The 69909-nt window shown below is 42.0% G+C and overlaps 1 protein-coding gene across 1 annotated transcript; it reads right to left on the bottom strand.

Annotated features, from left to right (window-relative positions):
- Window positions 1–30897: 30897 nt before the first annotated feature.
- Window positions 30898–40246, bottom strand: DYNLRB2 (dynein light chain roadblock-type 2). Its single transcript, XM_037516202.2, has 4 exons — window positions 40209–40246; window positions 37766–37841; window positions 31887–32054; window positions 30898–31116 (listed from the first exon to the last, which is right to left on the bottom strand). Exons 1-4 carry the CDS (start codon window positions 40209–40211, stop codon window positions 31073–31075), a joined length of 291 nt encoding a protein of 96 aa, XP_037372099.1. The 5' UTR covers window positions 40212–40246; the 3' UTR covers window positions 30898–31072.
- Between the last annotated feature and the right edge of the window lie 29663 nt (window positions 40247–69909).

Here is a 69909-nt window from a genome sequence, read left to right as displayed (position 1 = left end):
AAGGTGGTACCTCCATCTTGCATTTCCAAGGTGGTACCTCCATCTTGCTTTGGAGTTCCTGGTTGACCATTGGGAAGGCCATCCTCCTTCCTGTGAGCCTTTGAGCCCAGGGAATTGAAGATGTGAGGTCATGGGTGGGCTCCGGGGAATTCCTACCCTTCCTGAGGGCAGAACAGCCCAGTAAGGCCATGAGCGCACAGCATGGAGCATTTATGGAGCAGTCATCCTGACAAGAGAAGCATCTGAATGCTAACCATGCACATGGTTTCTCACAAAGAGCAGAGGGAGGCTGGATGAGTCATTCCAGAACCAGTACTAGGACGATGACTAAAAGATCTGAGTCCCTGTGTGGCTGGTCAGCAGTTCCATCTTCTGAGTGGAAGTCCTGACTTCGTCCTGTTTTCCCAGGGAGTCAGAAGTGGGGGGTGAGAAATGTCCACTAAGTCTAGGGAGTATGGCTTGGCCTCATGGGGTTATTTGCATGAGGCCTCTGGGAAAGAAACATTCTGAGGGAAGACTGCATCCAGAGCAAGAAGCAGGATTCCAGAACAGGGGTCAGTGTGTAAGGAGCATATGTGCCCACTGAACTCCCTGGGGGCAAGGCAGTTACAGCAAACAGCACAAAACCGGATTGCTGTCACTCATCACACCGTGGCAAGGTGGTGAGAGGCCTCTGCTGCGGTGTTTTGTGGCCAGGAACACAGCATACATCGCAAATAGGGACAGCTGCGGTCTCAGGGTAACTGTTGGGGCACAGAATGATGTCCCACTAAAGAGCATAGTGGAGGACAGTAACAGTATCACTTTGGGTACCATGAGGGCCTTCCAGCCAGAGCTGGTCAAGAGGGACGTATGGTGGCCTTCATGGACTATCCAAGATTGGCTTTCTTTTTTTTCTTTTAAGATTTATTTATTTATGCATACAAGAGCTGGGGTATAGGCCAGAGATGTGGGGGGTGAGAGGATCCACCAGAGACAGAGTGGGGAACAGAACAGGCAGATTGACCGAAGTACACTGCTGAGGGGAGCAGTGGGCAAGTCAGGAGGGGTCTGCTGCGCCATGAGGGTAGCTCCCTGGCTGCCTGGGGATTAAACTCATGCTGCAGAGGCTGCAGATTGCTTCATAGTGCGGTGTTTAATCCCTTGCGCCACCAGGGAGGCCCCAAGATTGGCTTCCTTAAGGTTACTCACCATTACCCCTGTGGACCCACCTAGGGAGGTAGCTTAGCACAGGGCTCATGTGAGGATTAAACGAGAGAGCACAGACGTTGATACTGCTATTTTACATTTTTTATTGACTCAAGGGAACCTTGGTTCTGATATATATTGAGCACTTTCCATGTACAGCCTTTGGGTTAAAGGTTCTACATGATTTAATTCATTCATCAACATTTAATATGTATAATGTATAATATATTGTATAACATAATATATAAAATATTGATAATTATGTAACTTAATTCAGTTATCAACAGTTTATCATATATAGTGTATTACCATAATATTACATATTAACTGTTGATAATTGAATTGAATTATGTAAAATAATTCATGTATGGCTCTTAATGTCTATACATGAGTTCTTGATAGCTATTATCATTATTATTATTAAAATTATTAATGGGGGCTTCCCTGGTGGCCTAGGTTAAAGCTCAACACTTCCACAGTGACGACCTCAGTTCGATCCCAGGCCAGGGACCAGACCCACATGGCGCAGCAGACCTCTCCTGTCTTGCCCGCTGCTCCCCTCAGCAGTGTATTTAGTAGATCTGCCTGTTCTGCTCCCCATTCTGTCTCTGGTGAATCCTCTCACCTCCTGCACCTCTGGCCTATACCCAGTTCTTTTTATGCAAAAATAAAATCTTTTAAAAAATAAAATTATTAATGAAAATACTAACACTAGACTAGTAGGAGTTTGAAGATGAGCTTGTTGTTATTCAGCTGTAGATAAGGTCAAGGATGGAGAAATATCTTTTGATTACAATTCCTATGCCCTTTGTTTTTTTTAACCCCTGGACTGAACATCATGCCTGGAAAGCACAGGTAATATTTTAAAAATGTGTTGAAGTTAGTAAGAGAAGCAGAGGGGGACTCAAATGCATCTGAGGTTCGAGTTGCCATCTTGATTCAGCCACTTGGGTTGGGTGCTGCCATCTGCAGCTGTGTTTGACACTCGCTCTGATGTTGGATTTAATCCTGGCAGAAAATTTCTGAGGGATGATTTCCCCCCTATGAAAGGTGGGGGGAGACAGGCTTAGGGGCTGAGGACCTCTGGTGAGTCTTGTTCTGCTTTTGTAAGAGCTGATGAAATGAAGACTGGCCCAGACAAAGTCCCTTGGCCAAGGGTCCACTCACACTACAGATAAGGTAACCAAGTCTCTGGCATCCAAGCCCTTCCCCCTCCAAGCCCCCATGGTGCTGGGCCAGGTATGGGAAAGGCCCTGGAGTTGCTGGCACTCAGTGTAATGGGAGCAGAAATGGACACGATGTGAACTGGAATTTGGGTTCCCATCTGTGTCCCTGGCTCTCAGCAGAACGTGCTGGCCTAGCCAAGGAGAAAGATGCTGGGCGAGCCGGAAAACTGGTTTGACTGAATGTTCTAAATTTAGAAGGGTACTTGGATGCGCCCTCTGTGGCTTTTGACAGGAGCCCAAGCTCGGGGCATGTTGGTGTTTTTCCTCTTTGATTTCCCTACAGGGTGGGGAAGCTGCTCCCCTCTCAAATTCCCAGGACTCAGTCACTGGTGCCAGGTTTATAAATACCCTCTCCCCTCCCTGGCACTTCTGACTCCAGCAGATTGGCAGTGATTGCAGTTTCTCCTGGGGTCACTGCACTCTGATTCACCAGGGTGGTGGGTCACCCCCAGACCTGGGGAGGGTCTGTGGCAGAGGGGTGACTTGAGCCTAAAAGTCTACAGAGAAAATTCCAGGAGCTGCCTCCTCACCATGGCCAGGCAGTCAAAAGCCATTGGAGGAGACAGACTTTCTTTGGTTACACTCAGGTACAGGGGGGTGGAGGTTGACGCTGTGTAGCACTGTGAGGCACAGAGACACAGTCATGGGACAGCGTTGGTAAAGTACTGTGTGTGTGCCGGGGGCATCTGGGAAAGGACTTCATGTGAACTGACCACGTGTAGGGTAAGTGATGGTCAGGCTTTTACGCCTGTGGCCTTTGTGGCTATCACTTGTGATCTTGAATGCAGAAAGTATTTGGGAGCATGGGCTCAGGGTACGCATGCTTGTTTGTGGACACTTGAAGTATAGTAGGGCGTGTGTAAGTGGATACACCTGAGCCTGCAGGCTGAGGCTGTAAGGGTGGTGTCACACAGAGGATGGCTGCGGTGCATCGGCTACGAGCTACGGCTATGAGAGGAAGTGGCCACGGAAGAACACCAGGGAGAGCCCAAAGAGAGTTAAGATTGGCAGGGGGTTGGGAGTCCTGCCAGCCTCCTGGCCCCCCAGCTTCACAGCTACCCTGCCACCTCCTCCCTCCCTACCTGCCCTGCGCCTGGTGCCGCACTATACCACGTGAGCCGATTCCACATGATGCTGTCTATGTGGACTGCTTTACTCTCTCTCGTGACCTGTACGGTGCTCTGGGGACTGAGGTGGTAGTTTCACAGGGGAGGCCCCTGAGGATTTGAGCGGTGAGGTGACTTGTCCAAGTGGTACTGCTGGTGCATGGGAAGTTCCACAGTGTCATTTTCCACGGCACCATCTTGAAAGTCTCTGCCGCCTCTAGTATGTCGCCTATTGGGCTACTAGGCACCTTAGAAGGTTTTGAAGCCATTTAAATTGGGGTTTAAATTACAGCATTGCCATTTGCTCCAGAACCTGGGCATAGCCTCTAAACATCTCTATGAACTCAGCTCATCTGAGAGATTTTCTCACTGTGCACCTGGTAGATCTTAGCTCTGAAAGTTCTATGGGAGGAACTCTGAGAAGCACATGGTTAGTAAAGAGTCCGGAGTCTAAGAATCCTGCATTTCCTTGCACCTGTCTGCATGGAAGAGATTAGCCTCTTGTGACTATTTAAATGAAAAAGCCCAATTAATTAAAACAGAACATTTAGTTCTAAAGTTGTATGAGCCACCTTTCAAATGCATCGCCACCTATGGTTAATAGCTACCATATTGAATAATATAGATTTAGAACATTGGTGTTCTTGCAGAGAGATTTATTGGACAGTCTATTCTAGAAGGTTCTGATTGTGCCCTATACTTAATATTTTCAGGCCAAGAGCTTTTCTGCGGCTTGCAAAACCTGCTCAGTGTCACTCACTGACACACTTGTGTGACAGAGAGGAGCCAGACAGAAGCTCCTAGGTGGCTCAACAGTCTTATCATCTTGCACAGGAGCCCAGGCAGGGCTAAGTTGAGGTGGTCAAAGGCACCAGCAGTGGAGTCGGGGCTCAGATCTCCATTTCCTGGCTGTGCAATTGTGGGTGAATAAGCCTCCCTGGGCCTCAGTTTCCCTGATAATGCAATTGGTGTGCAACATACTCTCGGGGATTCCTGGGAAACCCTGGGTCAAAGGCACTTGCATAGAAGAGGCTGTGAAGAAGGGTCAGTTCTCATCTCTGCCACAGGAGAGAGACAGGTAGATGAGGGGAGAAGTCAAGTGATACAACATGCTGCAGTGAAGACCCCTCACCTCAGTCTACTTTTGTAGACCCGATTAGTCCTGTTTGGAGCAGGTATGGCTATTTGGTGAGAAAGAATCATGGACTGTCACCAGTAAACAAAACACATTTTCCCTAAAGGCAGGTGTGCCGAAGAGTGCACCAGCACACGTTCTGACAGTCTTAGGAGCAGACTCCCTCTACCCTCAGACCCCTTCCCTTCCCATCCTCCACCTCAGGTCCCCGGCTCTTCTCACGCTGCCCCACTTCCCTAATGAAAATCAATGTTGCCGTGACTCCACAGTAGCCATCAAGGTCAGAGCTGATGTTTGTTGAGGTTCCTGGGCACAGGCACCTGTCCACATGTTTATTTCCCAGAGACTTTCACTAACACGCCCAAGGTGGCTTGGCAGGTAACAGTGGCAAGACAGTGAGTGGACTCAGGCTGATAGGAAGTCAGAGGTCATGCTTTTGGCAGCACAGCATTGCATACTTCCCATGGGGGCCAGAAGATACGGTGAGAGTGACTGCACAGAGGAGGGGCTTCCTAACTGCGCCACAGTCCAGCTTGGAGGTGAAAGCTCAGGCTTGTCACATCAGTTCTGCTTTGAAAGTTACCTCTTAGTTGATAATCTGGGGCAAATGATTGAAAAACTACTTTAAGTTTCAGTTTCCCTATCAGTAAAATGAAGATGGAAATTAGAGCTCCTAAGGATTTCTTTTCTATGTTTATTTATTTTTGCATAGAAGAACTGGGCTGTCAGTCAGAGGTGTAGGGCGGGGCCGGTGAGCGAACTCAACAGAGAGAGTAGGGAGCAGAACAAGCAGCCCCACTCAGATACACTGCTAAGGGTAGCAGCAGGCGAGACGGGAGAGGTCTGCTCCTCCATATGTGGGTAAACTCCCTGGCTGGGGGTCGAACTCAGGCCATAGTGGTGATAGTGCTGAGATTTAACCCCTAGGCCACCAGGGAGGCCAGCTCCTAATGATGTTTTAAGGATTTGATAACTGGGATCAATGTCTGACAAAGCATGTGACCCATGGTGGGTACTTGGAGTATGTTAGCAACTTCCTGACCCTGTAGATTTCTAGACCAGTCCTTTGCCTCCGCCTGTTGACCTCAGGAGTGAAGGTTCTTCATTGCGAGGCTGTCCTGTGCAGAGCAGGATGGAGCATCCTTGGCCTCATGCACTCAATGCCAGTAGGAACAATAAAAAATGTTTCCAGACATTGCTGAGTGTTCCCTGTTGGGTGCAGTTACCTCTTGCGCCCTCCTTGAGTAAAAACCCCTGCCCTAACCACATCCATTCCCCAATTCCCTAAAATACACAGGTGCTCTTGTGCCTGAATGCTGCCCGTGTCCCTCCCCCAGCAGCAGAGCCAGGCCAGGCTACTGCTGGAGCAGCATCTCCTGGGGCATGGCTGCGGGGGCTGCCTTTGGCGAGGGTGGCTGCCACTGGCGCCTTTGAGGATTGGCACCTGGCTCACCGTTTCAGCTGGCAATTATCTGAACAGAAGCGCTGTAATTGTCTGAGGATTGGGTTTCCTCGTGGGGTCATTTCTTTCAAGGTTCCTGTTGCTGTTTATTTATATTCATCCCGATAAAAAGCCTGTGCTCAGCTGCACAGGGTATTAATGATGGGAGGGTCGCTCCAGACGGTGCCCAGGGAAGCACCTGCAAATCCATTCTCCAGAGGTGTCTGATTTGCTGGATCTGCATGGCTGAGCCCTGCAGTGTGGGGCTAAAGTGAGTGTGTGTGTGTGTCCATGTACCGAGAAGTGGGCATTTCTTATCTCTCTGATTTAGCACTTATAATAACACAGTAAAGTTGCTGCCCCACACCTGGCTATCAGACCCAGTCTCTGCCAATCTGAACCTGTCATCACTGACCCCTGTGGCTCCCAACTTGATTCTTGGGGGGCACTGAGACCCAGAGTCATCCCAGCTAGCCATCCTCCTTAGTTCCCTAAGGGGAACTAATGAATTTAAAGAGGATTCCACTGTTAATGTGCTTTCTTATGGAGGCTGTGATAAGAATGACATTAAATAAGCAACCTTTATTTGAGCACTGACTTGGCCAACTCCTGCATGCTCCCTCACTCGCGCTCTTATTCATCTATTCATTCATTTGTTCACTCATTCATTCACTCATTCATTCATTCATTAAAACGGACAAATTCTGATGTTGTCCCTGTCACAGTGATTGAGCTGGAGCGATAAGTAGATTCTTAGACAACTCCTGTGGCGCTTACAATTTGGGCCATGGAGAGGGAGGACAGAAAAACAACTCCCCCACAACCACACAATTGTAAGCAAAAACCTAAGTGAATAAGACTATTTTAGTTACTGATAAACGCTAGGAGAAAAGGGCAAGACAGAGATTTGCTAAGGCAAGAAGGGTTTCTTTTGCATGAGGATGGCCTCAGAGAGGACCTCAAGTGACAAAGTAATTTTGGAAAAGAAAGAGCAGAGCAAACACCTTGAGGAGGCAAACAGCTTGCATTAATCAAGGGACTGAAAGGCATGGGCAGGAGAGCTAAAATCCCAAGAGAAAGGGGGCGGGGCCTGGGAGGCTGGAGGTGGTCAGAGGCTGTGGAGCGCCAGGAATTGAAAGCGTTTTTTTTTAGGAGAGGAGAAAGAGTTGAAATTGTGTTCTGAATACCACGGAAGCCTTTAGAGGGTTTTATGTACCAAGTGCTGTGATCTGATACATGCTTATTAAAAGCCCGTAATTGTTTGACAGACAAAGTGAATTGAAGGTACTGGTTCAACGCAGAGGCAAAGAGGTGATTCATGGCCTATGGGTGTTGGAATGAACTCACCATCAAAGTTGTGTGGTTTCAAACAACTCAGATTCATTATCCTTAGCTCTGTAGTCAGAGCCTGACGCTGGTGTCCGCAGGCAGGCTGCTTGTGGAGGCTCTGGAGCAGAAGTCTTCCTCGCCCTTCTTTCCTGGCTTCTTGGGGCCACCTCCATTTGTTGTCTTGTGGCCCCACCTGCATCTTCCATTGTCCATCTTTTCTCTCTCTCCCTCCTGATGTCATGGGACCCACCCACATAAGAAAGCATCTGCTCCCCAGCCTGAGGTCCTTGATCACTTCTGCAAAGTCCGGTCTTCCCAGTCAGATCATATTCCCACAGGTTGCAACGGGGGGAGGGGGGGAGGGTAGCTGATGGGGGGTTAGAGAGGGGACGTCTCTAGAGACAGGACCAGCAGTACTTGCAGAAAGCTGGGTTGCAGGCTGAGAAGGAAAGTGAGGAATCAAGGCATGCCCTTTCCTGAGATGGCAGATTTAGGGTGGGTGGCAATCAAGAGATTTCCTTGGCCATGTTTATCTTGAAATGCTGCTGTGCTGTGATTTACAGGAATATATATGATTTACAGGTGTATATATGTATATGGGTATATTTATGGTTTGTATGTTAATATGCTATATATACCAAGATGCATTTCTCATACACATTGGTCCTCATTCACAGTTACTGGCTCACTGCTGCCCTTAGAATTACTTAAGCACTGAGAATGGTAAAAGTGCTTCTTATGTTGGGGCCTCCCTGGTGGCGCAGGTGGTTTAGCACAGCACTGTGATGGCTGTCCGCAGCCTCTGCAGTGCTGGTTCGATCCCCGCTGGCCATGGAGCAACCCGCATGGCGCAGCAGACCTCTCCTGTCTCGCCCACTGCTCCCCTCAGCAGTATATTTCGGTCATTCTGCCTGTTCTGCTCCCCACTCTTTCTCTGGTGGATCCTCTCACCTCTCACACCTCTGGCCTGTACACCAGCTCTTGTATGCATAAATAAATAAATATTTTTTTGAAAAAGGTGCTTCTTATGTCAATGAAGATAACTTTTGGAAAATACCTGAGAGGGGGGCTGTTGATGGGAAATCAGTAGGCTGTGTGGTGACACTCTAGTCCCACTCCCTATTTTCCAAGGAGGAAAGAGACGCTACAGGTGGCCCTTCAGTTGCCATTGCCTAAGGGAATGATTTAATCACTCTGCTTTGTAAGGAATTCTTAAAACCAGGGGAAGAGACTTCAGAGAGCTTTGGGTTGGTGAATATGGGAAGAATTGGGGGTGGGGGAAGGGTGGAAGCTCCCTGCCTGGAAACTCCCTACCTGGAAGCTCGCTGCCTTCGCCCCATGCCTTGCCCGTCTTCACCTGTCTTTTGATTTGTGTCTTTTGTGATAAGTTGGTAATATGGCAAGTAAATGGGTTTCCTGCATGCTGTGTGCCCTTCTAGCAAATTAATTGAACCGAGGAGGGGGTCCTGGCATAGTCTGCAGCTTGAGACAGCCTCCTCAAGTCTGAGGAGGGGGTTTCGGCCAGTGTCTGAAGTAGAGAGCAGTCTTGGTTGACTGAGCCCTGAACCTTTGGAGCCTAACAGGATCTGGTAGATAGTGTCAGAACAGAGTAGAATCCCCCAATTCCTGCTAGAATCCAAGCATTGCCTGTGGTGTGGGGCACCCTTAGCACCCACACCCACTCTGGAAATTGGAGTACGGGACACCAACAACTCTGCATTTGCCACTGGATCATCAAGTGGAAGCGTTACTGGGCAACTCCAGTGTGAAATGGTTGGCCTGACTGTGGGTCCTCACTGTGCTCAAAAGGGACTTATGATGAGATTTACCTGCAGGCACACACAAAAGGGTAATAAAGGGTCTATTTACAAAAAAGGGAACTGCCCATTTTTGGACTGGATTATTTTCATTGTTTTTGTTGAGTCTCATCAGCTCCAAAAATGGGTAGAAGAGTTAAAAAGAAACTTCTCTGAAGAGGAGATGCAAATGGCCAACAGGCATATGAAAAATGTTCAACATCACTTGTAATCAGGGAAATGCAAATCAAAACTACAGTGAGATATCATCTTACACCAGTGAGAATGGCACATATTAAAAAAACTAGCAACAACAAATGTTGGCGAGGGTGTGGAGAAAAAGGAACTCTCCTGCACTGCTGGTGGGAGTGCAAACTGGTCCAACCACTATGGAGAGCTGTGTGGAGATTTCTGGACCTACTAAACATAGAGCTTCCATATGATCCAGCAATTCCACTCCTAGGTATTTACCCAAAGGACACAGAAACATTAATTCCAAAGGGCACCTGCACCCCTATGTTTACAGCAGCACTATTTACAATGGCTAAGCTTTGGAAACAACCCAGATGCCCAAAAATAGATGACTGGATCAAGAAGATGTGGTACATATACACCATGGAATATTACTCAGCATTCAAAAAAGATAAACACATGCAGTTTGCAGCAACATGGATGGAGCTAGAAGGGATCATGCTCAGCGAAATAAGCCAGAAAGAAAAAGAAAAATACCGGATGGTCTCACTCATAGCAGGAATCTAGAAAACTTAAATAAGAGACCAGGAAAAAGACTAATCAATACAACGTAAAAATCAAAATCAACAAGCAACTATAAACCAGAGACATACTATGGGGTGGGGGGGAAGGTGGGGTGAGGAGAGGAAAGACTAGAGTCAAAATAAGGGGGGGTGCAATTGTATGGGGAGTATAACCATAATGAAAATGCATACATTGTGCAAAGATGAAAAATGATGTAAGAATTATATAAAATAAAAAGGGGGAACTGAAGAAAAGAATGACTCAGGGAGAAAGAGAGAGAGATAAATTGGTGAATGTGTCCTACCACTTCCTATGATCTGGAACCCCAGTAGCACTCCAAAAGCCTGCGAAAAACCAAGGAACCCACCATGTCTGGTTATATACCAAACCTGGCTGCTTAACTCCACCCTCAGTTCCCAACAACTCTCACTTTGGTGGTGATGACATGATGGGATTTGTAGCCTCTGGTGTTTTGGATCTCTTTGGTCTGGGGTTGGGTGGGGCCCATAAAACCTGTGTGTGGAGTTTGTTCAGGACATCCTTTCCCCCCAGCAGAAGTATTATGTAGGCAAAGACTGTCTCCTAAGATCTTTACCTGCACCCTGAGATCTTTACCAGCATAGATATTGTGGAATAAAAATTGAAAGGGGGATTGTAATAAGGTGGTCCCCAGGAAAGGGATGTTCCAGGTTCTCTGCCCCACTCAAGGAAGGGTGGAGCTGAGCAGGGAGGAGAGAAATGAAAGGAGACTGGAGAAGAAAAGAACAAGATTGAGAGCCAGAAGGAGACCTGGAGGAGGCACATGGGGCAGAAAGACGCGTGTGAAGAAGCTGGGCTTACTTTGTGGTCACGGACTGGTTGAAACCCATGTGGGTGAGAGACCCTGGGGAGGCTAACAATGGCAGCTTTTATCTTGATTTTGATTTTGGCTCCTTCTGCCCCAGATGTGCTGGGCCTCTTCTACCCCTTTTCTATGGGTCCCCACTAGGAGGTGCCTTAGACTTGAGGCAGGCTTTCTGGCCTCAATGGCCCTGCTTTGGGCCAACCCTGTTAGGCTGGGCATTTACCCACGAGGGGATGGGTAACTTTGGGTTTATTTGGACACATTTTACCTGTTCCTTCTCTTCTCTTTATTGCATACTAATTATATATTAAAGTTACTTTCCATTTAAGGTCTTATGCACTTGAATTTATTTTGTCTTGATGCAGCAGATGGCAGAACCTATTTAGAGCAGGCAGATTTGAAGGTTCTGGGGTACCCCTCTTTCTGCCCTGTAACAGAAGTGTCATGTAAGGTAGGCAGTTGGATGGATGAGGGGAGAGGCCAGGGCTGGTTATATAAATGTGGGGGTCCACAGCCTACCTACAAATAGAATTTTAACTATAAACAGTATGAGACTGCTAGAAAGAAAGTATCCGAAGTAGAAGAGGGTGGACTTTAAACCAGGGGGTTAGGGAGAACCAGCAAAAGAAGAATGCTTCCTAAACGGTCGACCCCTCGGCCCAGTGCCTGTCCACCTCCACACCTTCATTTCCACATCTGCATCTGCACTTGGCAACAGGGATATGACCTAACCCAGGCGAGGCGGAGAGCTGAGTGCCTCGGTCACATCGTCTCATTTCATGCCCGCAAATATCCTGCTGAGGGCATATTACCCCCTCCATTTTACAGTTTGGAAACTGAGATAGAGAAAGGAGACAGGGGCTGTTCACAGCTCCACAGAGGGAAGGTGTATTCCAGATTCAGGTCCCATTGGCTCTGAAGTCCGTGTCCTTTGTTTTTCCCTGGGCAGCATTTTGCAAAGCTGTAGAGCTTTAATTCAAGGGTTAGTATAAATGATTTCGCAGATTTCTTCCCCGCCACACTTCAGCCTCAGGGGCACAAGAACTTCTCCCAGCAGCCCCTCACTGGGGATGTAGGTCGACTTGGGGAGGGGCGGGACAGGTGGGCAGGCGCCAAACCACTTGGGCTCTCTTGGCTTATAGCCTAAGTAGGAGCTTTGTCTTTATCCAAGGATCAAAGGCAAAGCGTGAGGCTTGGAGCAAGGGCTGGCATGCCCACGCTTCTAAATAAGCTGCAGGCACGTGGAATGTGCAGGAGGGGGCTCTGGGGTGTGTTTAGCAAACTACTGAGGGGGGCGCCCTGTGACCCAGAAGGGAGGCCAGGAATTGGGATCAGGGTGTCAGCAGTTAAGGAAGTGTCTGGATGCCAGAGGGTAAGCCACTTGACTGGATCCACAGCACCTTCAAACCCGGTTCCATAATCTTACAAAACCTGTAAATTAAGTCTCTATGTCACCAAAATTTTAACTGCAGCTTTTCCCCTTCGATTCTTGACATCATTTTTGTGAGTCACAACCAATAATTGCAAAACAGAAAACAAAAGCAAAAACAACGGGAAAGGAAAAACAGACTAGACAAAAACCTACCACAGGAGATGGCCTTTGCTATGGGTAACGATTACTGCAGGCAGATTTGCTTCCATGTCACATGCATATCTGCGGATGGGTGGACCAGGTCACCCTGTGACACTATTACTTGGCTTGGTCCCAACTAAGACCAGGCTGGAGGAGCTGCTCTGTGCGGCTCTGGCGCTCACCCTCTGCCCCTCTCTCTGGCTGACACTGGGTTCTGTCATGAGTCACAGGCACAACCCTCACCCGCCTGAGCACCTTATGCTTTCTCACAGTTCAGTATTGTGAAGTGGGAGGGAAGGGAGGCCACGTGAGTCCTCCATAATGCAGGGACCAGCCAGTCCAGGTTCCTGTTCCCTGAGAGTGTGGGACTGCCCCCCTCTGATCTGCTGATTACTCAGTGCTGTCAGCCCCCAGAGATGAGTCAGTGTCCCCATGGCCCCACATCATTATCCCTACAGCCCTTGCTGCCAGGCAGGAGTGGGGCTGCAGAGCTGAGAGGCTGTTAATTTGTGTGATGTAAGACTTTGCCGCCAGACAGTATGCACTGCCACCGAGGCCTGGGTTGGTGATCTCCTCTAGGGAGGGAACAAAAAGGTACTGGGCTTCTAAGATCACAGAGTTGGCTTTGAGTCCCATGGTGTATCTTCAGGCAACTTAATCCCTCCAAGCCTCAGTTTTCTCATTTGAGGCATCTGTCATTCTCTTTGACAGCGATTTTTACTCCTGGAGTTACATGAGCCATGGTCAAATTCCAAATAGATCCCTAGTTTGGTGGGGGAAAAAAATGTAAAGGAACCCCCTCCCTCCTTCAGGTACTGTATCTGGTTCATATCGGTTATTTATCAACTCTTTTCTCCCTCCTCTTCCTCGACTTAAATTCCCAGAGTCTCTTCTAGCCAGTTCTGCCAAGTGAAATGTAAACAGGTTCCTAGGAAAGGCCGCCCTTCTCAATTAAAGCCTGGTTGAGAAAAAAACCTTTTGTCTCATCTCCCTTCCTCTAGATGTGAGCATACGCCTGGAGGTATGGCAGCCACCTTGAGACCGTGAAGTTGTATGCTGAAGATGAAAGGACAGATCAATAAAAAAAAGCACATTTGTGACATTGTGGCATGTAGATTTCAAGCTTCTTATCTATTTAAACTCTGAAATTAGGTCTTTTCCTTGTAGGCAGATATAATTTCTGACACATAATGATGTGTTCATGTAAAGACTTTATCCATTAATTATTCATTCAACAGACATTTAATGAACATCCTACCTTGGGCTAGACAGTGGCACTACAAAGGGGTCGCAGATTTGGATGATGTCCTCAAAGGGCTCAAAGTCCAGTGTGGGAGGTAAGCATTGTGGACTCTTTTTTTTTTTTTTAAAGATTTATTTATTTATTTATACAAGCACTGGGTACAGTCAGAAGCGCGGGAGGATGAGAGAATTCACCAGAGCCAGAGCGGGGAGCAGAACAGGCAGAAGGACCGAAGTACACTGCTAAGGGGAGCAGGGAGCAGCAGGAGAGGTCTGCGCACCATGTGGGATCCTCACTGGAGGCCGGGGATCTAACCAGTGCTGCAGAGGCTGCAGGCAGCTTCGCAGCCCAGTGCTCAACCGCTGCACCACCAGGGGAGGCCGGAAATGTGGACTCTTTATAACAACAGAAGTCTTAGGGGTCTGACCCCTGAGATCTAGTTATGGTCAGCTGCAATAATTGTGAATTCCAAAGTGCTTTTACAACCTCAAGTTCACATTTACATCTGACTTCTCTTTTTGGTTGGGAAAGTCCCATCTTTAAATCTTTTTTTTTTTTAAAGATTTATTTTATTTATACAAGAGCTGGGGTATAGGCCAGAGGCGCGGGAGGGTGAGAGAATTCACCAGAGACAGAGCAGGGAGCAGAACAGGCAGATGGACTGAAAACACTGCTGAGGGGAGCCGTGGGTGAGGCAGGAGAGGTCTGCTGTGCCATGTGGGTATCCCCCTGGCCAGCCAGGAATCGAACCCATGCTGCAGAGGCTGTGGACAGCTTCACAGCACTGCACTCAACCCACTGCGCCATCAGGGAGGCCCCCATCTTTAAATCTTATCTTTGATGCCTTATTTCTGCCAGTATGGATCCAAGTGCAAAACTTATCTTCTTTGATTAATGAATTAGCTGGTTCCTGCAAAAAAAAAAAAAAAAAAAGTGTCTCAGTTCATCTAAGACCTTTGTGCAGCAGACTTGATTAAAGATTTGGTGTGGCACACCCCCAAAAGTTAAAAATTGAAAATTAAACACTCCTATTCATAGAAGTTTTTCATTTTCTCTCTCTACAGCCTCTCCTCCACCCACTTCTCCTCTTGCCTCTGCTCTCATTCACTGTCATGGAATGTTGGAATGTTACTTCCTTGTCTAAATAGACTTAAAGAAGCTGTGGTAGGGGAGGGAACAGGCTTTGAAGTCAGATGCCAATCATCTCATTTCTCTGTGGTCACTTTTCTCTTTTGCAAAAGGGAGCTAATAAATCCCCCTTTGCAGAACTGAGGAAAAGATTCTGTGGGAGTGATGGCCTGGCACAGCCTGTAGGGCATTTGTAGCATATTCTACATTCTTGTAGGTTACTGATCCCACACTGCCCCCCAAATGAGTACATTAAAAAAAATCAACCCTGGGCTTTAAGTGTTAGTGATTCTGAGCAGATGTATTAGGAATTGTGTTGTATTCACTGTGATTCCATGAACAGAAGGATGGGGTATTTTGCAAGGAGAAAACAGGGGTTTGGGACCATGGTATGTGGCCACTTTGCTCCATTCCCTCAAACCTACACGTGTATAAATAGTGTTCCTGCCATGGAAAATTGAGGGAAGCACCTCTTCCCATGTGCACAGTTCCCATCGCCCATTCCGTTAGTTTTCTGTGATGGAAAGTCCTCTTTCTTCTGCAAGCTCAAAGAGCCTAGATCTCTATCTGAGGTTTCTCTTATAAGAGAGTTGTGAGTTACAATTCACATAACATAAAATTCATTCTTTTAATATGTGTGAATTGGTTGTGCAATGATCACCACTTTCTAAGTCCAGAACATCTCCTCACCTTAAGAAAAATCGCTATAACCTATAAGCAGCCACTCTCCATCTCCTGTCTGCAGCTGAGGCCATCCCTAATAATCTACTTTCTGTCTCCATGTCCCTTAAGAGTCTTCTGTCCCAACAGTTTAAGTCTGTAAGCAGCATTGTTACTGAGATCCTCCATCCTATCTTTACTCCTGGGAAACCAGGTCTAATCTCTCCTAAGAACTATTTCTCATTGTTTGCCTAATATTTGAATCTCCTTCCTGTGGTTGTGGAATTCTTTAGAATATGACTTACTGTAGAAGATGGACATCCTCTTTCTATTAAAGCTAAAAACTAAATATGTGCTTTCCAAGACTCTCTTGCAGCTAGATCTCAGAGTATGAGGTAGACTAACCAATGACTTTAAATCTGGAGCTGTTAACCCTCAAAATCATGGACAGTGGAGGCTCTTTGCTGGTAGTGTGATGCTCTTAACAGTAACATCCAAGGCCTATGGATGACTGTGGTGGTGGGCCCATGGCAGAGGTCCATGCTCAGTGGCCAGTGGCCTCACTGGGGTGGTTCTGATTCTGGCTATGGTCTGGTCTCTCTCAGGTGTTCCTTGTATTGTCCACTGTTTAAGACAGTTCATCTAACCTTCCCAGGTAGTATGTGAGCCAGATCCTCCCTATTTTTAAAATAGATCCTCTTTCAGCTGAACTTTCTGAGTTGATTTCCATGCTTTCAACCAAGAACACTGTCTCCATTTAATAAGAAGTGTTTTATGTGAGTAGTGTCATAACCAGAAAAGTTCTTGGGGGTTTTGTCCCAAAACACCACAGTTTGGAGGGTGCCCATTTTATTGGTGAACTTCCCTCTGGGTTCTTCCTTGTACCTGCTGCAGTGCAATGGTGAGCTGGCCTCTTCTCTGGCCATCCACTGGGGAGCAGCAAGGGTAGAGTTGGAGACTTCAGGTCAAAAGTATTGAGCAACCATTTCAGGGTCCCTCATGGGGCAGGAGGCCAGGCCCCTCCTTATTCACTTGTTTAGAAACTGATTTTCTGACTGCTGGTCCTCTGTTCTGGACTGAATTGTGCCCCCCAAAAGGATACATTGAAGTACTAACCCGTAATAACTACGCATGTACCTTCTTTGGGAATAGGGTCAGTGTAGCTGTAATTATCTAAGATGATATCATATGGGAGTAGGGTGGGTCTTCTATGTAGCAAGACTGGTGTTCTCAGAAGATGATGAGAAAAACAGAAACATGCACACAGAGGGAATAGGGCCATGTGATAAGGAAACGGGAGGTACACAACCACAAACCAAGGACACTGGAGATTGCCAACCACCACCACAAGCTGGGAAGCACAAGGAAGGATTTTAGCTTTTAGAACTGTGAGAGAAGAGTTTCTGTTAAACCACCAGTTTGGGGTACTTTGTTACAGCAACACCAGGAAATAAAATATCCTTTGTACTCAAATCCCTGGTAATAATTCTGTTTAAGATTCCAGCTTTGTTCCACATCACTTCTAGTCAAGGGAAATCCACAATGAGATTACCATCCCACTCTTGTGAGAATGGCACACATCAAAAAAAGAACTAGAAACAACAAATGAGAGAGTGGAGAAAAAAGAACCCCTTATACTGGTGGTGGGAATGTAGACTGGTCTGCCCCTATAGAAAACAGTGTGGATATTCCTCAAAATATTAAACATTGTTTTATCATATGATCCGGTAAGCTCTCTTCTTAGCATCTACTAAGAGAATGCAAAAACAACAAGAATATATGTTAACATAATAAAAGCCATGTTTGACAAACCCACAGCTAAAATCATTCTCAATGGTGACAAACTGACAGCCTTTCCATTGAGATCTGGAACAAAATAAAGATGTCCACTCTCATCACCACTTTTCAATGCAATACTAGAAGTCCTAGCTAGAACAACTGAACAAGAGAAAGATATAAGAGAATCCAAATAGGGAAAGAAGAGGTAAAGGTATCATTTACAGATGATATGATAACATATATAGTGAATCCTAAAAAAATCCATGGAAAAACTTGTTAAAACAATAATCCAGTTCAGTTAAGTATCAGGTTACAAAATCAGTACACAAAGATCAGTAGCCTTCCTCTATGCACTCAGCCTGAAGAGGAAGAAATTAAGAAAACCATCCCACTTACAATTGTACCCCCCAAAAAAAATCTGAGGATAAATCTAACAAAGGAGGTGAAGGAGCTATACAGTTATAAAATATTGTTAAAAGAGATAGAAGACAAAAAGAAATGTAAAGGCATTCCCTGCTAATGAATCTGAAGAATTAACATTATCAAAATGGCCATTCTACCCAAAGCAATTTACAAATTCAGAGCAATTCAAATAAAATCTCAGTGACATTCTTCAAAGAAATTGAACATTGCTGAAATTCATATGGAACCATAAAAAATATAAAAAAAGTGCTGAATAGCTAACACCCTCCTGGCTAAAGAGGGAAAAATGGAGGTATTACACTTCCAGCCTTCCAACTATATTATAAAGCCATAATAATAAAACAGCAAGGTACTGAAACAAAAACAGACACACAGACCAACAGAATAGAATTGGTCAGAAATAAAACCACACATGTATTGTCAATTAGTCTATGACAAAAGAGCAAAGAATCTACACTGGAAAAAGGAAAGTCTCTTCAATAAATAGGGCTGGAAAAACTGTACTGCTACCTGCAAAGAAGGAAACTAGGCTACTATCTTAAACTATACACAAAAATCAACTCAAAATCGATAAAAGACTTGGATGTAAGACCTAAGACCTGAAATCATAAAATATATAGAAGAAAACATAGGTAAAACAATACATGACATAAATTTCAGAAATATCTTTGAGGATTCATCTCCAAAAGCAGGGAAAACAAAGGAGAAGATAAACAGCTGGGACTACATCTAACTATAAAGCTTCTGTGCTGCAGAGAGACAGCAACCAAGATGAGAGACACCCTACTGAATGGGAGAAAATATTTTCACACCATACATCTGATAAGGGTCTGATATCAAAGATCTACAAAGAGCTTACACAACTCAACAGAAACAAAGCAAACAACCCAATCAAAAATGGGTAGAAAAGCTAAAAAGACATTTCTTCAAAGAAGAAATGCAAATGGCCAACAGGAATATGGAGAAATGTTCAACGTCATTTATTATCAGGGAAATGCAAATCAAAACCACAATAAGATGCTAGTTTACAGCTTTGAGATGGCTCATATTTAAAAAAAAAAATAACCAAACAAATTCTGGTGTGGATGTGGTGGAAAAGGAGTACTCTTACACTGCTGGTGGGAATGTAAACTGGTCCAGCCACTATGGAAAGCTGTATGGCGTTTCCTTAACTCACTAGAAATGGATATACCGTATGACCCAGTTACTCCACTCCTAGGAATCTACCCAAAGGACACAAAAACACACCCTACAGGAAATCTGTACTCCCATGTCTATTGCAGCACTATTTACAGTAGCCGAGATAAGGAAACAACCTCAATGCCCCTAAAAGATGAATGAATCAAGAAGATGTGGTATATAAACACAGTGAACTACTACTCAGCGATCAAAAAAGGTAAGCACATACTATTTGAGCTGGAAGGGATTGTGCTAACAGAAATAAGTCATCAGGAAAAAGATAAATATTGGATGGTTTCACTTACATGTAGAATAGAGAAACCAAACAAAGGATCAGGAAAAAGACAAAACTAGCAAGCTGACCATAGGTCTGAGGCATACAGCAAGGGGGGGGGGCTCAAAACAGGAGGGAAGAGCACAAGGGTCTGTGGTGATGACTCGTGGGTGCTATGGTGGTAGGAGAACCGTGGGGACTACACCTGAGGGGAGAAATCAGATATTGTCCCAAAATGAACAACAGTGCAAGACAATAAATACAAAAATAATTTAAAAAAAGGCAAAAACACTAATTCAAAAAATATGTAACTGTAATGTTCATTATAGTACTGTTTACAGTATCCAAGCTGTGGAATCAACCTAAGTGCCCAAAGACCGTTGAGTGGGTTAAGAAAAGGTGGTACATATACACCACATAATGGGATACTACTCAGCCAAAAGAAAAAAAAAAAGGATGAAACCTTGCCATCTGCAGCAACATGGATGGAACTGGAGAGGATTGTGCTAAGTGAAATAAGTCATAAGGAGAAAGACAAATACTGGATAATTTCACTCATGTGGAAAATAGAGAAACAAAACAAAGAGACTAACAAAATGACACCAAAACATACCCTAGGAATATGGCTGCAGAATCGAGGCTACTAGAGGTGGAAGGAAAATGGGGGTAGAAACATAGAGGGGGACCCAGCAGTGTAGGATAAACAACTATGGGTGTTTCAGTGATGGGTGTGGTGTGATAATGTACATCTGCAGAGATGGGAACCTGTTCCCCTCCATCATACACAGTGCTGCAAAGCAGTGTTACCTCAATTTAAAAAATGAATTTAATTCCTCAGGCCCATAAAGTATGCTAGATAATATGGTTACTTATTATTGTATTTTGAAATTCAATAATTATGACTAAATATGGGTTGACATATACATAACAAAATATTTTTTCCCAGTTTATGAACAGTTCATTATAACCTGAATTTTGCAATGTAATTAAGTGGAAAAACTATATGATGTTGTCACAATGATTTTAACATATATATATAATATATATTCGAGCTAACTATACAAAAAAAAAAAAGATTCCAGAGCTGGAATCTGACAGTTCTGTCAGACAGAACTCAGCATCACTCCAGCTCCAGCTGCATGGGTTAGGATAAGCCTTTTACCTCCTTGGGAGTCTCCATTTCCACATCTGTAAATCAAAGGTAAGCAGACCCCCTTCACAGACTGCTCAACATTTCAAGTAGTGCCTGGCACCTAATATTAAATAACTGCTGGTTGTCAGTGTCTGGCCCCCAGCACCCCCCCCTGTTGAGGGGAATCTGCCTGCAGCCTGCTCTTAGAATACAGATCAATCCTCAGATTATTCAAACAATGCATTTTCTCTTCAAAGGAGAGGCAGCTTCATACAAGCTTCCCTCCTCACTCCCAGCCTTCATTTAAATATCTTCTTTTTTCATTTCTTAGTTTATGGTGCAGGGAGACTCCTTTTCAAGAGGAGTGGTTGCTAGCACATAGGTCTATACCAACTATTGCCCAAGGACTGACCCCGCCCCACTCCCTGTTAGCCAGCATGGGGCCCAGGAGCTGCAAACACTGTAGCAGGTGGAGAATCTCGCCCCTGATCTGGGGGAGGTTAGGTGCTGCTAGTGGATTTAATATCCGCTCCACATGGTTTTATCTCCACCCGAGATGCCTGTGCTGATAATGGTGTAATGAAGTTGGACTTCTACGGGAGGGGGTTTGTTTCTGCTGTCCCTGGTTGTTTCATTTAGAAACTACTGTTACTCTCTTCAGGAGAGATGGGAGTGGCTCCAGTGAGGAGTTCCTTCTAATCCCAGGGGCTCAGACCCATGGCCACAAAGCAAGGCCAGCCTACCCATGACATGGAGAAGAGGTTTAAGGGGTGTGAGGACCTCGCGTGTATGGCATAGCAACTCTGAGGGCATCTCAGGGCAGGTTCCCTAGAGCCCAAGTTCCTGTGCATGTGACTCATTCAGGAAGAACAGCCAGGGTAGACCAGCAAGGGAGAGGTGGAACAGCCTGAAGCAGGAGGAGGAGTCCTGCAGAGGTGAGATTTGGGTCCAGACCTGTGAAGGAGAGCTTCCCCCTGCTCCTGCTCGGGCTCTGGAGGGTAACTGGTTCCTCCCCTAGACTTCCACAGCCCTGCACTTAGCATTCATGGCTGAGACCTCAGGGGCTAGCAGAGCAAACTCCTAGATCTCATCGCACTCCCCATGTGGCTGCACAGTGGCTTCAGGAAAATGAAGACCATCCTGATTATCAGGTGGGTCTGTGTCCAGGGGACATGCCTGTATGTGAAACTGGAAAAGGTGGACCTCACAAGGTGCTGGGTACCCAAGCCAATAGACATCCTTCCGCTACTTCAGAACAGACCTCATGGGTGGCAGCAGTGCCTGGCATAACAGGCAAGGACAGTTCCCCCTGGCATAGGCTTCCTCGTGGTGTCTGTGTGAAGGTCAGAACCCAATAATCCTGGTAAGAGTGGCATCATCCCATGAACCTGACTGTGCCAGGCAAGGCAGGTTGGAGCAGGTGAAGGTGATAGAGGTGCCATGTGGAAGCTGGCTGAACTGACTCATTGCCAGCCCAAGGCACCCTTGGGCACCCCAAATTCTTGGAGTTGAAACTTGGCTGGGAAATCCTCTTTGACTGGATTTTACAGGGTACGTTCTTTCCTTTTTAGTTGGAATTTGGTGCTACTTCTGTACAACACTCTTCTCGTAGCTGTGGGATGGGTGGCCTGGGCTCGACTATGAGGAAGATTTCATGATGAGAAAAAGGGCTGAGGGTCAGTGTTCCTAGACTTGCCTAATCATAACTCCTCCCTCAGGGCACTTGTAGGGGAAAAATATATTTCCTTGTCCTGGAGTAGCACTTCTCAAACTTGAATGGGAGCAGGAATCTCCTGGGAATTTTCCTAAATGCAGATTCTGACATGGCAAGTCTGGGATCAGGCCCAAGATCCTGCATTTCTAATAGGCTTCAGGGCTGCTACTCATCCCTCATCACACTGGGAACAGAAAGACCCCAGACATACCCATGAGGAGGCAGGGGATCTGGAATTTAAAGACCATGGGTTATTCTGATGAAACAAATTGAGAAACGAGCAATGCATTTAAACTGAAGCTTCTAAGAGTGTGTTTGCCTTAATACGTGCTTAGAGAGTATCCACCTGCCCAGGTCTGGTCTGTAAGAGGCTGGGGACACTGTCCAGCATACACTTGAGTACTCTGCAGGTATTTAATCAAATCTACTTTGGTGGGAAAAGGGGATGGAGAAGTTGTATCCTTGTTTGTGAGATCCTCCCAGACATGAAGAGAAATAGAAATCTGTTCACCTAAGTGATTTTGCTGGAGGTGTCCATGATGTAACTCCAGACGCCTCCAAAGAGGAATGCCATTATCCATCAAGTTTGACTGAAGGTAAAGCTGGTGGGTCTGGAGTGACCTGGGGGTATCCACATTTCTAAGGCCACCCCAGTTCTGGCTTGAACTCTTGCAATTCCAGCCTTCATGTCCCTTAGCTCAGTGTTTTCCAAAGTCTGCCTTGACTAGACTTGGAACTTCATAGGACCCCCATAGGGAGCCTTGGGTATAAATGTGGGGCATCAAAGGGCAGGAGAAGAGGGCAGAATGGACAAAGAACCCCTAGGCTTCCTGGAGAGCAGCATGCTCGTCTCTGATAAGGTGTCTATGTGAATGAAGGTCACTGTTCCTAAACCTCTCGCCCAGAATGTGCCTGGCTTTGCAGTTCTAGCTTCCAGCCACCCTTTCACTCTTCACACACTCATTTCCTATGGAACCTTTAGCCTCCAGCTCAGGCAGGTCTGTTAGAAGGCAGTTGCCCTGCAACATCAGTGCTCAGCAGCCTTAACTGCGTTGTGTGTGCACTGACCCTTGTGCTAATTTTTTGGATGCTGTTATCTCATATTTTTTGCACATCTAACTCCTTTGTATACTAGTGACTCTTTGGGGCAGAGATGATGTCACCCTTGTCTGCTTCTGGGTGTGGAGTGTACCTGGCCCAAAGTAATTACTGGTTAAATGCTTGCAGAATAGGCACCACCTAGTTAATGGTTCCCTGATAAAGAAGCACACCTTCTTTTCCTCAAATCCTCAGATGGAGTCAGTACTTTTATTAATTTGAGATTTCATAAAAGATTATTAATCTTGGTGTGCATCTCCCGGAAATTGCTGGGCTTGGCAAGAGCCGGTAAACATTTTCATGTAATATCCTCCTTCCTACTTCTTGACATCATGGATGGTGGTGTCCTTTTTTTTTTTTCCTCCTGGAGACACTAGACAGTCATTTCCCCCTGCATCCCTGAGATCGGATTCAGATACCCAATCCAAAGGTGCCGAGTTAGTATACGGCCTAAAGTTCTTGTTGGATAAAGGATCTGACAGCAGCAGTGGTGTGTTGAAATTTGATGATGCTGGTATCAGCCCATTCTGCAGAGCTCTGGGACTTGCCGGTACAGGCCCCCATCCATGTTCCCCAAGGGTGCACTGAGTGCTGGAACCTATTCAGAGAACCTGGGCCTGTTTCTCCCTGGCATTGATGAGGAGGCCCCAGCTATTTCCTTGGGGCAATTCAGGAGGCAGAAAGTTGTGCAGGAGCAGATGCAGGAGCAGCCCATGAGAGTCAGTGACCTGCCTTAATTCATTTTGCAGTCTGAATTGAGAACTTCAAGTTTTAAGGCTTCTAATTGGTCAGAATCCTGTTTTGAATATCTCGGGGGATGTAGTTAATTATATCTACTTTGAAGACACTCATTAACTTGGTGGACCCCTTTGCAACCCAACCCATGTTCCAGGGAACTGTCTTACTAAAATTGGGCCTGGGTGGGCATAGAGACAGTGTACCCCACGGGCATTGTGAACCCACTCTGTGCCAGATTTTTGACCAGGTGTGGTGTGGGAGGTGGAGTAAAGATAAGAGAGATTTTGTATCTGTAAGTCTATCAGACTGTCAGATGTGCAACTTCTCTTGATTGGATTGTTGAGTCAGTGCAGCTAGTTAATAAGATCAGAAAAGCAATCCGATGGATTGAATTTGACCCAGTAATCCAGATTAAGTAGAAAGACTGGTTGTATGTAGGCAGAGTAGGGAGAAGGAAAGAATGGTTTAAATTAGTTAAAAGTATGGACAGGATGGGAAGGAGCTAAAACACGGTACAAACTAGTTTTATGTGAAGACACATGGAAGGGGAATAAAACAAACCTGGTGAACATGACCATGTATTCTTGATAAAGAGATTCATCTTATGAGCTATTCCTGACGGCATGACTTTCCATGAGTGGAATGTTGGTCTGATGTCCTGTAGACCGGATAGTTGATTTGGAGGGGGCAAGGGGAAGTGAGGAAAGGATTAGGAGTTACTGCCCTCCCTGATGAACCCCATAACATATGCTTAAATGTCAACATTGTGATAGCAATTTTTTTTATAATGGTAATATAACTGCCGTGATGGGCCTAGGGTGATACTTCTCCATTCTCCAGGTAGTAATGATGATGGTGTTGATGACAACAGCAACCACCCTTTGTTGAACATCTACTGTATAATTTCTCTCTTGTCTCCTGACAACCTATGATGTAGCAGTCGTGGTCTTTATTTTATGGCTAAGTCTTCTGTGGCTCACATGTTAATTTCCTTGTCACATGTCTGGCAGTGCAAAGGCGTGTGAGTCAAGTATGGGTGTTTGGGTGCCTCCTATGACACCGGAAAGCTTTACTGACCTTGGGTGAATGATGAAAAATGTCTCTAAGCCTGGGTGTTTTTCCATTTGTAAAATGAGACTTGTGAGAAAGAATCTGCCAGTCACGTAGTAGGTGATCAGCAAATGTGAGCTGCTGCTGCTGCTGCTGCTGCTGTTGATGTTGTTCTCTCCTCTTCTTCCTCTAACAATAGTCCCTGTTGTTGTTATGGTTATTTCTAACGATGATGGGGCTAGGAGTCACATGCAGACCTATCTGACGATGAGTAGTATCTTTTCTTTGGGAACCACACAACCTTATGGGAACAAGGCATAGTAGGTTGCCAGGGGAGACTGCTCACTTATTTACCCCTTTGTCTCTTGTGTGCCTCCTGCCACTTCAGATGTCCAGAATAGTGCTTTGGAAATGCATCTACCCAGAGTCCAGAAAGCCAATTGCCACTTCTTTCTCTAGCCCACCACAAAGAGACCACTCACTAGATGAAATTGAACCTGATGTGTCAACATTGCCACCATGCTGGTGCCGAAGAAAGGATGCTGATTTGTAGCCAGACAGTTCCGTGCCGCCTTCCTCACCTGGACCTCTGCCTCCAGAGTCCAGCGGTCACCTTTCTTCCTCTCTAACAAAAAACATGGGCCTGTTTTGAAGCAAGGGAGTGATGGTCATTAACCATCTGTTCTGGGCTTCTGGTTAATATACACTTCCTAGGGTGGCAGTGGACTCCTTAACTGTGTCTGATTAAAACAGCTTAGGGCGACCCAAATATAGCCCAAATGTGTTAGGTAAGGTCTTTCTGGTCTCAGGCAGCAGATGAAACCCACTCTGGTAGTGCACAGAGCGAGGAAAATATACTGGAAGACTTTAGAGGTACCTCATGGAACTCAAGAGTGAAAATGCAGCTGGGCATCTACGGTGGTACAGAGAGCTCACGGATGAACCCTGCTGTTGCTCTGCATTGCATAGCAGGTTGCAGCCTTCTTTGCTTCCGAGATCTGGCTCCTTACTGCTCCTCTGTGGTGAAAATGGCACACCCAGCTACCTGCATATTTGTGCACAGGGTCAGCCTCATGGGAACTTTCTCTGATTCCTTTCCCAGTCTAAATGCCGAGGAAGTGTCTCTCATTGCCTTGTCCTGGCCAGGTCTTCACCACTGATAAACTTGATGGAATTGCATACAAATATCAAGAAAAATCAATGTAAACCCTAGGTTGGATTGTGGAAATGCTTATTAAACTGATAAAGAATCACACAGAATTATGTACCCAGTGGGATGACAACTCCTTAAATCTATTTATGTGTATCGTTAAAGTGAGAAGAGGCCATAGTGAAATGTATTAAATGGCTTGTATTCTGGAAAACTTGGTTTATTTTGTGGTTATTGCGATCATGAATAATAATAATTGGCATCTGTGTGCCACATTGTGGAGTTTAGAGTGCAAGCTCCCTGGGAGAGGGGCGCTCTTCATATTTTTAAGTGAGTAAACTGAGGTTGTGAGTCGTCATGGGCCCTGCTCAGCAGCTGCAGGGTCAGACTAGGCCTCTCGCTCTCTCAGCTGCACTATGTTGTGTCTCATGTTGTAAAGTTGGCCAGCGAAAGAGAATTTTAAATTCAACTCTGTATATAGTAGGACTCCTCGAGTTTGGTGATTGCAGGAGCAGTGGGAAGGTTATCTTTTATCGTGATCAAGACATGGACCCCTCCTATGTCAGATCTGGTATAAGAAACATACAGAAAACTGTTACTAACCTTAACTGTTTCAAATATTAAAGTGGTGCCAAACAGTCCTAGGGATGTCTCAGTGTCCTATTACAAATGATTTTGCATAAAGGGAGCATTCTCATGATTTCCAGGGTTTGCAATACCAACTTATCTAAGCTATCTGACTGGAGATGCTACCGTCAGTCTGAAAGCTCTGTTACGGTCCTAAACACGATCTACTTCTTTAAGTAGGGATTAGATGACCAAATATTGGTTCAGTGAATGAGCATGGCCAATTCTTCTAAACATGCTATAGTCTCCTGGTCTAGAGCATTGCATTATTTTCTGACGTGGAAGAAGGAAGATACTGTGTCACATGTCAAATACATATTGAGGATAATCGTAATTTTTCAGAGACTAAGAAGGGAGGGAAAATCCAAATCTTAGTCTGTTGTAATTCTTGCTTTTACAGAGGGTGGGTGATCTAGTTCAAAGGCCAGAACACATCCTGCAAAAGGGGTTGTGACAGCCTGGCACCTATGGGAACTCAGGAAGGCCCTCCTCCGTCCTGTGCGGGAAGGTCCTGCTAGTCAAAGATGATTGGGGAGCTCATAATGCTAATGATGTGTAAATGCATTTTCAGCTATTTTATTAAGCTGGCCTTTCCAGGTTCATTATCATTAATATTTATGCTTGGGATATGTTCCTCCAGAGATTCTGCAAATAGCTCTCCTATTCAGGTAAAATTTATAGCAAATTGACTAAGGGGAGGCACCCGTGAGCACAGGCTTGCACTTCTCATAGGAAATGAAAGCTTTACTTTTGCCTTGGTGTGGTCTGGATTGTCAGTCTGTAGGTCCAGGCATCCTTTAGATGGAACTAATTAACTACACTGATATGAATTAAGGGGAATATCAATGTCTGTGTGCTGGAAGGCAAGGAAGGTGTTGCAGACTCCCTGAGATCACATCCTTCTCCATTGTCTTTGGCTCTAATTCTACATTCGCTGCTGCCACAGTCTCAATCTCCAGCAAAGGGTTCCCATTTCCTCTGGATGCGAAGGTGCAGCGATGACCCCTGCAGAGTTCCCTGCTCAGTGGGGTGGAAAGGTGTGCCTTCTTGCAAGAGTCCACACAGAGTCCTGGCACTTGCAACTGTGTCATCTGCACCTGCCACATCTCAAATGGGGCTTGTCATTTCTGGCAGGGCCAGGAGGAAGGAAGTGGCTTTACCACTCAGCCATGCATTTGCTGATGAGCCCTAGGTGGGCTGAGGAGCTGTGGGGAGATGACAGACTTGGGTATAGGATCAGAGATTATCTCTGGTACATTTTAAAACAATGGGTTCATCTGTACTCCTGAAAACATTTTTTTGGGGGAGGGTATGGAGGAGTTTCACAAGAGTATGAGCCCCTAATAAGATGACAAACACCAATTCCACAGGCAACCTGGTCTAAAACAAACCCACATACCTGACTCCTGAAAGTCACCTAATCCCAGGCTCAGGGAAATCCTCACCTGTGAAAGCAGGGGGTTGAGTAGATCAGCTCTATGGTCCTTTCCTTCAATAATGGTTCTCCTTGCTGTTTGGATTCTAATAAGATCTCATTTATGTGGGAAACTGTCCACAGATGCTGAAGCTGTCCCTGAGTGGGCTTTGTAAATAGTACCCAGACCTCATGGGGCCCTGGGGATCATACCACCTGGAGGTGGAGAGGAGAGAGAATTAGGGGTTCTAAAAACAGTCCAAAAAAATTAGAAATGCAATAAGCAAATGCAACATGTGATCCTTGACAGGTTCCTGGGTTTAGAATAAAACAGCTATAAAGGACATTATTGCGACCATGGGGGAAATTTGAATGTGATTGCATATTAGATGATACTGAGTTACTCTTAAATTTCTTAAGTATGAAATTGGTGTTATGGTCATGGATATTTATGTAGTACACACAGTTGAAGCAAAGGAAAATATGAAGAGTTGGGGAGTGTGGGTGAAGCTTATATGGGTATTCATTGTGCTGTGTTTTTTTTTTTTTAACTGCAAGTTCAAAGTTTCTTAAAAAGTGTGGGAGATTGCCTTGCAGTCAAGTGTGCTGTAGTGTAGATCCTCCCTTCCTAGTCTCCCTGCTCCCTGTTATTCCTTGTGCATGTTGAGCGCCCCTCATGCCTGCTGTCCTTTCAGTTCTTTTTCTCCTTTGTTCTGTTCTCCCGGGAGACAAAGGCAGCAGCCTCCTTGTAAGTGTAGGCCTCAGCTGGCCTGGTGGTGTGGAGAGTCTCAGGACTGTTCCCGGAGCCTGTAGTTGTGTCTTGGCCACTCTCATAAGCCACTCTCAACAGCAGAGGCAGCAGAAGCTAATGCTGTTGGAGCTCACTTGGCGCAGGCACTTTATCTGCACCAGCACAGCCGATTCTCACAAACCGACCTTGGGTAGTTCTCTTATCATTCCCTTTCACAGACAAGGCTCCAGAGCTCGCACTGCTTACAAATGGCAGAGCAAGGATATTGAAAAACCCAGGACGGATGCCTCCCAAGTCTTCCTTCTTAACCGTCATTGAGTGGATTTCAGCCTGGAGTCACACTGCCATGACCTGGAGGGCATTTTCAAAATAGACACTTTTGGGTGCCCCTCTCAGGAGTCCTGAGTTTGGCAGCGGGGCTGAGATGTCTGTCTGTATGGGCCTAGCTGTTTGACTGCTGCCTCCATTCTTTCTCTGAGTCTTTGGGGAGTTCCATCTGTGACCTGACCTGTCTCTTCTCCCATCCTCACTTGGAGAGTGAACTCCTTTAACAGAGAGGCTTGCCTCAACCCTTCCGTTCTGCTCAGACCACTGTTTATGTTGGCCATGGCAGCTGGTAGGATGCAAGCTGAGGGCTTGGAGTAGTTGAACTAATAAACTTGCCGCACACTATTCCCTCCTCTCTGCTTGCAGAGGAGTAGTAGTGGGAACTCAGGTGTAGCCCCCTGTAGATCCCTGTCGGGGAGACTTGTTCCTCCTGACTCCTCTGGGGAAGAGAGGACAGAGGCACCCAGAAGAAGAATAGCCTTCAGCTATATCCACAGTGTTTCATTTGTTATTTTGGGGATGAATCTCAGGGGAATTAGGGTGAGTGAAAACGTCAATACCCAAAGACTATATGCTGTGCCTTTCCATTTATGTAGCGTTCATGATATAATGAAATTATAGAAATGGGGGACAGATTAGTGGGTGCCGGGAGCCACGGGTTTCAGGCATAGATGCTACACAAGGGTATCATAAGGAGCCCTGGAGGGGCTGGAAATGTTTCTAGATGGAGTCAGTGTTAGTTTCCTGGTTGTGATATTGTACTGTGGTTTTGCATAGGTGCTGCCTTCTGGAGAAATTGGGCAGAGGGCGTAAGTGTCAGTGTCACATGAGTCTTGTTTTAAAAATAAAGAGCTTTGCCCTCTGCTAGCCTTAGCAGTGTTATTTCAGTAGATCTGCCTGTTCTGCTTCCTACTTTGTCTCTGGTGAATCCTCTCAGCTCCCACACCTCTGGCCTGTACCCCAGTACTTCTACGTAAGAATAAATAAAATCTTAAAAAAAAATACAAGATTGGGAAATTTGAACAATCTAGATTTTTGATGATATAGTGACTATATATGGTTATATATTTTCTTAAGGATAACAATTATAATACTTACAAGTAAAATAATGTGGTTTCTAGGATTTGCTTTAAAATATTCTATAGTGGCGATAACATGTAAGAGTGCAGATGAGCTCACTTGTACTATTCTCCTTACAGATTATCTTGAAATTTTTTCCAGAGTATCAACTTTAAAAATAAAACTCAATTACAAAAACAAAACAAAACAAACAAAAAAAAGCTTAATTAAAAAAAGGGAGGTGATAATGCAGATGTGGCACAACATGAACATCTATTCTCTTCGGTTTTGGGTACATGGAAATATGTTATATTTGTTGTATGACTTTCATTATTTTCTGAATGCTTGAAATGTATATAAACAAAACCCTCTGGAGTTATCTAGACAAATGTCGAAATAGGCACTCTTGCCCAAGACCCACTCCTAGGCCTTCAGGCCCATGTGAGAGCTTTGCAAGGACTGGGAGGAAGGGCTTAGCTGTGATGCTGGCCCAGACTGCCTTCACCTTTTATAGACCTCATGTAACTAAGGAAGGCGTCCAGTCCTCCTTGAGCGTTGGGACTTCCTATTTCCCTCGTCACTCCTGGTGAAAGTCTTTGGCATGTTAACAATGTGGGCAAAATGATAGTATACTGATTCTGGGAGATAGTTACTTCTAGACTAGAGACACCGCTGCATGAAAGGCCACTTTCTCACCCGTATCCTTCCTTCACTTGGTGTATTAGAATAAAGGAGACAAACATAGCAGAATCTATGAAACAGCTAAATCACAACTTTTAATACATTCAAAGGGACAAAATGAAGACATATAGGATAGTTTTAATATGACAGTATGTCCAAAAAGATCACGTAGATTGTAATACAATCTTAGTAATCGTTAGAGTTGGGTGTTTTCAATCCAGCATCCCAAGACGCAACTGGCTGCAGTGGGTCTATTCACAAGGATTCTGAATGACAATCAGGAGATATTCCTTATCTGTGGAGCAATAGGGACAAAAATCAATGCACTCTAAAAATTCAATTTCATAAATAAGTATTTCGGCTAATTTGCTTTTTTCTCTTCAAGAGCTATGTGGACCTAGTGTAGACAAAGTTTCCCACCTTGGTCACACATGGTACTTTTTGTTGGGCTTTCAAAAATACCCCTGCCTGGGTCCCAGCCTCAGAGCTTCTGATTTCATCCATCTGAGGTAGAGCCCCAGACATCAATCAGGTTTTGGTCTGATGCACTCTTTTTTTTTTTTTTTGTAAAGATTTCCAGGAGATTCTAATGTACAGCCAGGGTGAGAAGATTTTACAGATGTATAAAGGAGTTTGTTCTGGGCTAGATTTAGGAGCATGAGTCTATTTTTTCACTGACATGTATCAACAAAGAAGTGTTTCTGTGGCTGCTGTCTTTGGTAGGCTGGGTGGATGTGCTTTTTCCCCCAGGGGGTGTATAAGACTCCACAGGCCTTTGATCCACCCCCTAAGTTATCCCTTTGGGCATAATGAGTTCACCTAAAATGAGACCCACAGCTCCTATGTTATTTGAAAGGGGGCAAAATACAACTTCGTCCATGGTCAATTCACTAATATCACAGAATTTTCTGGTTGGAATTTTTCAGATTCAGACTTCTTCATTTTGTATTTGAGAATATTGTGTCATGTGGCTTATTAAAATATTGATTCCCTATTCTTTAAAACAAAACTTTCATCCAGCAAAGTAGGAGGAGGCTTTGCATTTGAAATGTAATGCCAGATTACCTGGTGCTACCATGATTTCATGTTTCTTTGATCTGATCCTAAGAAAAGTCAGGTCGTTCTGTGGGTCGATATCACGGACTGTGCTCTTGGTTTTCATAGTCAGCTGGTGAAGAAGACCTGCATATTGAACTGTTGTTGAGTTGTCCAAGGTTGTTCGGATCGGAATGCCTATTATGAGATTTAATTTGGGGTGAAAATTTTTTCCTACTATAAAAAAGTAATTTGCACATTGTTGAAATATTGGAAAATATTGATCCTTGAACAGATGAAGGAAAAAATGATGGTAGATGTCACTCTTTGGTAACAACTTTATTTCCTTCCCATCTTTTTGTCTCCACATGATTTTAAATTATAGTTGTATAAATAAAGGGTCACCCATTTAATTGGTGAGCAGTGGTAGTGGTGCAGCAGGTTGAGTGCAGCGTTGTGAAGCTGTTTGCAGCCTCTGCAGTGTGGGTTCGATTCCTGGCTGGCCAGGGAGAAACCCACATGGGGCAGCAGAACTCTCCTGCCTCACCCGCTGCTCCCCTTAGCAGTGTATTTTGGTCCTTCTACCTGTTCTGCTCCCTGCTCTGTCTCTGGTGAATTCTCTTGCCCTCCCACGCATCTGACCTGTAACCCAGTGCTTGTATAAAAAAAATAAATAAAAAGGTAAATCCTCTTTAAAAAAACTTCATTTGAATGATAGCATACAAGTTGACTTCATTGGGGCCATTGTCATCAACATTATTTAATGGCTGTATACCTTACTAGTTTATGGATATATCATAATATAATCACCCTATTGTTGGATTGTTAGGTATTATGTATATGTGGTTTGTGTGTGTATAAATGTATTCATTTAAGAGCATTTTGGAAGTTATTTGATAATTTCAGTAATTACTGAATTTGATAAATAAATTCAGTAATAAGTTAACATATTACTATAATACAAAATGCATTCCCTCAAACATCTTGTCTACAAAAAGTCAGCCTTGAAATACTTAGTCTGTGTGTGACATGATGCTAGTTTTCTTCCCCGAAATTACAAAAAGAAAGGGGTATGACCGCATATGCTAGGGAGTATATCAGATAGAACTTTCAAAACATTTTTGTAACTCCTCACACTGTATTTTGCAAACCTTCAATTGCATGTCAGAAAAATTGTATATAGCAGCAAAGACGTTGTAGTTTTACTGGGTATTCCCTGGTTTGTACTCATTCTTGGTTTAAGCATTATTAAATTTGGCTATTTGTGTGCTATATTGTTCCATTACAGGAGTTTAAACAGAACCTATTAATTTAACTGGAAAAATTTAGCCAGACAAATATGCAAGCGTAATGCAATTCACTTCAAATCAATCTAGCCCAATTCAGATCACCCAGCCCAGCACTCAGTGCTTATTGTGTAATGGGTGTGCTAGGTATTTTACATGGATTGTATTTAATCTGAGATGGCCTGAACGTTATTTTGAGAAATACCAGACATCCAGGGAATTAGAGAGAGTTGACTTGCAAATGTGCCTTTTATTTAGGAGGATATATGAAGATGAATTTGGGATTGCTGTCAGATTCCTCAAAGGAGTCTCAGGGTGGCTCTTGGCTTGCCCTGGGAGAATGTAGCTCCAGAAACCATAATGCATGATGAGCACTTTAAGAGTAGAACAGTATTACAAACTGGGGATTTTATCCATATGTTTAATTCTTTGTGAGTCTCAATTTTAACTTTGAAACAGACTAATTTATTTTTCTTTAATGAAAACTATTATCTCCAGAACAGTCCTTATTAAACAAGAGGACAATATTTACAGGAAAACTTATTCAGTTTATCAGAAATATGAAACTAAATCCTTGATAATTTCTGAATTAGTATTTGTTGGCTACCTTTCTCCTAGAAGTCAGTTACCTTTCATACTCGATGAAACATTACAAGGCATGTGTCTTTAACAAGTAGGCAACTGAAAAGTAGCAAGCACGCAACCTTTTAAGAGCACTTTTTGATGCAGTTTTATTTTGTGTCCTAAATAGTGACTACCTTGAAAGCCTGCATTGCTCAGTGTCAAAATAAGAAATACAACCAGAATAAATTATTTAAAAATGGATGACAAGATTATGAATCAGATGCACAGGCCTGTTTAGTTAGTCTATTCATGATCCAAGTCAATAAATAAAACAGCTAGCCTTTCTGAATAATAAGTGCATATTGTAGAAATCCTTGGAGTTTTTCTATCAGTTATAGACATTTCAAAAAATCAATCAACAGATATTTATTGAGCTTTTTGCTTGGTACTATGTGAGGTAGTTACAAAATAATTTATTAAGAAGTAATGTTAGCACCTGGTATACAATTCATCCATTGTCCTCTTCTAAGAGGTAACCACTGCTTCCAGTTTCTTGGGTATCCTATCAGAGGTACTCTGTCCACTCAACCCTGTTTGTGTTTGTATTCTTTCACTGTAACCATTCTCGATTATGTCCTTTATTTTTTTTTTAATTTAATATACTTGGGAGAATTTCAGTACACAAAAGGCTAAGATCATTCATGCTAATGGATGCTTGGTAATACACAAAACTAATATATCCTCCTGGTGAGCATTTAGGCTGTGCCTAGACTCTGACTTTTATAGATAAGGCTACAGAGTATGTCCTTGTTTGTGCCATTTATATGTGTAGGATAAATTCCTAAAATGGAACTCCTAGAACAAAGAGTATGAATTTGATATTGTAGAATATATGGCACTACTTTAAAATACAACTCTTTATGTTCCTAGTAAGCTGGTACTTGTCAGCTGTACATTTCTACTTTGTTTGATAGATTGTGTTTCAAAAATGAAAGGATTTGGCTAGATGACTGATAAAATTTAATGCAATTCAAATGGTGAATTGTTAGAAATGTCAAGAATATTTAAAATTAAGGACCTACAGAAATCAAGTTTAAATTCATAAGACTACATGATAGATATGACTGCCTGAGAACATGTTACACATTTTATATATTTATATATAATTTATATTCCTCAATATCTAATTCAATGATCATTGCTGTAATACTGTAAACAACAAGTGGTTTTCTAAGTAGGAAACCAATGTTGACAAAGAATCTACTCTAATAAAAATCCATACCACTTGCATTGGGATAAATTGATATCAACTTTATTATCAAGAATAGGAATCTGTGTTTCAATATTGGTGAAATCAAAAGACACTGTTTAATATAGCATATGGTGAGATCTGAATGTATAAACATGGTAGAATACCTGACTACAAATGAAGTCTGAAATTGCTAAAATGATTTGCCTAGAATTAGTAGACTAATACCACTAGTAGAGAACAAAAACACATAAATACCATCTTAGTTAAATACTGAATTTTCAGTATTAAATTTCTCAGGACTTCTGAAGGCTGTAAATGTATATTATGATAAATGGCACCTTCATCTAACATTGAGTATGCTCTTGAAATGAAGTAGTTTATTACAGTTTGGTAACACAGTATATCATAAGCTGTTATTAAACATCCTTTCTATGCACTCTGGTTATTAACAATCTGACCATAAAAATCGGCCCCTCATTTATAATTTTGGAAAAAAGGTTAATTCAGCTTTCTGAAAAGTGCTCTAAATCCAAACACAACCTTATCCGGTGGAGATGAAATAGAGGAAGCTAGTAGGTATTAAAAATATTTTGTTGCCTTTGGGTAACAGAAGTGCTAATTGTGAAATCGCAGGAAGATAAAGTAAAAATCACTTTTAATCCCACCATAACATATCCCTCCCTTTTCTTCTATATGTAAGTATGTGTGTGTGTGTGCCTGGTTCTGTCTGTCCATATATACATGTATGCATGCATGTATGTATAACATATATAGTTATAGATAACTATATATAACTATATAGAATGTTATATATAACATATATAATGCATATATCATATAGTTATATAATTTAAACTCTCCCTTACTACTGGATAGATTTACTTATTTGCCTGTTTATTTATTGCCATTATATATAGTGTCTCAGTGAGTTGTTTTTGGACCTAAATCTTAATTATGCCTTAAGATAAATTCCTAGGGGTGGAATTACAGATCAAAAGGTGTGGTTATTTTTCAGACCTCTGATGCATATTGCCAGGATATGGCCTTTAAATTAAAATGTTTCAAAGCAACACAGTCGATGAGTTGTCCTGGGAATCACAGGTGAATGTCTGCCCTGAACCTCAGAATCTGACCTTATTTGGAAATAGGAAATCTTCCTTGAAGATGTAATTGGTTAAGATGAGGTCACACTGCTTTTGGTGGGCCCTAATCCAGGAATTGGGATCATTCTAAGAAAAGAAAACAGACAGCTAGAAGAGAATGCTATGTAACAAAGGAGGTAGAGGTTGGAGTGATATGTCTTACAAGCCAAGGAATGCCAAGAATTGCTAGAAACCACCAAGAGCTGGGAGAGAGAGGCAAAGGAGCATCTCTTGTAGAGCCTTCAAAGAAAGTTTGGCTTTGCTGACACCTAGATTTCAGCTTCCAGCCTCCACAATGAAGAGAGAATACATTTCTAATCCTCAAAGCCACCAAGTGGGTGGTTCTTTGTCATAGTTGCCAAAGGAAATGAATACAGCCCCTCTATGAAAAGGCAAGCAGATAGCCCATCTTAGGGGGTGTGATAGTTTATGCAGATAGTTGAATCTTAAATCAATTCATCCAGAACTAGTGCTGGATTACTTCCTGGGAATATTAGGCATAGCTCTTAACTTACCTGGCTGATCTTCAATCCTCTCCCTCCTGATTACTTAGGCTGGCTGAATGTATTATGTTTTTTAGCATTGAATTACTTTTATTACCTTACAAAACAGTCAAATGTTTTATCTATAAAAATCAAAAGCTCCCACATTCTCAGAACTATTTAATTATAATTCTATTAAATGTTGGGTATTGTGCCAGATACTTGACAATTATTATTTCATTTAATTATCACAACCCTCAGTAAAGTAGGTTATTTCCCATTTTTAAAGATGAAGGATTGAAGTTTAGAGTTTTAACAGACTTTCATTTAGTAGTCGCTCAATAAATATTTATTGATGGATTTACTCCAAAATGATTAGCTGTGAAGTTTTGTTGCCAAGCACTAAGTTGGCAATGTGCCAAATTCATGGTTGCACTGAGTTATGTGAAATAGCTACTCTTATTTCAGTGAATGCTCTGGGATTTGTGGCACCTCTTGCCCTTAAAAATGTCTGAAGTAGCAATAAAACTGGCAGGAGTCTTTAAGAGGTTGCGTTCCACCGTAGTTGAGTATAGAGCAGATGCCAGAGAAAATGCTGCACAGGTTGTTAATCGGGATGGTGGAGGAAGAGCAACCTTCTGATATCTAAGTCTACAGATATCATAGGTAGAAATGTATTGATTTCTCATATAGTATATCCACAAAGAATATACTATAAGTAATATGCAACTTAGTTCTCAAAGATGTTTTTATTAAATATGGAAAAGAAATAATTTTATTTAAAATGAAGACTGAAACACTGTAACTTTTACATAAATGTTAAAACAAAAAATAAACTGCTAATGATATAGTCACTATTCTCAATAAAGATGGTTTTATGGGTATTCCCAAAATATTACATGAGATTTACCAAGGCCTTAAAAATTATACAACCTATAGTGTTTCTTGGTAATATATAGATAATTCTAAACATGTCTCATTCATTCTGCTCTCAGCAGAATACTTGGCTGTTAACAGATACTCAGTAGATGTCTAATAAGTAAACAAGGTAGCTATACAGCTAAAGTATCCAACAATGTGTTTTTGATTTCAGATTCTGAGAGGTTTGTCTTAAGGTGTGCCATAACAGAGTGGTTCTTGGTTGGTTTGTGTGTATCAAGAAGGCATCCTGGATTAAAGTTACCTTCTGCGTTTACAACCATTGTTCCAATAACCCCTTTATGGCTCTGGATCCTCTTTAGGGTTTCTTCCACCTCTGCCTGGAAGAGATCAGGATGGCAATTAGCCAATAGGATCTTGACGGAGACCTCAATCCTAAACAGAATAATGCTTAGAAAGACACCTACACCCCTTTCTCCTTAACCTAAGGTACTGGATGCTGTAATCTTTTTGGAAGAGAATTTTGAAATTGTTAAGTCTTCTGGGTTCACGTGTGTGTTAAGACCCTTACATATAGTCCTGACCAATCTCTCAGCTCGAACTCCTCTAGAGACAGAGCTTACAGCTCATTCCATTTTTATCTGTCTTTATTTGCTGGAACAGTGTTCTTGATAGTGAATAGAAATCTTTCCCCCAATATCTTTTACTTACTGATCTTTCTGTCTTCATATGAAAATGCCATTTCTGCATGAGTTCTTTAAATATTTATAGAGCATTTCTTCTCTCTTTCTAAAAGTATCCTTTAATCAGAAATCTTATCCCAGTCTAAAGATTTTCTAATTGGGAGTTCAGATGGTTAAATTCAGGACATTCTGTGAAAAAAAAAAAAAAAAAAAACACAAAAAAACCCCAACATGCTCCAGGGTATTCTCTTGGTAACTATAGCCTGGGCCATGAATGGTCATGGTTGTAACCCCATTTTTGGGTTTTAAACTAGCTTTGTGCATGAATCTTATGCATAGACTGTAATGTACTAGTTTCTTCTATACACATGTTAAATTCAAGGATAATCTCTTCTCAAACCTGCATATTGTTCATAACTGAGTAATCACTGGATATTCTGACTTCAAACAGAATTCTGCAGTCTTCTTCATGATGGTTTGCGATTTTTTCTCTTCCAAAATCATACAGGTGAACATTTGTTACTTTAGACAGAAAAAGTTTTCTTTCGCACCACATGTGGACAGGAACAATTACTTCCTTTTTTTTTCCTTGCCACAGCAGCAGGTGTTTTCTGGATTTCAGGCATTTATGTACCAGAGACATGATTTTTTCCAGTCTGAATATCACCTATTTTATCTAGTATGCCCTTTAAATTATGTCACTGCTAAAAACTTGAATAAATGCATTTTCAGAGAAACTGTACATCACTGCCACAAACGGAAACCTGGTATTATGTCATAAACAGAAATAACCATAAAACCAAACAAAAGGAAGAGAGACTATATTCATTGTATTTTAATGAAAAGTCTGATTCATTAATGAATCTGATTTGCGGGTGAAAAATCAAAATTACCAAATTACAGATTAACAAATAGTGACAGATGCTTTCTCCTGGATACAGGCTAAAGGCTGAAAAAAAAAATGGAAGGGAAATAACTTTCTCAGATGTGCTTCACTCTGGTATTTGGTATTTCTAGACCATTTACATTTTTGCCATCTTTAAGACAGACAACCACTACCCTTGTTGATGTTCTCTCTTTTTTAACTCTCTCCTAAAAGGCTCTCTGTCCTTGCTTTCCCGCTTTTCTGGCTTCCTCTTTTCCTGATTTCTGAACCCTCCTAATACAATCTCTTAATCCCTATCACCACTTTCACGCTTTTTCATTGTTTTCTTGAAACACTTAATTTTTTTTTCCCAAACTTTCCCCACCTCTATTGGCCCTTTCTTCCCCATTTTTCTTTTATCCTCCTTATTTTAGTAACGACTTTAGCTCTCCTCCCATCCCCTCTTTTCTCTTTGTTTTCCTTCCTTCTTTTCAATAACTCTGCCTTCTCCCCTTTGTCCATTCCCTTGCACTCCCTATCCTGTCCGTCCTTGCCTCTCAGGATGCTTTGCTTCCTCTCAGTTTCAAACTCTCTTTGCTGTGGAGATCTCTCATCCTCCGCAGGATCTTACATCCCGCCAATCTCTGTCCCCTCTTTCTCAATACCGCCTCCCCCCCCCCCCCCCCCCCCCCCCCCCCGGAATCTCCCATTCCAGGCCTCCCTGGTGGCGCAAGGGGTTAAGCACCGCACTGTGAAGCAATCCGCAGCCTCTGCAGCGCGAGCTCAATCCCTGGTGGGCCAGGGAGCTACCCACATGGCGCAGCAGACCTCTCCTGTCTTGCCGCTGCTCCCCTCAGCAGTGTATTTCATCAGTCTGCCTGTTCTGCTCCCCACTCTCTCTGGTGAATCCTCACACCCCCTGCACCTCTGGCCTGTACCCCAGCTCTTGTATGCATAAATAAATAAACCTTAAAAAAAAAAACAACAAAAAAACCCCCAAAACTCCCACTCCAGGAAAGCAACCCACCTCCCTCGATACCTTCCCGGTCTTCTACCCCTCCCCCACCCCCTTCAAGACACCCTTTCTTCTCCCTGCGACCCCAGAACCACCAGAAATGGGTCGGTCTCAGACCGGCAGTGAGGGTCCCCTTTGGTGGGCGCCCGGAGACAAGGGTATCAGACGGAAACCCCAGATTTACCATGGCGCGGGCAGCGAGACTCTGGGCTCAGTCCCGAGCCAGCCCTGCTAGGAGGTGCCAACAATGTTTCCACCGTTGCTAGGAGACAGGGGAGGAAGTGACCTTCCGGAAGCCAGGGCGCCGGCGCCTGCGTCCTGCAGGTGGGGCCGCTGCCGAGGCGCTCTTCCGCCCTGAGCAGACGCGCTCGAGGCCTCCGGGCCTCCGTAGGCGGGGCTTGGGGGCGTGGGCCCCGCCCGCTCACCTGGGGCGCTCGATTGGGGGAGGGGGGTAGGTAACCGGGCCGGGAGTGGGGGGGGGGGGGGGGTGGTGGTGGTGGTGGTGGCTATAGGCCCCTCTGGGTCTTTCCTTGGTCCGTTTATCCCTTCATTCCTGAATGAGGAAGTAACAACCACTTCCTCATTCAAGAGCAATTTCTTGACTACCAGGCTTTCCTCTGGGTCCGCAGTTGTGCGTTCTAACTGGGGAGACAAACAAAATGGGACTAATGAAGCTGTACTAGCAAAGTGTGATGAATGCTGGGGATTGGGGTAGGGGGCAGCAAGTGAACAGGACAGGAGTCCATCAGACCCCAGTCTTTGGCCACTGCAGTTATTTGTAAAGAGACTCAGCTGCCATGTGACACTCGGGGTGCTCTCTACAGCTCTGCCCTGTGCAGTGTTGATAGGTGTGGTCACCCCAAGACAGTTTTTTAAAATTACATCGTTGCTTATGTTTGTACAGCAGTTGCTCTCTTTCCTCAGGTGTAGTCCCGTAAGTTCTCCCACCACCCCATTACCTGTGAACCATCACCATCACCATCACCTCTGGTGCTCTCCCCTCCCCTGTTGTAGGCCTCAGATCTATGGCCAGCTTGCAAGTTTTGTCTTCTTGACCTTTTGTTTGGTGGTTCTGTATTTCACATATAAGCAAAACTGCTTGATAATAGTCTTTTTCCTTCTTAGACTTATTTCGCTTTGCATAATCACTTTCAACACCATCCATATTGCCACAAATGGCATGGGTTTGTCGTTTTTCATGGCTGAGTAGTATTCCATTGTGTATATATACCACAATTTTTTAAAAATAGAAAACTATTACACCAATGAACACTGTAGTCATATCTATATATGTTAATTTATGTCCTACATCCCAAAAGCACTGCGGCATGTTCCATTTTACTCCTTAAACTCTCATCAAGTTGTTCAGTCAGTTGACTTGCTGGTTACCAATATTTTTGTTTAATCCATTAGATTCTTTATTTTTTGGTCATTATTGGCTAACACTTCTGAGTTACTGAAAAATTACTTGTGGTGGTGCTGGAGAGTACAACTTGCCAAAGCAGTGCATTCCACTGGGTAGTCAAGGAACCAAAGGAGGAAGCTGTCCTTAAAAATAAGTGAGGGATGGTGAGAAATCATGTGATCTTTTGAAAGGTGTTGGTAATATCTTTGTAGCCTCAGAGAAAGAAACCAACTCTTGTGTGAAGTGAAACAGGACATTTGTGACTGGAGCTGTAATAAAGCCCTGGGGGTTGAAGAGGGCAAGTATTGATTATTAAACAAAAGTTGTAAATTGGGAGGGCATCTCCATAGAGACCATGCTATAATGGCTCCCTCTACTACTGATTCAGTTTGTGCTTCCATTATAAGCAGTAAGCACACTTACTGCTAGGAATGTCAACTTATTGCAAGGCCCTTGTCAGGGACACTGGACAGTAATTTTGAACTCATGGTGCTTTTGGACTAAGATCAGTTTCATCTCAGTGTGTATCATTTTGTGATGTTATATACAAAACTGTCAGTAGCTCTAGTTCTGCTTAAAACTTTTTCTTTTGTGTATGGGGTGGTGATGCTGGCATTGTCATTTTTCCTAAGAAACATATATTTCTCAAAAAGCCATGTTGCAATAGTTAAGTAATCTCCCTGTCATCTAATACATGGAGCTCCAGTGAAATAATTTGGAATAGACAGCTGAGCTTATGGAGGAGAGAGAGAGAGAGTATGTGTGCGTGTGTGTGCGTGTGTGTGCGTGTGTGTGCGTGTGTGTACACGTACAGAGCTGACTCTTCAATGATTGCTCATATCTACCATTTTCCAGTAATTTATGGTGTTATTGGCTGCACTGTATAAAAACTGCTTCTTGGGTGCTCTGGGAGTTTCTGATCAAGAAGACTAGTGTTGCTATTTGTTTTGTTTAATAATAATAAGTGGCAGTGCACCATATCTGTTATGTCAATCAATGTTAATGAAGGAAAGGACTGCATATGCATGGAGTGTGAATCCCCTCGTTTCTGGAGTCAGGGTGTCAAACTCATTCAATAGCTGATAGCTGTGATTAGAGCAAAGAAAGACTCCAGCATGAAAGGCACTGACAAGAGTACCCAACTGCTTAAAAAGTAATAAGAAGTAGCCAAACTGACTTCCAACCGACACTCAAGTTTGACTCACTGTGCACAAGAAATCAATGAGGAGAATATGAGCCATTTTCTCCTTATTGATTTTCACTTCTAATTATTCCTTGGAGGTAGCTTGGTTTAATTTTTATGCCTTTTTTTTGGGACTATAATGAATATCCAGAGCTGTGCTACATAAAGCATCTCAGTTGTGTCTGACATATTCCCTGTTCTGTCCTGGGTGTGAAGCATGGTGAACATGAGACAAGCAGGCTGGGGTTCTTGAGTAATGACCTTTTGCTTAGTTCCTGGTAGGAATCTTGCTTCATGTTAGACCATGTACCTCCATGAGGCAGGATGGAGGGGGTGGGGTAGGGTCCCATGCCTGCTGACCCTTTACTCACTCCATGGTATGCAACTGTACCACTCACTTCTTGGTATGTAGCCATGTCATATGTGACCATGTACAGCTGCCAATGCAAACCTACCCGGAACTTTGTAAAAACTGAAAGTGTATATAAGCCCCTGACTTGCTACAAATGGGGTTCATCCTTTGGATGCTAATCCACTGAGTCAGCATCGGTGCAGTAAACCTGCTTCTTGTTAGCCCTGGTGTCCGAGTTTGTGCCATGTAACAGGTACACGTGGGTCTTTCCCTTCCCCTTCTCTTCTCCCAGCCCCTCACCATTCCTTTTGATCCATAGTAAATGCTAAATAACTATGAGCTTGAGTGAAAGATTTATTGAATAATATTTTTTGCAAGTACTCTGAAAGGACCCCAGAAGTTTGATCCATGTGAAGACTAAGTTTGTCATTCTTCACATTTAATTTTATTAAAGGGAGGTCACTGTCTTTTTGGGTCTCTTTCTCTGATAATTTGCTGCTGTGCTATGTCTAGCCTGAAGAAATCCAGGTAACTTCATCATCTTCAGTTTTCTTTTGGGATTTTCTCTCCCACCCCTTATAGCCATTTTTGGCATTCTTTCTAGTTAGAGAATACTACAAACTAGGCCATGGACTGTATTTCATCTCCATTTCTCATAAGATAAATACAACTCAAACAAAATTTGGAGTTATATGAAGTAAAGGTTAATATTTGTAGGTGTGCTTTCTTAAGTGAAATAAACTCTAAGAGCTTTCGTTTCTTTATTTATTAAATAGTAAGGATCATATCTACCTTAACATGTTGATGTGGTTTAAATGTTATTTGCCTTTCTTGCTTTAGGTGTACATGAATCTTTTAACCATGTCTCTTTCTTGTGTCGTTTCCTTCCTTGAGTCCTTCCATCTCTTCCCTTATTCCCTTTTCTCCCCTCTTTCTCTCCTTCTTATATTTCTTTATTCCTAGCCTTTACCTCCTGATTTGCCTCCCCCATTTCTTTCCTTTCCCTCTTTTAAACTCTGTCTCCTTTTCAACCTACCTTTCTGTGATATCTCTAAGAAAAATGCCAAGGATTTTCTTTGTTGTCTTTCTCACTAAAGGACTTCTTTCCCTTTCTTCTTTTTGTTCCTTCGCTTCATTATTCACTTAGAATATTCATCTAATGTAATTCACCTACCTCTAATCTTTTTTCCCTTTAAACTTCTAGTTCTGACAAGCAGTTTGCACCTTAGTGTATACACTCATTAGATATTCTCAGTATCTTAAGGTTGAGGGAAAACTGTAATTATTTCCTGGTCTGTTAATTTTGTTCAAAAAAGGAATGGTAGAAAGAATTAATAAATTCCCTTCTTTTTCTGATAATGTAGTCCCAGGGTCTCTGACCTATTTTTTTTTTTTAAGTTCTCTTACCTGTAAAGTTCCAAAATTACTTTCATTGGTTGGCATAACACACACACACACACACACACACACACACACACACACACGTTAGATACACAAAACAAAAGTTAGGTCAGTGAGTTACTAACATTTAGTGCATAAAGCAAAATGTACAGTTGGTGAATTACCGCAAGGTAAACTCCTGTGTTACCCCCAACCACATCAAGAAATAGAATACCTCCCATATTCCAGAAACTTCCCTATGGCCATTCCCAAGCATTACCCACACACTATTTGGCCTGAAACAACTAAAATATTATCTGAAGAAATTTGCTGGCCCCTGTCTAATACAATCAAGCACTGGGCAGGTTCACCGTTGATTTGGGCAGATGGATAAAGAAAGTCTTCGATAGATTGTACAGGCCTTTAATGCTCTCTCAGGGAACTAAGTATACAGGCACACCCTCAGGCATGTAGGCAAGCAAGGAGGCGGCAGAGGCTGGGCAGGGTCAGGTTGAGTGGCTCAGGAGGCATCTGATGCTCCCAGCACCCCATGAATCCCCAAGCCCTTTCTTGCTTCTCTGTGGTGACCTCAGTCTCAGTCTTGCCTCAGAGTGGGCCTTCTTGGGTGATGCTACCGCTGCCTTTAGTGCTCCCCTCGATACACAGGTGTGAGCATTTACACATGTGCACACCCATGCTCTTTGGGCCCATCAGAGGCCACACACCCACACCTTTCAGCCCCAGGCATCCATGCTAGCCACAGGAGGGCATAAAAAAGCCTGATAATTTAATTTACCCTATAACCTGGTTATTCCTCCTCTCTTTAGTTTTCAAAATATGTTTGTTAAAGCAAACATTATACCATTGCTCAGGGATTTTAAAGTATGTAAATTGAATATGTAAAATAACTACAACATCAAGGGGACTTATCTGAGGTAAGGATCTCTTACATTCCACTTGAGGTATTCAAGTACTGATTCGAAGTAGACAGTGAAAAATGAGGCATGTAATTCCTAGGGCAACCACTACACATGTATACAAGTAAATATAGTGAGACCACACAGTATATAAAACAGAGTATTAAAAAGTGTTCAAACAATATGAAAGGAAAATGGGCAATCTGTGGAAGTGAAAACAAATGGAAAAATCTGAAAACATAGTTGTAGAATTAAATCCTGATATATCAATGATTACATTAAATGTAAATAGTCTAAGCACACCAATTAAAATACAGAGATTGTCAGAATTAGTTTAAAAAAAATCAGTAATTTCTGTTTCTGGAAAGATGGAGTAGATGTACTTTTCCCTATTCCTGTCACTAAATATAATTAAAAACCCTAGAAATTATACAAGTATAAGAAGACTCAAAGGAGATAATCACTCAGATTGCTCAGGGATCTTGGGACTTAAGGAATGACATGATTGTAAATTACCTGGGTTTTCTTTTTGCCTCGTGTATTTAATACTTGGAGCTGAAGAAATTGGTAACCCAGACATGCTGACAGACACAGAAATTTTAAAATGTCCCAATAAAAGCTAATTCTTTAGCCAAAGAAACAGGAAAGGGTCAGCCAACAAGATAGGAAATCTTAAAAAATAACCACTTGATTATAGCCAAAAACCTCAGAAAAAGACTACTGAAAGTCAAATGGAGAGCACAGAAGTCTGTGCTCTCACCTTGCTATAACTCTCCCCATTGCCCACCAGGGTATTGTCAGAAAGCTGAGGAGGGATTTGGCCATCTAGCTGAGTGTTAAGTAGTTATCCCCTTCCCTTGCACACAGCTGTAGCAGTGTCAGTGTTGTTCATGCGGGGAGCTTGGATTGCGTACCTTGTTCTCTAGCATGTGAATCATTACATTAAATACACACAGTCAAAAGAAACCTATAGAAAGACAGAGATCAAAGTAGATTAAAAAAGATGACCTAGGGGCCTCCCTGGTGGTGCAAGGGGTTAAGTCTGAGCATTATGAAACTATCGGCAGCCACTGCAGCATGAGTTTGATCCCTGGCCAGGGAGGTGACCCGCATGGCACAGCAGACCTCTCCTGTTTTGTCTACTGCTCCCCTCAGCAGTATATTTCAGTAGATCTGCCTGTTTTGTTCCTCACTCTGTCTCTGGTGAATATTCTCACCCCCCACATCTCTGGCCTGCACCTCAGCTCTTGTATGCATAAATAAATCTTTAAAAAATGACCTAATTATATGTTATCTATAAATAACTAACTTATAATAAATAACATAGGCATGTAGAAAATTTAAAAAATGGAAAAGGATATGTCATTTAAACATTAATGGAAAGAAAGTAAGTGTGGTTATATTAATATTAGATAATAGCCTTTAGACCAAAGAAAATCACCGCCTACAGAGAGAAACATTATATAATAATAAAATGGTCAACGTACCAAGAAGAGATAGCAAGACTAAAAATGTATGCACTAAAAAATAGAGCTGCAAACTTTATAAAGCAAAAAGTGATAGAATTGAAAGAAGTAGAGAAAAGATATTCAACATCCTTAGCCATTAAGGAAATGCAAATTAATATGACAACAAGATAGCTCTACACATCGATTAGAATGGCTAAATAAAAAATAGTGACAATACCAAGTGCTGCTGATGGGGAGAAACTGGATTACTCATACATTGCAGCTTTATTTTGTGTGTTTTTTTTCTTTGATAAATTTGACATGTGATATTTATAAATTTAAGTATAGAACATATTATTTTGACACATATAATATGATTGCCATATTTATCAAAGTTCATTTTTATAGCATATTTTCAATGTCTGTATATATTTTAGTGTTTGTTAGCTATCATTTGGGTATTTACTGCTCATCACATGTATAACTTTTTAAAAAAATATTTATGCATACAAGAGCTGGGGTACAGGCCAGAGGTGTGGGGGGTGGGGTAGGGTGAGAGGATTCACCAGAGACAGAGTGGGAACAGAACAGGCAGATTGACCAAAGTACACTGCTGAGGGAAGCAGTGGACAAGTCAGGAGAGGTCTGCTGTGCCATATGGGTTGCTCCCTGGCTGGCTGGGAATTGAACTCGTGCTTCAGTGTCTGTGGATAGCCTCATAGGCTGCGTCTTAACCCTTGCACCACTAGGGAGACCCTACATGTATAACTCTTAAACTGGTTAATCTCACTCCCCAGCCCCCATTCCCTGGTAATCACCATTTTACTACTGTTTTTTTTTTTTTTTTTTACTGGTTTGATTTTCTTTTTTTTTTTTTTTTTTTTTTTGGATTCCACTTAATAGTGATATCATGAGGTACTTGACTTTTTCTGTCTGACATCTTCACTTAGCATAATGTGCTCAGGTTTCATCCATATTGTCACAAATGGCAGGATATTTCTTTCTTTCTCATGGCTGAATAATCTGCCGTTGTGTACACATAACACATCTTTAAAATCTATTCATTGTTTTGGGGCATTTGTTTTCATATCTTATCTATTGTGAGTAATGCTGAGATAAAACACGGGTGTGCATACATCTCAACAAACTCCTATGTTCATTTCATTTGGGTATATACCCAGAAGTGGATTTGCTGCATTGTATAGTTTTAATTTTTGGAGAAAGCTCCATGTCATTTTCTATGATAATTGAACCAATTTTCATTCTCATCAACATTGTTTATGGGTTATATTATATCATGGGTTCCTGATTTACCACAGCCTTTCTAGCACCTGTCTCTCATCTTCTTCTTTTTTTTAAAGATTTATTTATTTATTTATTTATTTATACAAGCACTGGGTACAGTCAGAAGTGCGGGAGGGTGAGAGAATTCACCAGAGCCAGAGCGGAGAACAGAACAGGCAGACTGATGAAATACACTGCTAAGGGGAGCAGTGGGCGAGACAGGAGAGGTCTGCTGCACCATGTGGGACCCTCGCCGGTGGCCGGGGATTGAACCGGCGCTGCAGAGGCTGCCGGCAGTCTCGCAGCCCAGCGCTCAACCGCTGCACCACTGGGGAGGCTCTGTCTCTCATCTTCTTGACGATAGCCATTCCAGTAGGTGTGAGGTGGTATTTTATTGTGGTTTAACTTGCATTTCCTGATCACCAGTTGTGATGAGCTTCTTTTCATGTGACTGCTGGTCTTTTTTGGTGTCCTCTAGAAATATGTCTATTTAATTCTGAGCATTTTAAAATTGGATTTAAAAAATTAAGTTGTAAAGAAAAAAATATGAGAACATTTGAATAATCAGAGATATACTATGTGCATAGACAACATTTTAAAGACAGCAAATCCCTTTATATCAATCAATAAAAAATATAATTGGCATTAGTATTTTATATATTTTGATTATTAATCCTTTATCTCATATGTGATTTTCAAAATTTTCCTACCATTTTGTAGTGTGTCATTTTACTTTGTTAATTTTTTTTCTGTTCAGAAAGCAGCTTTTATGTTTGATGTAGTCCCATGTCCCATTGCTTTTGTCATTTGTGCTTTTGGCATCAAATCCAAAAGGGGTTATTTTCTTTGTGTTTATCCTGCTAGGGGTTCATTTTGCCTCTTGACACTGAGACCTGATGTCTTTTGTCAGTTGTGGAAAATTCTGATCCTGTGTTTTGCCAGTTTTTAGTAATTTATAAAACATTTTTACAAATGAAGACTATGAACTTTAAGGAAATTGCCTGAAAATGTTTACTTATCACACTCTGCATGCATATCCGCATCTACACAACTGCAAGTGTAAAAGAAACACAACTGTTTATGCTCTTTTACCTTTATTGCACCCTTCCTCTCAAGATCCTCTCAAGATCAATCAAAAGCTAATTTATTTCCCACAAATTATGCCTGTGTGAGAATGTAAGCCAGGGGATACCCTCTCCAGACCTTTAAAAACTAAAGATAATGGCTATTGGATGATTCGGTAATCTGCGACTCTCCTATGACCACAGAATCATCTCGTATTTTTGTTAGCTGGGCATGGTTTCCAAATACCTTGATGTGCTTCGTCTCAGCTGTTCTCACAACAGCCTCTTGAGTTTGGCAGGCTTAGTTCTGTTTTGCGGGTATGATTAATAAACAAGTCATTACAGAGCTGTGCAATAGGTTTTCTCATGGGTTGTGTTTGAGTTGCAGTTCAGTTGGTACACACAGGAGGGCAACTTGACCAATTGTAAGGGGGTCCTGGATGGCTTCCTGGAGTAGGTAACATCCAAACTGTTATAAAGGAGAACTAGACACTCGTTAAGTTAATAGGTGTGGAGGTAGAATAGAGGGAAAAGCATTTGAAAAAAATATGTATTGAAAAAATATGTAGATGTTTCAAAAAACTAAAATTATTGCAGTTTGGTATGGCTTTAGCTATGGTCTTAAAATACAGAATGGGAAAAGAAATTTCTCTAGGTAAAAATCTAGTATTCCTTTGGTAAATTGGGCGCAAGAACATTACCTGAAATTTTGAGAATTGACATGAATGAGCCACTGCCCCCTCAAGGCCTTTGCTAGTGGACTCAGGAGGAATCTGACTTCAAAGTGCAAGTTAACTCCTTGTATGAAAAATGTGAATCAGTTAGTTCTCACCGAAGCAGAGCCCGCCCTCCAGTGGCCACGGAGGTGAGTACGCCTCAGGTGCCTCCAGGGCCCAACCCTCCTGAATGGGCATGTTTGCATGTTTGCCATCAGATAAGGTGAGGTTTCCGTCAGCTGACAGTCAGCAAAGTTGGCTGAAATTCTGAACCCAAATAACAGAAGAGAGAATGAGTGTTACAAAAATGGGAAATACTTTGTTACTCGTTTTCAACCCCATCCCCAGAACGTTGATTCTGTTTTGGCCAGAGGAAGGGATAATGCATCTGCTGCTGCAAACAATTTTAATGACAGAAAGGCTATTTCTTTCTCAACTCCTCTGAGTAATTGCTGGACAGAAGTTCAGGAATATGACTTTGAATGTTACCAAATGTTACCAGTTCACTTAGGCACTCACATGTCTGCGAACAGGACAGAGCGAGAAGGGGACATTTGGCTCTGGCTCTCGCTGTAATGTCCCCTGGTCTGGGAAGCAACAGCTCACAGCAAGTACCCTCTTCCCCTCCAGGAGGAAAATTGGGGTTCTCCGACCAGTCACATTGTAATTTTGAGAACATTCAACTTCCCTAAGCTATTTCATAACAGTTTCAGAGATTTAAAAGATACTAAATAATGTGGATAGAATTGAAAATGCTTTAAATGACATGAAGATGCTGGAACTTTCTTCCTGAATAGAAAGAAAGAGGCAAGTTGAACAAAATGACCCTGTGTTACTCTCCGGGACCCTCTAGGTGGTGCTGCTGTGACAGCTATTGACTAGATATTTTTTCAAGCCCTTAACTATCAAACCAAATACTTAACTTATTAAATGTCTTATATTTATGGTTAATTGCTTGTATGATACTATTGATAATTTATGCCATCGCATTTACATTATGTCCTCTTTTAAGAATGAGTGTGTACATATATCACACAACGGAGTTATCTTAAGAGGTGGAATACAGGTTATTTAATAAAATCAAAGATGTTTGTGTGCGACCAAATTTTTCCATGCACATTAAAACCAGGTATGGCATTAGTTCTTGTTTATCCCTACTTGCCCTTGACAATGTAGGAAGGATCTTTTTTTTTTTTTTTTACATTGCAAATGCTAAATTAATGTTTATTCTGTCTTTCCCCTCTCTCTACTTGTTGGAGATGAGATGACAAACTGGATTTAGGTTTTTTAAAATCCTAATCAGACATTGCTGCTTATCTCCCCTAATAAAAAGAGTGAGGGCCTCCCCAGTGGCGCAGCGGTTGCGCGCTGGGTTGCAAAACTGCACGCAGCCTCTGCAGCACCGGTTCGATCCCCGGCTGCCGGTTAGGGTCCCACATGATGCCAGACCTCTCCTGTGGTGCCCGCTGCTCCCCTCAGCAGTGTATTACGTCAGTCTGCCTGTTCTGTTCTCAGCTCTGGCTCTGGTGAATTCTCTTACCCTCCTGTGCTTCTGACTGTACCCAGTGCTTGTATAAATAAATAAATCTTAAAAAAAAAAGAGGTTGTTTTTCTTTATTTCTGACAATGTCTTGACACACACATATATATATGTAAAAATCACTACTTTATCTCAAAAGCATATTGGTTTTCAGGATGGTTCTATTGAAATGCAGGAATGGTATGAAAAATAGTGTTTTATAATTGCTTGACTCTTAATCAAGATTTTATTAAAATCAATATTTGATATGCTGCTCAATTTAATTAAATTAAACCATAGAGAAATGAGCAATAAATGAGTTTGGAAATCAATCACAGGATAAAGTATGTTTCTTTTAATTAGTTTAACATATGAAATGTTGGGTTAAGCAATTGCTGACCACAAAAGGAACCAAAAATGAAGTCACTGCCTTTGTTTATATAATATACTCTGTGCCTGGTGCTGTGCTAGATATGTCTATAAAGTGGCTTCATTTATTTTGAAACAAAATCTTGTTTCAAGAGGTCTGTCTCCTGCCTTGATAATTCTGGCCCAGCTTGGTGTCAGTATGCGTGTCCCGGGTTACTTGGCCATCAGTGGCAGAGGTAGATCTTAACACCGTGATCAAGCTTTGTCCACGACTGTGGCTTGCTCACAAATAGGAAGAAAACTCCCAATTTGATTGTGATTAATTTTAAAGAAGGATGATTGTGGTAACTTAAAAAAAAAAAGTTTTGCTTTTATAGACAAGTAGTAGGTGAAGCGGGGCGGGCACTGATACCGTATCAAAAAGCAAAATGACTTAGCAGCTCTGAACACATGAACTGCCAAAAAAAAAAAAAAAAGGGGGTGTTATGTTTAGGGTAGACACTGAATATAGTTATTTGCTATATAATTTGTGCTTATGGAGAGTGGCAGAGATTTATGGCTTTCGTAAAAATGTGTTCTAATTGGGATTAGCTAATGAAAAAGTGGTGGAACTGCAGAAAGAGAGAGCAGGAAAGTGTGATTTCAGTTGAGGTGTTTCTTCTCTCATGGGATGCTAACAAAAGAGCTAGTGTTACGCACTGGGGCAAGAACCATACTTTTAATTAGGCCTTCAGAGTTTGTGCCTGCTTTTTTGGGCCTAAGTATTCTCAGTCATCCAAGGCATCAACTCTAGGAAATAATGATATACTTGTTAAATACCTTCGGCGAGGAGAACAAAGCTGCAGCTTCCTAAAAATCTTCCTCATTTTTATTCAGTCCTTGTTCAGAGGAATGAAAATTGAAAAAACCAAAACAATCATCATGACCACATAATTGGGCAACTTCTCGCATCTGCGAATGATTTTTCTTTCAAGTTACTGCTTCCTTTACTTCAGTCATTCACCTATCACATTCATGCTTTTTGACATCTCCCCAGACCTCTTGTGTTACTCAAAGTGGCTTATTTGTATTTTTTTAATTTTTAAATTTTTTTTTCAAGATTTATTTATTTATTTATCCATACAAGCACTGGTACAGTCAGAAGCGCAGGAGGGTGAGAGGATTCACCAGAGCCAGAGAGGGGAACAGAACAGGCAGACTGACGAAATACACTGCTGAGGGGAGCAGTGGGCGCGGCCAGTCTGTCGCGCCATGTGGGACCCTCGCCGGTGTCTGGGGATCGAACTGGCACTGCAGAGGCTGTGGGCAGCTTTGCAGCCCAGTGCTCAAATGCTGTGCCACCAGGGGAGGCCCCAAAGTGGCTTATTTTTAAAAACTAAAATTAAATACATTTATTTTAGAAGGAAGCTTTGTTTGGTGATCATAAGTGGAAAGGCAGAGCCGCTTCCTCTAAGGAGGATGTAAGTGAAAACCAAGAATGATTAAATCAAAACACTTGACAGAAATTTTAACTCCAGGAGAGTGTTCTGAAGTCATCAAGTCATATTTGACCCAAACTGAGATTCCTCTTTGAGTATATTTGAGTAGTAAAAATAAGAATTGAAATGGGAATACTTTTCTCATTATGTGAATCAATTTTATCCACTTCACTCAAGTCTGTATACCACGTGAGTCATGTGTGCCTCCAGAGGTGTCTCTTCCAAATTCGTTGAGCAGCAGCCTGTGTACCTGTGCTGCTCTCATGGGCTTTCTCTACTCTCCAGCTCCTCCCACCCAGAGCAGTTGAATCTTGGTCTCTACCCATCTGAAGCTTCTACCCTTAGGACCATTCATCGAGACACTCCTGTTAAGAGCCACACTTGGAGGTCAGATTACAAAAGGGGATATTTTCTGTTATTGGTTAACTTGACTTTTCTCCATAGGCGCTCTTTGAGATCAAATTTCCAAAAATAGCTAAGTAAATGTCATGAAAAATGTGTGTTTTTACCATCCCTGACCATCATACTCCCAGTTCCCCTCTCCAGAAACAATCATCCCCATCATGTTGTACGTATTCTTCTGCAGAGATCCTGTATATGTGTAAGTTTACATGAACTATATACCACTCCTTAAATTTCACATGGCAGGAGGCACAGACAGAAGTGCTATTCTGCACTTCATTTTCTTAACCAACATACATGTTTTTGGATGTAGATTCGTATTTATATATAGCTCTAGGCACTCTTGAATACTACATGAAAGGACTTTATGCTTGTAATGAGTCCACTTTTGTTGGAAGCTTGGATTATTACCCTTTCTTCTACAAACAGTGCTATCATATCCTTGCATAACTGTCATTGACCTTCTGGTGACCATTAAGAAATAAATGCAGTGTTGGACAATACTCGTTCAGGTGAATGGAGATCTAACTATAATCATTGCAGGGGGCATTAGCAATCATATACTGGAGGATTGGTGTTCCTTCCGTATCTTCACCCAATGATGTAAGTTTTGTTATGGCATCCTGTACAACATGAGGCATCCTGATTTGCACATGAAGTTGTAGTTTTGGGTTTATGTTTATTGCATTTGTCTAATACTATTTAATCCCTCCTTACCGTGATCATATTTGAAATTACTCAGATAGTTTTGTGCTTGGTGCTTCTCTCAGCGGATGAGAAACTCCGTGAGGCCAGGGCGGGACTACACGTAGCTTGGGCACTGCTGTATCTTCCTCACCTAGGATGTAGCGCACAGCAGCTTTTCTATAAACATTCTCACCAGAAACCAATCTTGATCTTGTACTTCCAGACTCTAGAAATGTGAGAAAATAAATTTCTGTTGTTTAAGCCCCTCTCTCTGTGGTATTTTATTATGTCAGCTCTAACATTGCTAAAGTACCCCAAAAGGCTACTGTACATATTAAGGTATGTGTCCATCCATGAATGAATGAAGTATCTTCACACACACACGGACACACATAGACACACAAATATTATTCAGCCATAAAAATGAGAAAATTCTACCATTTCTAACAAGGTGGGCTGGCTTTGAAAGCATTATGCTAAGTGAAATACAACAGAGACAAATATGATAGCAACTATATGTGAATCTAAAAACAAAAAACAAACAAACTCATAGAAAAAGAGATCAGACAAGTGGTTACCAGAGGCAGAGGGGAGGGGTTGGGGGTAGATGGGGAGAAGAGAGTCCAAAATTATGTTTCTAGTTATAAATAAGTACTGGGAATATAATGTACAATATGATGACTGTAACTAATGCTACCAAATGATATAGGAAATTTGTTAAGAGAATAAATCCTAAGAATTCTTTTCACAAGAAGAAATATATTTTCATTTTAGTATCTGTATAAGATGATGAATATTAGCTGAACCTGTTGTGGTAACCATTTCACAATATATGTAAATCACACCATTGGGCTGTACATCTTAAACTTACTTGGTGATACATGTGAATTATTTATTGTTAAAGCTGAAACAGTGCAGATTATAGTAGAGCAGTGTTAAGTCTACTGTACCCTCCTTGGGCATTACTCATTGACTGAGATTATTGGAGAGTCTAATGGGCCTTTGCATTCTTTTATATTTCTTTCCTATTTTCGCTCCCCATTTGTGGTGACAAAATGGTATCTACCCTATACTCACAGTTAGCACCATTGCGTATAGTATTTTGAAATCTAGGCGCCTAACTCTTTAATTCAGAGGAACTGCAGAAAATATGGGACCACTGTAGGTATGGAAAATTCACAAAACTATCCTTTTGTATCCTTTTATTTTGCTGGAGAATTGAATTTTTCCTGTTTTTCTTGTTATTTTAGCATTGAATGTTAGTGACTACCCTGTGGCTACCTGTCTTTTCCATAGGGGAATACCTTGTATCCCTATGCTTGAGGAGTCCTCTCTTTGTAGTATCATGAAAATATCCTAACTTTTCATTCATTTTCTCAAAATATGCTCAGAAGGTGCCTACTTTCTTTCTTCTGCTGGAGATATGACGACGATACAGATTCTGTCCTTTAGAAAGCAGCGGAAAATGGGACTGGAGATATAGCGTGTGATAAGTACTCTCTCTGAAAGACAGAGAGCCCAGAAGTGACAGTGTGGCTCCAGTCCTTTATGATCCTGTTTACAAACAGCACCTGATTTGATTCCCTGACCACTTGATTGGTGGCTCTTTGATGATTGAGAGCACAGGACAAATGTCCCAGCTGCCAACAAGTTCTGCTTCGTTGTAGGCTGTTGTGAATCTGAAAAATACATCACAAACAAGAAGCAAGCAGCTCACTTCTGTGTCAGATGAACCACTGGGGTGGATTTAGCACAGTTAACACTTTCTTGTATGAGAACTGGTGCCTGCATGACTCATTCTAGAAAGTCCAAAATGGCACCCATCTGAAAGCTACCTAGTCCAAGAGTTACCATTTTCTTATAATAAAGTTTCTGTATCTGCATTGGAAAGTGAGGCATAATGGTATGTTGATCTCTTGTTAAAACATTTATTGTCCCCCTTGTAGGCCTTTTCCCTCTTAATATTCAGCAAAATTTGAGGATGAAATCTTATCTGACCTTAGGAAGAATAACTACCTTATTATTTTAATAGCAAATAGATACACATTCCAAGTGTAGTTTGATTGGGAACTATAGAGGAAAAAAAATAAAAGGAAAAGAACACACAAGAGCTGGGTTGCTATTTCTGACCAAGTTGGAACTGGGAAATTCCAGCATCCTTATAGGGAATCTTATCTCAGCGGAAGCCAGTTTTGCTCTCTTGGCTGAAGAATGAGTATGTGTTTCTGTGTATATAAAACTTGCAGGTCCAGACAGAGGGCCACTCTACCTTCTGGCTTAGCCTGCCATTTATTATCATTCACAAGGTGGTGTTAGATGCTCAGCTTTAAAAGAACTGGCTTTTCAGCAGTATTTTTTACCCTTGAGAGTATATAGAGTGAGCTCTGTGTTGTATATTAATCAGAGCTTTCACGACTCACTTTGAATGGTATTCGAAATGTGTCTGGGAGTGTGGTGAATGAACTATGCCCAAAGTGTGCTCTATTATTTATTACTCAGGAGTCTTTGCATCTGAGACATAGACTGGAATTAAAGGCACCTTTAATAACTCAATGTTCTTCCCACTTTCTGCTCCTTATGCACTTCCCAACCAGGATTTGTTACCTCATAAGAGTCAATTTGTAACTAAAATTTGTGCTGAAATTTGTATTTTTAAATTCCCCACACTTTCTGTGGATGTGCAGATCTCAGAGCACACCAGCTAACACATTCTGGACTAATTTAGCAAACATTTAGCAAACATGCCTGGAAGCTGATCCTCCTAGAACCACCTCCCCCAGTTTTCCCAGATGGGAAATCTTACACATCTTACAAAACCTGGTTCAAATGTCACTTCCTTGTCTGCTCTACCTGTCTGCCCCAGGCAGTGAGTCATTCCCCCTTTCCTGGCTCCCCATCTTTTCTATATGCCTCAATCACACGCATTCTCAATGGGGACACTATCATTCCCAAATGGGGCAAAAATTAATTCTTGGAGGACAAAAATACTATTCTTTTAGTGTATAAAACACATATATACACATAATGCATAAACAAATATACAGTATATAAGGTTCATAGTGGCAGGGTGAGAGTAGAAAAAAGGTAACTAAAATACTTGAGTTTAGGGTGGTGATAATGAAAAAAAGTTCAAGGGACACTGCTTTGCTGTTGTATGACAATCAGTACTTTGTCTTATGTTTATCTGTTACCGGTTACAAAACCATGACTTTAAAACCCCAGACTATGGGCCTCCCTGATGGCACAGCAGTTGAGTGCTGGGCTGCGAAGCTGCCTGCAGCCTCTGCAGTGCTGGTTTGATGCCCCGCCCACTGGCAAGGGTCCCACATGTCGCGCAGACCTCTCCTGCTGCACCCGCTGCTCCCCTCAGCAGTGTACTTCATCAGTCTGCCTGTTCTACTCCCTGCTCTGGCTCTGGTGAATTCTCTCACCCTCCCACACTTCTGACTCTACCCAGTACTTGTATAAATAAATAAATAAATAAATAAATAAATAAATAAATCTTAAAAAAAAAATAAAACCCCAGCCTCTAACTCAATCCTTAGCTCATATTAATATTCATTACTTTTTTCTTGAAGAAATAGATGGTGAGTCAGATGGTTGCTTCTACATATGACTTCTCTACACCAGAAACTCCCGCACAAATGACTTTTAATACCAACTTCCAAAACCCACCTCCATAAATTCTACCTTAATGGATCTGGAGTAGGGCTTGGCACATGTTTTTTCAAATGTTGTTCAGGTAATTGGATTTGAGAACTGTTTATCCTATCCAAGATTCTCTTTTCTTGTGAAATGTCTCCATGTAGAAAGATATAAACCAAATAAATACAAAAACCATAATAGCTGTTGTATCCCTCTGTTGACACTTCCAGGCGGATCAGACTGCAGAGCACCCACTTCCATTCAAGGCCGTTTTCCAAGAGGAGTGCTGGCAGACTCCGGATTTCTGGCAGAGCTAGGTGATGTGTGCTTCTCTCCTTGGTGAGGATTTTAGCTGCAGGATCATGTGAGTGTGGCAGGCACTATGGGTTGGCTAAATACCAGGAATGCTCTGGGTGGGGTTTCTTTTGCTAGATGGACAGATACAAAAGTTAGGTGGTTTGGGGACTGAGTGAGTGACTAAGGTGTTGGTTGATGGAAATCTTGTTGGGTGATTTCAAGCAGCATGCCCTGAGCTCTTTCTTTAGTTCTGTTCTGGAAAAAATTGCTTGAAGACTATAAGTGGCTCAGCAGGAGACACACTTGTCAAGTGTATAGGTCACACACAGTAAAGAAGAACAACAAATGCATAGAACCAAATTACAGTCACCCAGTAGGTTCGAGTATTCTCAGACCCACTGCCCTATTTATACTAAATATTGTAATGCCACGTTCATTATTGTGAAATGCATGCCATACATAACTTCTGCTTCCTGTCCATGTAATTTCCAAGCACCAGTGAAGTGACTTAAATAGAACATAAAGGAGAATGAAAGGAATTTTAGACTAAAACTATACTAGGAGAAATAATAGAGTATAGTAATCAGTTCTATTATCATACTTGTCTTGAAACTGTGAATTCATTCCAATGTGATGGATATTTTAGGGAGCAGCCTAAGCCTTTGTGTTTGCTTTTGTGTGACCCCTGAAAAGCACCAGGTTTACCCAGGAAACTACAGAGGGGGATTGAGTCTGTCGAGAACATGAACTCTCGTGTGCATGACTCATACATCAATCACCTACCTCTGTGAACTGTGAACTTTGGGTTATACTCCATCCATATCTGACCTGAGAGCCTCTCTTCTGATCAGGACAAAACTCCTTCCTCCACCTCACAATTCCTTGTGAGCTGTAGCCCTTTCCTTCCCCAGAACCACACAACAACTCTCAGGTCTTATACTGTACTTATGTATTGACTCACATTGAACATGTGTAAAACCGTGCAACCATTTTTATTATTTTTTTCCTTTACTCTGTAACTGTTGAAGCTTGTGAGTGCTGTGCCCTCATCCCTCATCTGCTTTCCCCATAGGCCCAGTGGGATTTTTCAGTCTGTGACTTTGTGTGAGGTGGCACATATATTGCAATACATCATGACTGCCTATTCAGATGCTTGTGATTGGTATAATGAGTTAGTTTGGTTTTAAGAGAAGGAAGACTATCTTCAACTGAATAGTGTTAACACTTTTTCTTTATGTTGGACATTTTGAAATGAGGGTAAAATAAGTAACTTGGTATATATGGAGACATAGATACCACTCAGACATATATAGCAACTCAAAAACCAGTAGTGGCATTGTTATATATAAATGATGTGATTTTCTAAAATGGTGAATAGATGCTGTCCTGAATAAATCAAAGCATACCTCTCTCTTGATTTGAATAGTAGTTGCTTTTCCTGGAAAATTCATTTACATTAATCTCAAGCAAAAATTACCTCTTTAAAAATTGAAATGGAGTTAGATTCTGACCAGTTATGTGTTAACATATTTTTCATCTATAGGTATGGTGTGGGGAAAGTGAGACTGGTCTCTTATTCAGATGTCTAAACCCCTGCCCACTCAATGTCAGTAGAGTCCCCTCCATGCCATTTGACAACCCAAACTGCCTCCAAAGATTTTCCAACATGTCTTCTATTGAACCTCTAAGCTATGGGAATGAACTTAAACAATAATTCTGTATGTTTTAGGACACTACTGAGGGTTGGTTGAAAGACCCCAATTAAAAGTACCTTAAATAATAAGAACATTTATTTTCTTATGTCAGTCAGTACACCCTGGGATTGGTTGGGTCATTGATTCATGATATCATCAAGGAGGCTGGTTCTTTCCAGTCTTCCTGATGGGAGCAGCATAGTGCCTGGTAGTGGCATTGTAAGATGGCATCCAACGGCATGAAGTTGGATGGCAACAGTATATATGAAAGCATTGATTGGCTCATGGTGGGGTGAAGACAATTCTTCCCCAAACTTGAAATATCATTTCCTTTAGTCTTATTAGGCCAGGATGCCATGTTCCATCTGGCTTACAGAAATCATCTGGTTTGGATGATTGGATATGCTTGTGATGGATCCAAGAATTCCACTGACTGGGCAATTCCTCATCATTTAGTCATCATAAGATATGCCATTTTTATTGTCTTATATGAAATTTCTAAATTCACTGATTTAATATACCCCACTGTCTCTCCAAGTGTTTGAGTTGGTGACCTCTTCATGAAACCTGGACTCCAATAATTTTTGGTTGAGTCAAAGTTGGTTTAAAGATGAGATAAGATGACAAATAGAATTGAAATCCTACTATATGACGAATGTTGAAGGGAGTGGTGTAAAACCATAAAAAGCAGAAGATTGGGGGTCAGGAATTGAGTCTCACATACCTTACAGATAACAGTATGTCTATTTTTAGCAGTGTTCTGTTCCTATCAATTTAGCTGCTGCTAACTTGTTCTGAAACTTAGTGCCAGATAATTAAGCCTGTTAGAATAACATGCAGTATAAGAATAAATAGGTTGTGAATGAGAGCCTTAAGTACTTACTTAAGATAAAATACTTAAACATAAATCCTTGAACTTGTCCATCTCTCCCATTTCATTCCTTTTTGACATCTTTGATGGCTTCAGCCATCAAAGGGTAGGTCTGCAGGTATATGATTTTACAATTTTTTGAATATGCTAATACATTTATGAATGATCACTAGTAAATACTATTAATTAATATTCATTGATATTAGTTCTAAGTACTGTATCTGTATCTAAGTACTGTATTTTATCTGTATCATCTTCCTAAATTCTCCATGAACCCTATGTGGTTGGTACTATTTGTAACTATTTTACAGATGAGGAAACTGAGGCTTAGAAAGATAAATAGACCTACATAAAAATCATAGAGCCATTTAATCACAGAGCTGGCATCCATAGCAGGACTCTCCAGCCTCATATCCGATGGTCTTAAATAGTACCCAAAAGATGTCTGGAGAAACATTCTGTTCCTGATGTACAAGAGATTAGGAAGAACAAATACTCTTCCTAATTGCCTGTGAGGTCACTGGGGCCCACAGCTGAGACGGCAGGGTCATGATTTTGACCTGATGTGAATTTTTTTCCCTTCATTTTCAAATGGCCTACTCCTATGGGGACTGTGTGTAACGGTTTTGCAAGGGATGAAGTCTTTAATTCATTTTGTAGGCCCACATCTGTTTCTACTCTTGCCTGATCCTGCCTCTTTGAGGACCTTGCAGCCCTCACAGAGCAGTACATGTCTTGGCACATAGTCCCTACTTAGGAAATCAGACTTTATCTGAAGATAATGGGATAGCATGAACTTATTTTTGAGGAGAGTGCTGAGGTCAGCCTTAGAATTTATAAGGTTTGCTCTGACCTGTTTTTGGGGCATGAGGTGTAAATGCGACTAAGGTCAATAGAGTTTGAGAACCTTTTCCCCAGGGAAATTTCTCCAAGTTTTATCCCCATCTCATGCAAACAGGAGTCCCCAATGAAATTCCAGAGATAAGGAGAGAATATGTTCAGCTACAGGATGAATCAACCAGCCATTGCAAAGTTGCCCTTTGACCTGGGTGTTCAGTGAGATGTGTTCAATTTCCTGGGGGGTACACTTGACATCTTGTACATGCCCATAAGTCCTGAAGGACCCAACTTTTAACAACTCTTAAGGCAATTCATGACCAAATAAATACCCAGATTACGTACTAAGCAGGGGAAAGTAGAAATCTTTCTAGAATCATGGGAATGTAGGTTATACTATATTGTAAAAAGAGATTCATGATGGAGGGATAAAAAAATACTGCTCAACACCTGAATAGTCATGTATCACACAAGTCACTTTACTTAATCCCCACCAGAAACATCTGAGGGGGAATTACAATTCCCAATCTAAGCAAGAATATGTTGAGGTCTTGAGAGTTTGAGTGACCTTGTCAAGGTCACATGATAGAAATGGTGGAGTGTAATTCAAACCCAAACTCTGTGACTCCACAGCCAACATTTGACAGTGAGCATAATCAGCTGCAGCTCGGTGGTCACCTAGAGATGTGACCATCTCCCAGATGAGCATCTCATGGAAGCTGTGCACTTGCAGCTCCAATTTGAACCAGTATATTCTCAAAGTCTGTAACTCTTTTCTTCCATTGCAGCCAAGAACTCTAAGGAGGAGATGAACTGGGCCTCCATGGTGGTGCAGAGGTTAAAGTCTCAGCACTATCAAGTTATAGCCAGCCACTGTGGCCTGAGTTTGATCACCGGCTAGGGAGCTACCCACATGGCACTGCTCCTGTCTTGCTGACTGCTCCCCTCAGCAGTGTATTTCAGTCAGTCCAACTGTTCTGCTCCCCACTCTGTCTCTGGTGAATCTTCTCACCCTCCACATCTCTGGCCTACACCCCAGATCTTTTATGCATGAATAAATAAAAACAAATCTTAAAAAAAAAAAAACAAAAAAAGGAGATCAGCTATAAAGAGATAGTTAAGGAATGCCCAGGTTGGGGAAAAATTAGTGATAAAGACAACAGGCCAAGGAAATTCATGATAAGAGGTGCCTGGGCCTAGGATCATCAGGTTTTTTAACCTCTTGTTTACCAGTCCAAGGGAACAGCAAAGTTGTCCTGGGATTCTTCCAGTCTTAGTGCCATGCCGTTCAATGCATAGCAAGGGTGAAACTCCTGCATAGCTGTTCTGCAGCACTGGAGCAATGTCACATGACTCCAATCACGCACAGCAGAGACATACATTGAAATATATTATCTTAACATTCCAGTATGAGGTGTGCCATCGGGCAGTACACAGTCAATTTCCAAACAAATTGCCCTAGCAGCTGAGTGTTAAACCATTCCTACAAGGTATAAATAAATAATAATGTGGAAAGAAAGAAGTTTGCTAGATGCAAGATGCCAGCTGTAATTTCAAGAAAATGTTGATTGCATGCTTTAGGAACTATTTCACAAAGCCTTGCTCCAGTACACATTTTCCTTGTAAGGTAGCATAAAAAAAAGAGATTTTTATTTTTACTTGGTGTTTATTGTTTCTTCGTCAGCAGCTGTGCCGATGTGGTGTTGATTATGCAGAGAAGAATTATTTTGATTATTGACAGTTGGCATTCTTCTCATAATTTGGAGTTCTTCATCTCAGAATTGTTTCCTCACCTCCTCTCCTGTCTGCACATGAATAAAAATCTAAAAGCACTTGCCAGGATCCTTACCCAAGGCAGCTGTTAGGAGGAGTGTAGTTGAAAGTTCAGATGCAATTTGATGTTAAACTCTCCCTGCCGTTTTTTGCCTTTTCCCAAGCATTACTTCAGAGCAGCAGAGCTCGTGCGGTTCCTTGGGAGTGTCTGAAAGGCCTCCCTGTGAGGGAGTCACACCCTCCTCTGAGGCTGCCATCCCCTGCTCTTTGTCTGCTGTCCGTGTGCCCCACCTCTCCATGCTGCGTTCCTTCAAAATTGTCTGTGAAGATGACCTCAGTCTGGCTCCACTAGTTTGGGCTACCTTCTGCATTTTTTTCTTAGAGATTGCATAAAATGCAAACGTGATCGAAAGATTCCCCCTTTCAGGTGATTTTGTCATGGTGCATGTAATGCGTTCCTTTGGTATTCTGTGTCACTTCCCTTGCCTGCCTCGCCCTCTGGTAGAACACACCTCAAACAACAGAATCCCACCGCAAATTTTCTTTCCCAGGGCAGTCACACCCATGGGGATAGCCCAGCCATTAAGCAGGGACAGAAGCTAGTGGGGAATAACCCAGTTTGCTCTCCTTCAAGGGATCGGTTCTGAGAGGCACTTGGTCTGGCAGGACCAAGCCCCCTCAGCTGCAGCTGTGACCCGGTGCCCTTTCTTATCTCGGCTTTTCCTGTGTCCCCGGATCTCCTCCCAACCAAATGCACCCATATCCTTATCTCAGACTCTGCTTTTGGCCAAACTCAAACTATAACAGTTAAAAAATGTTTTCCTCAGTGAATTTGTTTCTATTTTCTCTCTTCCCGTATCTTATCCATTTCTTTGTTTTGGAGTAAGTATCAAACTCTATTCCTTTTTTAAAAATTCAGGCATAATACAGATGTATTGAAAAAAATTTTCTCTACACACGTATGTTACATATATATTTATGTATGTATATATGCATGTGTCTTAAATGCTATATATTAATGTATATGTGTATGTATACTTATATATGTGTATATATTAATATATGTAAATATATATAGAAGTTGTCTCTTTGTGGAGAAAGTACATTATGGACAGAACTTAGTCTTGGGTTAGAAAGATCTGGCATTGAATTGTGGCCTTGCAACATTCACAGTGCATCAACTTGGCATAGTTATTCACCCTCCCTTAGCCTTCATTCCAGCTCCTGGAAAATAGAGTGGGCTTTTTTGCAGGGTGGTTATGCATATTAATTGGCCTCATGCATGTAGCCATGATAGCCTAGTTCTGAGCATATAGCAAGCACCTTGCATGGTCCCATGATTATTATGGAGGATAAGAAAACAAGGGTCTCCACTGAGCCACAGATACTCCCAACTTACTGTAAGGAGGAGGAGAAAACCACTGTGTCTGTTATTTACACTTCTAAAACTTTTTCTATGTTTATTACATGAAATTTCTAGGACAGTTCAGATGCATATACACTTTTCTTCTTTTTTTTTTTTTTTACAGATTTATTTATGCATACAAGAGCTGAGGTGTAGGCCAAAGGTGCAGGGGGTGAGAAGATTCACCAGAGACAGAGTGGGGAGCAGAACAGGCAGATCAACTGAAATTCACTGCTGATACAGAGCAGTGAGCGAGACAGGAGAGGTCTGCTGCGCCATGTGGGTAACTCCCTGGCTGGGGATGGATAGCTTCATAGTGCTGAGACTTTACCTCTTGTGCCACCAGGGAGGCCCATATACACTTTTTTATAGCTTGCTTTCATTCTCTTTTGTGCATGTGGGATCATAGCATGCACACTCTTCTACAGTTTGCTCTTTTTGAGATTAACATGAAATCATGGACATCCTTGTATGTCAGTATATATGCGGGTATTGCTGAAAAAATATGACTGTGTGGTATCCTCTGCATGAATGAAGCCATTACTGACAGTTAATTTTATGTGTCATTTTCACTGGGCCACTGAGCCCCTAGACACTCAGTCAAACATTACTCTGGATCTCCCTCTGAGAGTGTTTTTGGATGTGTTTCACATTTAAATCAATAGAGCGTATAAAGCAGGTTGTCCTCTGTGGTATGGATGGTCTCATCCAGAATCAGTTGAAGATCTCAATAGAAGAGAATGTTGACTTCCTCTGAGTTAGGGGAAATGCCCTCCTGTCTGACTGCCTTGAAGCTGGAACTTCGATTTCCCCCCTGTCTTTGGACTTAAACTAAAGCACTGGCTCTTCCCGATGCTCCAGTCTGCTGGCCCTCACACTGAAAGTACACAATTGGTTCTCCTGGGTCTCCAGCTTGCTGACTGCAGAGCTTGGGGCCTGTCAGTCTCCATAACTGCCTGGGCCAGTTCCTTATAATAAATCCACCCCTCCCCCAGTTGCTGTCTCTCTCTCTCTTCATATACGTGTTCATGAATTAAAGGGAAACATTAATACATTATATATTAATAGGGGAGAGGGCAAAGCAATGGTGTATTAGTCAGACTTCTCAAGAGAAACAGAACTAATATGTTTATATATGTATGAAGGGAGCTGGTGAGATGTCTGGAGACACTTTGAGTCTCTTAATTCACCAGAGACTTCCTTGTTCCCACCACCACCTTTAATTAGCTCAGCTTTCTTAGGTTCAGCCTCCTTTTTGATTCTAGACTCAAAGCCTACTGTTTAAGGATATGGTCCCCAAGGATGGGATAGTGATAGAGGATAAAGTTCCTCTTGGGAGGAGACCAGGCCTGGCTCCAAAGCTGCCCCAGAGGCACTGTTGGAACAGTGCTCTTTGGAAGGGCCTGTGTCTTATCCAAAGATAATAGACAGCTGAGGGTCAGACCAGTTTGCATAATCTCATAGTAATATCCAAGGCCTTCAGCATAATGTTTCTGAAAGCTCTAGACAGGCTACCCAAAACCAAAACTCTATCTGTGATTTTACTTCAAAATTACTCTGTCATAGGTATGTCTCATGTACAGCATCAGCCAGTGCCCTGTACACATGAGCTGTGCAGCTCTAAGGAAGGCAGAACTGAACAAAGGGGCCATGTGTAATTCAGAATTTGCCAGCTCGTCTTCCAACAGGAAATAAAAGGAGATTCCTGGTGTTGGATACTCTAAACCGAGTATTCCGGATGGAGGAGACCCCTCCTCTGTTGAATGGCCCTGTTTTGATCTATGAAGCCCCCGTGAGTTGATTGCTCTCAGGGACCAGCTGTTCAGATAAGCCCTTCCTCTTGAATTCCACAAGCATAAAGAAGTAATAATTCATCAAAAACATACCAGATATTAGGAATCTGTTTTATTTCATTCTCTTCTATTCCACTTGTGCTACCACATTTAATTAGACATTCTAGTCTAAACTATCCCATTCCATTTGAACTTAGGATTTTGGCTTTATATGATACTGGTCCATTCCTTTCCATACCCTTCCATCCCATGGACATGTTGGAGACTGAGTTTTTGCTTAGCGCAAGAGGTTTTTCTAAATGTTATTAAGGATGAAAATGTGGTATATTTACACGATGGAATAGTATTCAGCAATCAAAAAGATACTCATTTATTAGCAGCAACATGGATGGAGCTAAAAGAGATCATGCTCAGTGAAATAAGTGAGAAGGAAAAAGAAAAATATCTGATGGTTTCACTTATAGGAGGAATATAGGGGAACCAACTAGCAGGCAACTATAAATCAGAGAGGGGAGGGAGAGAAAGGGGATTAAAATGGGAGGAAAGAGCACAAGAGACTATGGTGATAGTTCATGGGTGACTTGGTGGTGGGAATTTTATGGGGACTACACTTGAGAGGAGAAATCAAGCATTGTATGAAAATGAACAGTGATGTAATATATATAAATATTAAAAAATGAATGTTATAAAGAAAGTTCATCTGTGTATGTGTGACTGTACAGTGCAAGCATGTGTGCGCGTGTGTGTGTATGTTGACGGTTTTTTCAGGATATCATTATAATTGACAGAAGCTCCTTATTTTCTCCTCTCCTTTCTTAAACTACTCAGGAGGAAATCTGAGGTGAATCTGAAATGTAACAACAGAACATATGTACAAAACCTTAGTAAAACCAAATATGTCCATCTAAAGGCAGAAAGGTAGAAAAAGTTTCTATTCCTCATGTCATTCTGGTGGCTAGGTAGACAGCTGGCACAGATGGGCAGAAATAAGGTTACCCCTGTGGAGTACAGGTAGGCCTATGAAGATGATAGACTGCATGTTACCTGTTGTCTTAGATGCTCACAGGGGTGGCTTCAACTCTAACCTTCCAACCTGGTGTGATGGTCTAATAATTTTTGATTTGAAGAAGCAATGAAGACCATCTCTTCCTCAGAATACATTTCTACTGGTTACTCTTATAATTGTTGTCTCTTGGTAAATGACTCTGATGAACTTCCAAATGTAGAGCATTATATACTGATCACATAGGATAGAGATTCATGTCTGTCAAGTCTCTTAGTCAAGTCAAACAGTAATACCTATCTCTCAAGTAAAGCAGAACAGGAGATTATCAGAACCATATTGGGGAGAATTTCCAGGAAGGCTGGACCCCTAACCAGGAACAGGATAGAATGATAACTGCCAGGATCATAGAAAGCTCACATTCTCAAACCAGCACATGTTGTTGCCACTGCTTTCCCTGCCTCAGGGTACCAAAGACCACAACTTTTCCCACTGTTTCCCCTGGACCTGTTTACTGGATACTCCCACCTTATTGCTATAGCCTCTCCTGCTTTGGAAAACTGAATATTGGTGTGTGGCCGACTGCCAAGTAGAATTCATTTTCACTTTATGACTTATTACACTTTTAACATGTTCTAGATTCAAATTTCAGTGAATACACATTTGACTGGCTAAGCTTAGGGCACATGACTGTGTTCTAGCTGCAAGGGAAGCTAGGAAACAATGATCTATAATGGGAAGAAACAAAAATGGGAAACACCTCCAAAAATGGAATGGGCATGCAGACAGTGCAGACATGACACATGTCACTGTAGGGATGGCCAAAAATATTTTGAATCAGTTCAGTGATTTTTGCCCCCAAAGAACTGGTAATATAATTGGGGCACTTGAATTCTAAAATGACTGAATATATGGCTGCTCAAAATCAGCTTTATGGATGTAGGAAGTCTCAGGAAATAGGAGAAAAATCTCTTAGCAATGAAGTCCAACCAGTTGAAATTAGTAGCTAAAACTCAAGTTGACTGGAATAGTTTTAGTCACATATTCAGCCAAAATACTGGTTGTTTCAGAAAAACATATGCTAGACTAAAGTAATAAGAGAACTGAATTTGCATTCATGAATTTCTGCTTCCTTATTGTTGATTTGGGTATGTTATCTATATTCTTTAAAGGGATGTAACTAAAAGAGAGTGTTGCTGCCAGATTTAGCAAATAAAAATGCTGGATACTCAGTTAGATTTGGATTTCAGATAACAGTACATTTTTAACATAAGGATGTTCAAATTTTTAATGGAACACACCCTTCTAAATCTTTGTTGTTATATTTTTGAAATTCAGATTTAATGGGATATCATGTATTATTCCTGATACTTGGAAGAGCCCTAACTCTGGACCTGCTAAGGAGCCTCAGGCCTGGGAAACAGGTTTTAGTGTTATATATGCTTATGAGCAGGCAATCCTGAAACCGGGGTCCCCTGAAGATTCTAAAAGGGGTGGGAAGATGGGGAGATGGTACAGAGAGGTCTTAAAATGGTTGACTGAGTAATAAAAACAAAATTAAAACAAAAAAATCCAATAAGCAGGGCAGAGATTAGTCAGGCAAATAAAGAATTGGAAACAGTTTGATTTAAAATTTTGATATTTTGTTCATCAAGGATATTTGTGCCTCACTTATTATTTTTAAAACATTGCATTAAAATCTTGATTATTGAACTTTTCGGGAGTGTCTTAAGTTTTCCACCCTTTTCCTGGGCATAATCCTTATTCTGCATGGGTGTTAGTACCCATTGGTATGTGTCCTGTGGGCTGTGCTGTTTGTTACCTGAGTGATATATTTCTAACTGGGAGCATGCTACATTAGCTCTCCTTTGTTAAAATCTCTGAAAAGTTGCTTAATTTTTCTTGGCCTCTCCTGTTTTTGTTGGCATCTTTCCATCAACCCCATATGACAACTATTTAGTTCCTCACCTCAGTCTCCCTTTTGTGTAATGTAACGAGAGAAATAGTTCCTACTTCATAGTTATTTCAATGGTTTAATGAGATTACTATCCAAAGCATATAACCTCAATACTTGGTAAGTGGGAAGTGGGCAATACATGTTATAATAATAGTTAACATTTCTTTAGTTTGATGCTACAAGCAACCACATAGAATCGGCACTATTTTCACCATCGTCTTGCAGGTAGGAAAGTAAGGTGCATAATGGGAGAGTGGTTTGTACGATGTAATTCAACTAGAGGGTAGTATAGAAGTATTCCTGATTCATAGCCCAGTTCTCATCCCAGCATACATAGTAAGGTTTTCAGTAGTATAAGGAGACATCATGTGGAGATGTAGAAGAATCTAGAAACTTCTAGAATTAA

This window comes from Talpa occidentalis, unplaced genomic scaffold, assembly GCF_014898055.3.
Source record: "Talpa occidentalis isolate TD23 unplaced genomic scaffold, MPIMG_talOcc4v2.1 talOcc4.17, whole genome shotgun sequence".
In the NCBI taxonomy this organism is placed as follows: Eukaryota; Metazoa; Chordata; class Mammalia; order Eulipotyphla; family Talpidae; genus Talpa; species Talpa occidentalis.
This window is presented reverse-complemented; position numbering and strand designations above follow the sequence as displayed.

Coding starts and splice junctions, on each gene's coding strand:
- DYNLRB2 (XM_037516202.2), bottom strand. Junction 32,055..37,765: donor AATGGTTGTAAACGCAGAAG/GTAACTTTAATC, acceptor ATCTCATAATAG/GCATTCCGATCCGAACAACC. Junction 31,117..31,886: donor TGAAATCATGGTAGCACCAG/GTAATCTGGCAT, acceptor ATTGCTCCACAG/ATAAGGAATATCTCCTGATT.